Genomic DNA, 71622 nt, shown 5'->3' with positions numbered 1-71622 from the left:
GTTGGCAACTTGTCTTCTTAAGCCTTCGATTTGGAGGAAACTGCCTTAATCTGATCTATCTTGGGGATATATCTCAGTTTATAAGCTGCTTCTTGATCCGGAAGACATAAATATTCTTATCCTTGCCTGTTAACTATTTAAACGAGGGCTACAACTACAGCCTTGGCCTGCAGTCTTTTTATGTATGCCCTGAAAGCTAAGACTGGTTTCTACATTTTTAAATCGTTATTAAAACAAATATGCAGAAGAGACTGTAAGTGACCCACAGAGTTTGAAATATTTATTCTCTCATCCCTTGCTGAAAGAGTTTGCTGACCCCTGATGTAAATTACTTACTGTTTAGGCCATGTTTATTTCTCATGAAGGGAATGAACTCTGAATTTGGACTGAGTTCAAATCCCAGTGTTTTACATCTCTGTTACCTAAGGAAAGTTACTCAACATCTTTATTAGCTTGATCACCTTAACTGAAAGATAGGAGTAACACTAGTAGCTCATAGATCTTAATTTTATTTCTAGTAGGTCATAGATATATGAGGATTTAATGGGATAATGTTTATATAATAATTCATGTAGTGCCTAGGATTTGGTTAGAGTTCAAGAAATGTTAACTATTCTATTAGTTCATTTTTTCCTTGTATTTATAGTGTCCTACAAGTGTTTCTGGTTTTGGGAGGAGGTTCTTAATCTCATACAGCAAATTGACCAAATAGCTCCTTAACGTAGGTTTAATGGTGTTTATAAACATTGCTTAGGATTCTTTTTTGCTGTTGTTGTTGTAGAAATAATGTCCTGTGGAATACCTCCTGACTCGCCTCTTGTTTCGTGAACTATAGAGAGTATTGTTCAGCATTTCTTCAGTTTCTTTTTTGTGGAGATTTTCTGAGTTTATGAGGGCTTGCAGGGCATTTGGGTCAATGAGAATAGATGGCATTCTATTATGGAATAGATGGTATATAAGTGAATATTATTTAAAATACTGAATTATCTTAGAGTATTTCACAGAGTTAGGCTGTTCTGGTTTGGAAACATGAGCAGAATACGTATGCTTTCCTGCATCTATTCTTCAAGTTTTTAAATCTTAGCAAGTAAAATGAGCACATTGAAAATATCTGATCTTTATGCCTTCACGTCTCCAAATGTACCTTCTTTGCACCTATATTTACTTCTAAAATCCCCTCCACGATCAGTCATTCTCATCCCGGTGATGTGCAAGGTATTAACCCATGAAGGAGGCCATGAACCAGAAAGTTAATGAACTACTCGTTTCCTGAGAGCAAATTTTAAAAATGAGAGACAAGTACATGGTCCTGAGCATTTGCACAGTTGCGAAAACATAGAATTTTAAGTAGGAGTATTAGGTATTTGACTTGTACCTGAGCCATAAGGAAATCTCAGTGGCTTTGAAAATTATTAAATTGGCCATTTGTAGAACCCATTAGACGTAGTGGTCCACATTATACTCCAGTGAAGAGCCACATGCCTCAGCTCTTCCCTAGTTCTTTACCCCATTAAGAGCACAGCTGACAGATGATTTATAATTCTACTCTTAGAGAATATACATAATTTAAGCTTAGTAAAGCATCCTATAAGACAGATAGCCAGAACCTGAATATATTCATAAACATATATGTGTTTGCTAAGCTCTTTTCTGGGATATGCTTCTATAGCACTAAGTCTTTTACTTATTTACAACAGACCCCAAACATTAAAAACAAATTAAATAGACAACTTTTTCTCAATATTATGCCCGTCTTATTAAGCATGTGGGTCATATATTGGAAATGAAGTAGGATGCCTAATATATAATTTTAAAGCACCTGCTTATAAACCTCAGTAACCTAAATATCAAAATAACAGCATCAGGATATTTTGCTTTCTCCAAGTTACTCTAATTTGCTGTGACAGAGATGTGGATTCGAAATTTTTCTCACTTTTTGGGGGTTTCACATTCACTTATCTAACAACTCTCACTCAGATGCTTTCTTTCTTTAGTCCTAACATAGTAGGCAGTAATTAACATACAGAGAGCCTATCCTTAGGGTCCTTACAGTCTAGTGTGTAGGAAGAAAACAAACAAATTAAAAATAGCTACATATGTACAATTTTATTCATTCATTTAGTATGTGAAGCGCTACTCTAGATGCTGGGAATTTGTAGTGAACGAGACGAGTTTCCCGCTCTCCAGGAACTTATGACACATTGGCAGACATTGAAAATTAAAAGTAAAATAAACATATGTGGTTATTATTGAAGGAATCCAACAGCTGCTCACAATAGAATAACTCCCAACAACTACAGTTTCTTAGGAATAAAGTAATACAGATGCCTTTAAGCAGAGTGAAAGTCACGTTTTTATTATGAGTCAGGTCCACCCTGCAGAAATGCTTCAGTTTTACTCACAAGTGAGTAAACAGATTAACTTCCTCTAATTTGCCTTGAAATTCATAATTTAAAGCAGCAGATGGCGCCATCACCTCATTCACTTCTGCCTGATTTTGCTAAATCTTTTTAATGAATTCGTATTGACTCAGCTCAGATCACACCCCACAGGGACTCTGTTTTCTTTTTTTAGTTACCCTGTATCTTTCTTATTCACCATCCAAGGATACTAGCTGGGCTTAAAGACCCATCATCGTTTTGCTGGTGAGGAAACAAGCAGAGGAAATGAAACAATACATCTAAAGTCACTCAGTTAATCCAGTGACAGAATCAGGAGGGACTTGGTTCATTCATTAGCTAGAATGTGGACTTTGAATTTAGAAGTTCTTCTAATAACTTGGAGATTTTTTTCCCCCTCTGCAATTCAATTGCCTTATCTCAGGTTGTTTCCACTTTTAAAAATAAATGAATAGAATATACTATATATAGAATAGCTTCCAAATATTTTATGGGTTCAATAAAATTATGTACTAAATTCCCAGATATAAAACAAGTAAAATCAGGGATGCTCTGGTTGTATTGATACTGGGGCAGTCTAGACACTTTCCTGTTTGGCTTGTACTGCATCACATTTTGCTATATTTTTCTTCCTATTAAAGAAGATACAGAGTTTAGAGGTACAGGAAAAAAAAGAAAATATAGTCAAAGTATTTGACCAAAACGTGACTGGCCAATACAGTAACAAAAGCAAATGCAATGGAGAAAGAAGAGCCACAGTGGGTGGAAAACACATGGCCAATGCCACAGGTAACCTAAAACAAACACACATACCAACAAGAAACACCTCCCACTTGAAAGTAACACCCACCATTCTTTGTTTTCCCCTGCTCTCCGCAGTCAATTTAAAGACAACTTGCGGGCTTCCCTGGTGGCGCAGTGGTTGAGAGTCCGCCTGCCGATGCAGGGGACGCGGGTTCGTGCCCCGGTCCGGGAAGATCCCACGTGCCGCGGAGCGACTGGGCCCGTGAGCCGTGGCCGCTGAGCCTGCGCGTCCGGAGCCTGTGCTCCGCAACGGGAGAGGCCACAACAGTGAGAGGCCCGCGTACCGCAAAAAAAAAATAATAATAATAAAATAAATAAAGACAACTTGGCTGTGATTTGGGCCTAGAAATTGGAATTCCCAACAGTTTAGCTCTTAGTTCATAAGAAGTATAATTGTTAGTGTTCTTGCCTGTTTCCCCCAATAGACAGGACCGTTAAGACACTGGTCTAGACATTGGACATAGAATACCTATGGAGACAGAATGCTTGTCCTTTTGGAGTTTATAAGCTGAACCAGACAATAGCATTAGGTAATTTTAGGTTAAAATATAGGTAGGCACTTATATATATTTTGTACATTATTATTATTTTTAAAGTATTTTTGCTTACTTCTCATAATCCTTTATCTATATATTTACTGATAGCCTACAATGAATCAGAAACTAGCCTAGGTTCTTGGGATATATTTGTGAATGAGCAAGGAATGAACAAGCAAGGTTCCTAACTCCTGGGGCTTACAAACACGGAGACACGGCGAGTCTAACTACACACGGATGCGATGTATTCCGATAGTGTGAAGTACTTCAAAGAAAAAAAAGAAAAGCTGTCTGATGTAATTCACTGTTGATGGACAGGTTCTGTGGTCATATTGTGTCAGACTGTCTGTGTCAGACTGAATGATCAGGGAAGACCTACCAGAAAGAGTGATATTTGAACTAAGAACTAATTATCATGAAAAACCCCACCATGCAAAGTTCTCAAGGCAAAGCATATTAGCCAAAGTACAAGCGCAAAATTCATGAGACAGGAACAACTTGATATGTTTGTGTGATCCAAAAGTATATTATATGATATAACTTATATGTGGAATCTAAAAAATAGTACAAATTAATTTATTTACAAAGCAGAAATAGACTCACAGACATAGAAAATAAACTTATGGTTACCAAAGGGGAAGGGATTGGGAGGGACAAATTGGTAGTATGAGATTAACAGATGCACGCTACCATATATAAAATAGATAAACAATAGATAAACAGCAAGGATTTACTGTATAGCACAGGAACTATATTCAATATCTTGTAATAAACTATAATGGAAAAGAACTAAAAAATGAATATAGACACACTCACGTAGATACATATATATATGTATCCAAATCATTTTGCTGTATAAAACTTGGAGGAAAACATAGGCAGAACACACTTTGACATAAATCGCAGCAATATCTTTTTCTATCCATCTCTCGGAGTAACGGAAATAAAAACAAAAATAAACAAGTGGGACCTGACTAAACTTAAAAGCTTTTGCACTGCAAAGGAAACCACAGACAAAACGAAAAGACAACCCACAGAAAATATTCACAAATGATACGACCAACAAGGGATTAATTTCCAAAATTATTACAAACAGCTCATGCAGCTCAATATCCAAAAAACAAACAACCCAATCAAAAAAGGGACAGAAGACTTAAATATTTCTCCACAGAAGACATACAGGTGGCCAAGAGGTACATGAAAAATGATCAACATCACTGATTATTAGAGAAATGCAAATCAAAACTACAATGAGATATCACCTCACACCAGTCAGAATGGGCATCATCAAAAGATCTACAAACAATAAATGCTGCAGAGGGTGTGGAGAAAAGGGAACCCTCTTGCACTGTTGGTGGGAATGTAAATTGGTACAGACACTATAGAGAACTGCATGGAGGTTCCTTAAAAAACTAAAAATAGAGCTATTATATGATCCAGAAATCCCACTCCTGGGCATTTATTCAGAGAAAAAACGTGTTTCGAAAGGATACATGTACCCCAATGTTCATTGCAGCACTCTTTACAATAGCCAAGACATGGAAACGACCCAAATGTCCATCAACAGATGAATGGATAAAGAAGATGTGGTATATATATATATATATATATATATATATATATATATATATATATATATATAATGGAATATTATTCAGTCATTAAAAAATGAAATAATGCCATTTGCAGCAACATGGATGGACCTGAAAATTATCATACTAAGTGAAATAAGTCAGACAGAAAAAGACAAATATCATATGACATCGCTTATATGTGGAATCTAAAAAAAATGGTATAAATGAACTTATTTACAAAACAGAAACAGAGAATGAACTTATGGTTACTAGCAGGGAAGGGTAGTGGGGAGGGATAGATTGGGAGTTTGGGATTGACGTGTATACACTGCAATATTTAAAATAGATAGCCAGTAAGGACTATACTATAAAAAATTAATTAATTAAAAAAATTAAAGGCAAGCCACTATTGAGAACACAAAAATATGAATATAGACATATAAATATACACATATGTATATGTATAAATATATTCAAATCATTTTGCTGTACACCTGAAACTAATACAATATTGTAAATCAACTATACTTAAATTTAAAAAAAATAAAAGAAGGTCAGTGTTTCAAGACCATGGATAGTGAAGGAGAGGTGACTAGGAAATTAAGTTAGAAAGATAGGCATCACCACTTCCTTGGTGGCGCAGTGGTTAAGAATCCGCCTGCCAATGCAAGGGACACGGGTTCGAGCCCTGGTACGGGAAGTTCCCACGTGCCACAGAGCAGCTAAGCCCTCGTGCCACAACTACTGAAGCCTGCATGCCTAGAGCCTGTGCTCTGCAGGAAGAGAAACCACCGCAATGAGAAGCCTGCACACCGCAACGAAGAGTGACGAAGAGTAGCCCCCGTTCACCGCAACTAGAGAAAGCCCGCACGCAGCAATTAAGACCACAGCCAAAAATAAAATAAATAAATTTATATATATATAAGAAAAGAAAGATAGGCATCCGATTATTTAGATGCTTATAGGACAGAGAAGATAAAACCAATGAGTGTTCAGCTGGCAATAAGGGGGTGGTGAATTGTCTGTAGAGAATTAAAATAATAATTTTTACTAGAAGTCAGTTTGCTTTTTATAATCACCATGTACCAGCAATACTAACAATGTCAGTGATAAAATATTCCCTGAAAATAGCTTTTGCTGCCCAAAGTTTTAAAATATGTTTTCACTTCTAAGAACTTTTCTCAGATTTCTCATTTTTCTTTGAAGAAAAAACTTGCTGTATAAATGCAATTTTTCATTAAATCTCACTGAGAATGTGAATTAGTTAATTGTTATTTGCTCGGTTTTGTTTGTTGTTTGGTTGGTTAGATTGGTTTGTTTTTCACCCGTTTCTTACGTTACTGTTTAACCAGGGGTATTTTTACTCAGAATATGCAAACTGTCTTTCCCAACCCACTCCTAACGTCTTTTTTTTTTTTTTTTTTTTTTTTAATTTGCTGCACCTCGAGGCTTGCTTGCGGGATCTTAGTTCTCCGACCAGGGATCGAACCCAGCTCCTGCAGTGAAAGTGCTGAGTCCTAACCACTGGACCACCAGGGAATTCCCCCTCCTGCCTTTTAAAATGCTGAGGGATTATTTTTCCTAGTTTGTCAATAACTTGTGTAATCACTGTTTAATTGTTTTAGTCCTGGACAAAAGAGAAGGCTAAAGTTTACATTCACTGAAAATTTTCGTTGACAACTTAAGAGAGTCAGTTGTTTTTCTAGGATTGTGATTAAATAGAGGACGGCAGTCAAAGAAAATAAAGTTATTACATAAAGATTCTCCCACTGTGCGTGGGGGGTCTGAATCAATAGTAAAAAGCTTTTTATTGCTGCCTAGAAGGTGCTCCCCTCATTCCTGTTCTCTAGTTCTACTTAGTTGACTGACCTTTATTTCTTAAGCCAATTTATTCACTCTGAGAAAAAGAACCCTTGCTTTGCAGCTCTCCTCTGCTTTCCCAAGGGCTGCATTATCTAACTGGATGTCTGATGGAGGTCGAGATTAGATCCACACCACTATTTTGTGTCTGTGAAAAGTTAGTTAAACTTTTGTGTCAGGCTAGGTAAGAGGGTGAATTTTATTTTTTTTCCATTGACCTCTCTTCCATTTTGATATGTATTAATGAGAACTGTAGAACTCTTGGAACAGAACGACTCCATCCAAACCTTTGCACTAAGACTTTTGACAAACTCTAACATGGCTTCTACTAGTTTAAGGCTGTGTCCTGGAATGATCCCAGATCCCTTTAAAATGCCTGCCTGAGAAAATTCATTGCTGCCAGGAGAATTTACTGATTGTTCGTGATAGAGTGGCATGGACATATATATACACTACCAAATGTAAAGCCGATAGCTAGTGGGAAGTAGCTGCATCGTACGGGGAGATCAGCTCGGTGCTTTGGGACCACCTAGAGGGGTGGGATAGGGAGGTTGGGAGGGAGGGAGACACAAGAGGGAAGATATATGGGGACATATGTATACGTATAACTGATTGACTTTGTTATAGAGCAGAAACTAACACATCACTGTAAAGCAATTATACTCCAATAAAGATGTTAAAAAAAACCACATACACACAAAAATAAAATTAAATAAAATTTAAAAAAATAAAATCCTCTCTCTGCCCTTTGAGGTGTAAAGCTACCACCTAAAACTTTCCTCAGGGTCCTGAGAGCCATCTCTGAAAGCAAACACTCCGGGAATTAGTTAGGGAGATAACCTGCCCTCTCCCAGTCCCCATGGGAGGGCAGGACCCTAGCTTCAGTGGGGCACAAGCTCGCTTCAATACGCAGCTCTGTCTCCTTCCAAAGGATGAAGAAGCTTGTTTTTCTTCCGGAGAAGCACCAGTGAACAAATCTACATGGTCTAGTCACATGGCTTAACCCTCTTAATACCACTCAGTGCCTTTCCCTTACCACAGCCCAGTCTTTAAAAAGTCGCTAGTCTTTCGTTTCGGTGAAGTTGAGTTCAGTTTATGCTGGGTCCTCTTCTCTGTTGTAATCATATTACTGAAGGAAATCTGTCCTCACCGCTTTTTAAATTTTTTTAACATCTTTATTGGAGTATAGTTGCTTTACAATGGTGTGTTAGTTTCTGCTGTATAACAAAGTGAATCAGCTATATGTATACATATGTCCCCATATATCTTCCCTCTTGCCTCTCCCTCCCTCCCACCCTCCCTATCCCACCCCTCTAGGAGGTCACAAAGCACAGAGCTGATCTCCCTGTGCTATGCAGCTGCTTCCCACTAGCTAGCTATTTTACATTTGGTAGTGTATATATGTCCATGCCACTCTCTCACTTTGTCCCAGCTTACCCTTCCCCCTCCCCGTATCCTCAAGTCCATTCTCTATGTCTGCATCTTTATTCCTATCCTGCCCCTAGTTTCTTCAGAACCCTTTTTTATTTTAAGATTCCATATATATGTATTAGCATACAGTATTTGTTTTTCTCTTTCTGACTTAACTTCACTCTGTAGGACAGACTCTAGGTCCATCCATCTCACTACAAATAACTCAATTTCATTTCTTTTTATGGCTGAGTAATATTCCATTGTATATATGTGCCACATTTTCTTTATCCATTCATCTGTCGATGGACATTTAGGTGGTTTCCATGTCCTGGCCATTGTAACTAGTGCTGCAGTGAACATTGTGGTACATGACTCTTTTTGATTTATGGTTTTCTCAGGGTATATGCCCAGTAGTGGCATTGCTGGGTGATATGGTAGTTCTCTTTTCAGTTTTGTAAGGAACCTCCATACTGTTCTCCATAGAGACTGTATCAATTTACATTTAATGAGTGGTTTTATATTTGACAACAGCCAGTTGTCTCTTCCATTCTGCTTGCTTTGAAGTCTTGTGAACAGATGGGTACCTCTCTAGTTTCTAGCAATGATAAATGTTTTCCCATACCTCATTAACTTGGGTATTACTGTGGAAACTGGCAAAGAGGAAACATTAAGCATTTAAAATAGTATTTCAGTTCCAGAATTCTCCATAAGCTGTTACTTGCAAAATAAGTGTACAGAATGGTGAAGGGGGCAGGGTAGCATAACAGAAAAGATCATGAGTTTTGCAGTAAGAGTGGACTTTGGTTTGATTCCTTGCTTCAATATTTTTATTAGTTTCTTAAAACTGAGCAAGGGAGTAAAATTTCTATGTCTCAGTTTTGTCATTTGAAAATAGGACTAAACAACAAGGTCCTACAGTCTAGCACAGGGAACTGTATTCAGTATCTTGTAATAAACCATAAGGAAAAGAATATGAAAAATATATATCTGAATCACTTTGCTGTACACCAGAAACTAACACAACATTCTAAATCAACTATATTTAAAAAAGAAAATAGGACTAAGAGTGCCTATCTCATAGACTTGTTGGAAAACTGAGATTGTATGAGAAAACATGTGCAATGGATAGTACTTAGCTCATAAGTCATTGTTGAATAAATAATTTTCTACTTTGTATTATAAATCTCTGACAAGCCCCAAAGAGATTTGTTTCCTCTCTCTGTTGTTACGACAATGTACCTCGTTATGGTATCCTTCATGAACCTATCTGTGGGTTTCCTCCTTTACTCAATGAGCTTCTTCACAGGTATCATTTATCCTTTTATCCCCACCTCCTGTCAATTGAAAAGATCGGCATTTGATACATGTTTACTGAAAGAGCAGTACATGAATAAATGAATGAATGAACAGTTGTAGCAAAGCATTGGTGAACTCAAGGGACCAAAATTGTTTTAAGTTTACATAGGCCAAGGCAATTAATGATGTCCAGTTCGGTTGTGAGAATAATGAAAGCAGCATAAGACATTAATGGTTTCATTTTTCTTATGTTTGATCTGAAACAAAGATCTATCTATTGTGCTACCTTACAATTTTCTTAAGAATCATCAGTCTCAGAAGCAAGATCTAAAGGTACCAATGGGAAATTACCAGAGCATATTTTTCATTTCCTGCTTTTGGGTATCTGGTTGGACTGCTTAAGCTCAACTTGTTAAAGCCTAGTAAATGCCTCCCCCACATGACTTGACTCATAGTTCCTCTTCTGTCCACAGGCAGTTGTTTTCGGAGAGGAGAAGGAAGAGCTCTCAGCCGCTGAGGCAACTCAGGAACTCAATAGAACAATGGAATACCATTCTTCCGTAGAAAATTTGGATGAAGATGGATATACTCAATTAGACTTCACCTCTTGCAATATCATCAGGAAATCTGTGGTCTCAGAGAAAGGTATATTTTTTTCTTTCTGACTTCAACATTTACATTCTCATCAACTAAAACTGGAAGTGGAAAAAATTGGAGAGACTTGCGACTTGTTGGGCTTTTATTAATATATTGTAAAAGGTTTTCAGAAGTCACTGAAGATAATTTGAATGTGCACTAAGACTTTTGGTAACCATTCAGTGACTAATCATTAGTACAGTTGACCCTTGAACAACACGGGTTTGAACGGCACAGGTCCACTTATACATGGATGTTTTTCAAAAGTAAATACTACAGTACTACACGATCTGCTGTTGGTTGAATCCATGGATTCCAAACTGTGGATATAGAAGAACTGAGATACAGAGGGCCAACTCTAAGTTATATGGAGATTTTTGACTTCGGAGAGGGGCAGTGCCCCTAATCCCTATGTTGTTCAAGGGCCAACTGTGTTTAAGTTAATGATGATGATGATAATAATAATAATAATTTATTATATTATAACAATAATTTATTAAATAAATTATAATAATTTCTTATTATAAATAAATAATAAATAATTATTTATAAATTATTATAATTTATAATATAATTATATATAATATATAATTATTATAATAAATAATTTATTATTATTGTAACAATTTCTCTGTTCTATAGGGTCAGACACTTCAAAAATAAGGAGTTGGTAATAAGTGTGATGAAATGCAAAGCTGAAAGAATTTCAATAGGAGTGACTGGTTTATTTGACAGAAAAGAGTAAATTGCAGAATGGAGGTCAAGGAAACAAAGAAGTGTAGATGAACAACATCAGGATATTGGAGATTAGAATGAGAAGAATGAAAAGATGGAAGAAACAACTTGTGGTTTTATGGAAAAGGCCAAAGGGAAGTCAGAAGTCATAGGGTTTAGAATCCTGAGTCTGTTTTTTTTTTTTTTTTGTGTGTGTGTGTGTGTGTGTGTGTGTGTGTGTGGTAATGAGATTGATTTGGAAGTTTTTTTTTAAACAAAGGGGAGTTCTTTGTATACCAGTGAAGAAATATATATGTATTAGACAAAAAGATCCCATTATCAGGACATGAGTCTTAGACATAACGTAAAAGAGGTGAAATCTGGAGAAGGGCATTAAAAGATTTCTCTCTTCACTGAATGAGCAATTTAATCTCCTCTATGATTCCCCTATTTGACAATTCTCTGAAATGCTCTTATTGTTTATTCTCAGTTTTTAAGTGGTGATATTAATATAAAGCGAGTTTCCTGTTATCAAGAGATTATTCACAGCTTTTGATGGCAGAATTTACTCTCTTCTGCTTTCTGTTCATTCCCATTGCACAATTATTTTCCTCTTGTCACTTACGCAATTCTTTTCTTGGGCAACCTGATGGGGAAGAGTGGAAAAACTACATGATGCAAGAGGTAAGGAGGCATGTGTGTGTTTATAGATGTGTGTGGACAAATTGTGTTACCTATAATGTGTTAGTAGTCCCTAAACTAGGTACTTTTACATATGTTAACTTAATGCCCACAATAATCCTTTGATGTATTATTAACCTAATTTTTCACAAAGAGAAATGGAAAAACAGGAAGTAATTTGCCCAAGGATGTGCAAGAAATAAGTGAAAGGGGAAGACTACCCTTAGTAACCAGAATTATTTCTGCTACATTAAGCTATCTCTTCTAAGAACAGGTAGGATTTCTTGAATCCTGGTAGTGTCAAGAACTATAGACATCAATGTGGAGGTGAAATTAGGAGTGCATAGTTATCAAGTTTCAGAACCTGAAGAGGTATGCTAAGAGGTGGAGAAAAATTCAGACTAACCCTAGATGAGCAGCTTATCTGGATATCAGATTTTGATGAACTGTAGAATTGAAGTGCTCTGCGATCCATCATCCAATTTCTTTTTTCAATTTCTGCTCCCTGTGGCGCCTCAGGATTTTGTGCTACATCCCCTCGTTGGCGTCCCATTGCTGTGACTTTGGGAATTTTATGCTTGGTAATGCTGGTGATAACTGTGGTCCTGTGTACCATGGGTGAGTATTGGTGGGAGAGATTAACAACAGACATTTAATAAGCATTTATACTGTTCCAGGCACTCTTTTAAGAGCGTAACATAATCTAATTGAATCTGTATATTGACCCTATTGAATTGGCGCTATTCTCATTTTATTTCTAGGGTCATAAACTAGTTATTGGTAGGACCATGATTAGAAATTTGGGTGATCTGTCTTAAAAACTCATACTTTAACTGCATGCCCTCCTTGAATAGCTGGTTTCAAAGCTATGGAATTCCTAGGATAAATTAATGAAAGCAAACCAGCGGAGTTAAAGAAGGAAGTACAATTGGTGCTTATCTTCCTAACGAAATAAATTCTCTAAAGAGACTATAAGCTATTTTTTATGTCTCATGAGTTAAGGAAATTGTTTTATACCTGATCTTTAATCTAAACTCCTTTGGAAAATATCAGGAAATACCTGAGGCACTTATCAAATACTAACTATTTTGTGACGGATGAATAAATTTCTGTAGATTTTATTGCTCAAGCATACAAAATTGAATAAAGTATTATTGTACCTTCAAAGAGGCTGTATGAAAGATTTCTTAAATAGGCAAGTGCTTGTTGAGTACATTCTATGTTAGAGGCACCAGGAAGGTTCTCAAGGAACTTTCATTTTTAAATAATAGAAGAAAGATAGAAGATTTACTACTCTTTCAAATCTATCATGGTACCAATTGACTGTATTCCATTTGCTTCATTTTTCTCTTTTGTATTAAACCTTCTTCATGGAAGTTATTTCTTTTTTCTATATATTTAATCTATCATCTATTCTATCTATCTATCTATCTATCTATCTATCTATCTATCTATCATCTAACTTTACCTCTCCATCAGCAATGTATTATCTATCACTAATCATAGCCCTTTACATTCCAACAAAAATATGGGTTTGGGGATTTTAATTCTCAAACATAGCAAAATGACTTTTTCTTCTATAATTACTATTGTTGTTGGTATATGAAGCTATCTGGAGACCCAGTTCAGGGAACAACCTGTTGAAGAATAACAGCTTTCAATCAAGAAATAAAGAGAACCACAGTCAACGCACACAATCATCTTTAGAAGAGAATGTGGCTCCTACCAAGGCTCTCACGACCACAGGTAAGGCAGAATTTAAAAATTCATAAAGTCCTTGATTCAGAAGGGTTAATTATTGGTGCTAAGGTTTGGAGCAAGGGGAGAAGAAAGTACTTTTACGTGCAGTGATTTTGCATCCAAGGAAAGTCCACAGCAGTATTGTCTCAGTAAAATACATCCCCCGTCATATATAAAGTGATATCATAAATACTTTATGAACTTAGTTGAATCTCCAACTTAGTTGGATTTTTTAAAAATCAGTAACTAATTTATCACAGGCTATGTATTTAGGCTTATAGGAGATTGTATAATTTGACGTGAAGGAACAAAAAGTGTTCTCATCCCTTAGGGAATTGACATTTTTAAATGATATAGTTAAAATAGGAAATAGGACATCAGAAAAGAAAAACAGGGCTTCCCTGGTGGTGCAGTGGTTGGGAGTCTGCCTGACGATGCAGGGTACGCGGGTTCGTGCCCCGGTCCGGGAGGATCCCACGTGCCGCGGAGCGGCTGGGCCCGTGAGCCGTGGCCGCTGGGCCTGCGCGTCCGGAGCCTGTGCTCCGCAACGGGAGAGGCCACAACAGTGAGAGGCCCGAATACCACAAAAAAAAAAAAAAAAAAGAAAAGAAAAACAGATAGAAAAAGGAAAAAAGGGAAAGTGTTGCTAAGAATTAAACATTTCCAAAAGAAATAAACCTAATAGATATGTTTCTGAAAACTCTGATTAAATTTGTTTTTCTTTAATCATGCAAGTTCATTTATTTAATTACAATCTTATATACACTAAACTTCAATTTCTAATTGCATCATTATTGACTATGACAATATTTTGACTTCAATTTTCCATCTCTGGACACATACCTCCTCACTATTTGTATCACATTACTCTATAATGTGAATGATTGCTCTTATACTTTTCTTATTTGGAAAATTGCATTCTGAAATGGATCTCACACTTGTAAAATAAGTTAACATGAAATTACTGTATATCTCAGTGATTGATTTTGAACTGATTTATTAGTTACCATGGAGAAAAGGAGTTCTGGTCGGACTTTGAAGGAATGGAAGACAAGTCAAGAAGGAAAGGAGGGTTCACTGTCTAAAACACTGTTTATAGCCACTCAATTCATTTTTTAATTGTAAATGAATACGGGGTTTTAATGTAGCCTCTTCTGTAAGGTTGTATCCATATAGTTTGAATTGAAAATGAAATCTATTAATGGTAATTCATTGATTATTTATTAAGTGTCCTTAGGATGAATGGTACTTGCACTGAAAGAGGGAATTGGTATAGGATGAATCTCATTGTATTTATCTTTTATTTCCAGGTGTTCTTTCTAGCTCTTGTCCCCCTAACTGGATCACACATCAGAATAGCTGTTATCTATTTAGCACATCATTAGATTCCTGGGATACAAGTAAAAGACGGTGCTTTCAACTGGGCTCTAATCTCCTGAAGATAGACAGCTTAAAAGAGTTGGTAAGTGTAGATTTCAGTTATAATTACCTGTGGTCTCTGTTGAACAGAAAAATAGAGGTAGGTTCCAGGTAATGATGATTTTCCCTAAAAGAGAGTCGTTTTACATATTCTCCATAATTATAATAATAGAATACATTAAGTGAGTAAAGTGCATAATATACACCTCTCTTTTTAATTAATTAAGTAAAATATGAACACATTTTACTTTAAAATAAATCCTTTAGGCGCAACTCCAAGTTGACTATAATAGTAAGGCCACTACTCATTTTTGTGGGTTTGGATTTCAGGTTGTAAATGTGATGGAGTGAAATAGAAAAATCTTCCCCTTGTTATCATAATTATCAAGAAAAACGTCAGCTACGATAATATACATTTAAAAATCATTTACTCCTTGCAAGATACTAGGAAAAGCAAAGAGTTTTAAAAAGTAGTCTTGTTTTAGCACTGCTCAAATAATTTGTAAGAAAATAGAAACAACTCAGGTATTAAAAGTAAAATATCTCGTACTGGCAACAAATGCCATAGAACTTCAGAGAGAGATCCCCACTGACATAAAAATTTCACAGAAAATGTGCAACTTACAATGCATCTTGAATGAAGGATAGAACTCAGATGAGCTATGAGAAGGGGTTAATAGTCAGGAAACATTCTATACTACAAATCTAAACAATCTATAACTTCTATACTTCCTTTTACTACTCTCAATTTTTTTGTTTCTATTCTGTCTTACCCAACAGTTATAGTTCACATAAAAATTAATGGGAGTAGATGTACGATTAAAAAAAGAGCATAGGACTGGAAGTCTGTCTGACTTTTAGACCTTCCTGTAATTGCCGCTATGTTGTGCTATATTTGTCAACAATTCAGATATGATCTTTAACCCCCAGGTTACTTATGCATAACTCATGCAGTGGGACTAAACTACTTTAAAATTGTCATCTAACTCTGAGAAGCATTTCTTGACAAAGGTCATGTAAATTTATATTTTCTATAAAAATTGTGGAGAAGATAGTGGCCTGTCATCCAGGAACATTGCCTAGGATATTTTGTTACCCTTGGATTTTGTCAGGTAGGTTGAATGAAGGCAGTGCAATGTTGACATTAAGGATCTATTCTTTATTGGAAAAGTAAACAATAACGACTCTGAAGAGATGAAATATGACTTTTGAGACACTCAATGGCGTTCAAGAATTGGCACTTCTGTCTAGGCTGATGCCAGTATATGTGTGCACCCTCCACCAAGGTGACTCAATCTCTGTTTCTCAAAATCTCCAAGAGTCTGTTTCTGTATCTTCTCTTTATCTCTAACATCTCTGTTTATCACACTCTCTCTCTCTCCTTGACTTGTATTCGTATTTATGTTTCCTTACAGGAATTTATATCCAGGCAAGTGTCTTCCCAACCTGACCGTTCATTCTGGATAGGGCTTTCTCACCGTCAGACTGAAGAACCATGGCGCTGGGACGACGGTTCCACGTGGTTGTCTAACTTGTAAGTATCTGGAGAGACAAAGCTTCCTACTCTTCCTCAGAGAGGTGAGAGCATGTCAGGCAGTTAAGAATCTGATCTGTTGGGGCTTCCCTGGTGGCGCAGTGGTTGGGAGTCCGCCTGCCGATGCGGGGGACGCGGGTTCGTGCCCCGGTCCGGGAAGATCCCACGTGCCGCGGAGCGGCTGGGCCCGTGAGCCGTGGCCGCTGGGCCTGCGCGTCCGGAGCCTGTGCTCTGCGACGGGAGAGGTCACAACGGTGAGAGCCCCGTGAACCGCAAAAAAAAAAAAAGGAATCTGATCTGTTGGCCATAATAAGAAAGAGAGTGAAAAAGATACATAGTGATGGGGAGAGAGAAAGGGTAAGCCAGGAAAAAAAAAAGAAAACAAGAGGGTAGAGGAGGACTTAAGAGTCACAAAGAGCTGAATGGCCATCTCGAGCTGTCAACACAAGTACTCCCTCAGCTTTCTTACTAGGAGGTCATGTGTTTGAAGCTGCCCAGGAAGGAGCAATCACTGTGACTCAGTGTAAAACTGTGCTTAAGAGCAGTGCTTTGAAGTCAGTTCTCAGCTTGAGTCAATGACTGGCCCACTCATTGTGTGAAACTGGATGAATTCCTTAATCTAACTGCACCCCTCTTTCTGCATCTGTAAATGAGAATACAAATAGTACGTACCTCTTAGGATTTTGAGATAAAAGTAAAATCCCTTAGCACAGCATCTTGCACATAGTAAATGTGTGATACATGCTATTATTAATTTTAAAAGCAACCATATTTCACATTTTATAAAGCTCTTTTAGACATACGCACATTTGCACGATTATAAATTTTTCCTCATTGTATGTGTACGCGCTAATATACACACAAGGAAGAAGAATTTACATATGGAGACTTACTATGAGGAATAAGCTCACACATGATTATGAAGACTGAGAAATTCGACAATCTGCTGTCTGCAAGCTGGATAGCCAGGAAATTATGTAGTGTATGAGCTTCAGTCCTAGTATGAAGGGCTTAGAACCAGGGGAGCCAATGGCGTAAAACCCAGTGCCAGAGCAGGAGAGGGTGAGATGAGATGAGATGTCACCACTCACACAGTGAGGCAGGAAGAAAGGAACAAATTTCTGCTTCTGCCTTTTTGTTCTGTTTAGGCCCTCAGTGGATCGCCCACACTGGGGAGTGAAGTCTAGTTTACTGAGTCTAGTTCACTGATTCAAATGACACACTTGAAAACAATGTTTGATCTGGCTGTGGCTAGTAAAGTTGACCCATGAAATTAACTCTCACGAAGTGTTAAGTCTTCCCCACTGCAGTTGCCATTGATTTTCTCTTTAATATCTGCAGAATATGAAGTTATATTCCCTTTTTCAATTTCTGTTACTGGTGTGTGTATGTGCATTTGCATATGTGTGTGTGCATTTGCATATGTGTGTGCTTTCTTCTTTCTTTCTTTTTTTTTTAAATCAATCTCATTGGGTGTAGCTTTCAAAGAAAGAACTTGTGGCTGTGTTGATTCTTTCTTCCTCTGTGTCTTTTTTTCCTCTCTTTTTTTCCCATTAATTTTGTTTTTCACCTTTATTATTTCCTTCCATTCAATTTCTTTGGGTTGAATTTGCTACTTTTTCTCTAACTTCTTGTGTGGACTCATGAAGTTCATCCTTTTTTTTTCCCCTCAAGTATGTACATTTAAGGCTATAATTTTAGTGTATTTTCATTTTCATTCAGTTCAAAATACTCTCTAATTTTCATTGAGTTGTTCTTTGGCCAATGAGTTACTTAGAAATGTATTTCTTAATTTGGAAATATCTGTGTGTTTATAGTTATCCTTCTGTTTTAGGTTTTAGCTTAATTCCATTGTGGTCACAGAACATACTCAGTGTGATTGCAGTTCTCTGGTTTTTGGGTTTCGTTTGTTTGTTTCTTTGGCCACACCATGCAGCGCAACTTGCAGGATCTTAGTTCCCCGATCAGGGATTGAACCCAGGCCCTCAGCAGTGAAAATCCTGAGTCCTAACCACTGGACCGCCAGGGATTTCGCAGTTCTCTGGTTTTTATTTGCTTCATCTTCCCATACTGAGAGAATTATAATAAAATCTTCCACTGTAATTCTACTCACAACTCTGTAAACATTTTTGTTGATGTGTTGAAGCCATATTATTATGCACATATAGTTTAGAATTGTTATATCTTGCAGGCTCAGGCTCATTTAATGTACTTTTTCTTTTCTTTCTTTCCTCTTTTTTGAACTTTTTTTTTTATTGTTCCACCTTTTCTTTTTTTTTTTGGCACGCGGGCCTCTCACTGTTGTGGCCTCTCCCGTTGCGGAGCACAGGCTCTGGACACACAGGCTCAGTGGCCATGGCTCACGGGTGGGATCTTCCCGGACCAGGGATCGAACCCATGTCCCCTGCATTGGTAGGCGGACTCTCAACCACTGCACCACCAGGAAGCCCCACCTTTTCTTATGTTAATTTAGAATTTACTTTTTAACTAATTTTAGAGTTACTCTATAGACTTCAACATATAGTCTTCACTCATCAAAGTCTAATATTAATTGGCCTTTTCATGTTTTTCCTGGGCAATATAAAATATTAGAGTATTTCTTTACTCTGTGTACTCCCTCCCCAATTAACATGCTATTATTTTTGTGTATTTTAACTTTGACAGAGCTCAATTTTAGTGCAGGATGACAATGATTATAAAAGACCAGCAGTTGTAAGACATATGTCAATTTTAGAGATACTAAAATGTGGGAAAATATGGGCCAAAGTTTAGCATTTGTTTCTGCCAAAGAGAAGTACCACAAACCTGAGACTACTTAAATTAAACAATCCACTAGGGGTTTTGTGTGTGTGTGTGTGTGTGTGTGTGTGTGTGTGTGTGTGTGTATACTGTTATAATGGGTTCAGACAGAAAAATTGTGTGAGTAGCAGCTTGTGGCTCAACTTCATAGGGGGGTATAATTTTTTCCTCCCACCTTCCACCTGGTGGCAAGATTGAGAAATGCACTTTTCAATGTTACTCTTTTTTGTTTGGCAGTTTTATTTTTCATTTACTCCTGCACCAAAATGTTCCTTTGTTTTCCAGCTTCTGCAGGGTTTTCTGTTAAATTCCCATCTGGAATGCATTTATTTCACAGAATTCAATAAATGGTACTTGTTGGAAGTTTTAAGGTCAGATTTTCTGTGCTTGTCTAAAACTGTCTTTATTTCAACTTTTCTAAAAAAATATTTTGAGTATAAAATTAGAAATTTATAGTTGTTTTTCTTTCAGGCATTCAAAGATATTCCTATAACGTATTCTATTTTTATTGTTGTTTTTGAAAAGTCAGCTATTTGAAAGTAATATATGTTTTAAATCTGATGGCTTTTTTCAGCTTTGAAAAGTTTTCAGTCACATGCTTCAGATGTTGCTTCCTTCCTGGCTTTATTCCCTTCTTCTGGAATTCCAGTTAAATGTATTACAGACCCATTCACAATATCCTATATGGCTCATTTGCTTTTTTCTATATTTTTATCCTTTTTCTCTGTAACCTATGTATTTATTTCTCACCTATCTTGCAGTGCTTATTTTTCCTCATCTGTAGCTAAACTGCCATTGAAATCCTCAGTTGAGCTTTTAATTTTGTTTGATGAATTTTTCAGTTTTACAATTTCTCAAATCTACCCAGTTGCTATTTATAATTCCTAGCTTTCTTCTAACATTCTCAGTATTGTGTTTTAACTCCTAGAATACACTGTATAGTTGTTTGAATATTTGTGCTTGATAATACCAGTGTCATATACTCATTTGTATCTGTTTCTATTATCTTTTTTTTCTAATTTTTATTCATATCGATATGTTTGATTTTTTTTTTTTGATAATGCACTTAACATTATCTCTTAAATGTTTGTAGAATTAATTTGAAGTTTACAGAGAAGCTTTTCATTTGCTTCTGGCAAGCACCATCGGGTATGAATAGTACAAACTGAGTATTATCACATTTTGATTTTAATTTTAATACCACTTAACTATTTCACTTCCACTAGCCAAAGCACAGTGAGTTTATTAACAAAGAATCTTGACAAAATATATCTCCTACTTTTCTATAGCCCTTTGTCTTGTGTCTTCTTTTCTGTTTTAAAAAATGAATAGTGGACTCTCTAAAGTCATAAGAGTAGGTCCAAATTAACATTTTGATATGTAACTACTCATTGGTGACAGTAATTTAATCTGACTCTGTACATACTCCAAAATCTCTTAGAGGTCAAGAAAATTTTTTGGAGAAGATCACTGGTCAGAATTCTTCCTGAGGCTGGATCAAAGTTGTTTCATGTCCTTAGTCTAGTTATTTCAGTAGAAGAATTCTCTCAATCCTCCAACTCCAGGGCCAAGAAGAGATAGATGTACAGGATGAAAAGTACCAGACCATAGCTTTTACACTGAGGCTCAGCGATGCCCTTTGAGCTTGACTGAATAATTAACACTGCTCCTTTAGGAGACTAAAGAGCAAACAGAACAGAGCCATGCTTCTATTTACCCATGGTAATTCTCATAATCGTCTCTCATTATATTGCAATACAGTGCAAACTTCAGGATTGCATCACGTTCACTGGATTTTTCACTTTAAAATGGCTAATGTTATGCGAATTTCATTTTAATAAAAAATGTTAATTAAACAACCTTTGGCCTTTAAATTATGTGCCATGTGTAATTAACACTATCTCTATTTGCCCTCTCCCCAAAAAGGATGATGAATTTGGCCCTGGGGAGGAGGTAGTATAACAGGTAGTTTTGTGTTGAAGAATAAATTTTGGATCTTAAATATTTAAATATATAGGGTTGTTTGAACTGCCTTTAAATGGCTTTGATATCAATGATTCTTCACTTAGTTCTAAATAACTTTTAGCAAGAACGCTTCAACTTGGTCTACTCACTAAACATACCCAATAATATTTTCGCTTAACTGTTGCTTCATTTGATAAATATACTTCTAGGTAAAAGGTTAAAAGAGAAGTAAAGAACTGTCTATAGAACGTTAAATAGTTTTTCTTTTTTGTCAGTTTTATTTAATTTTATGCAACTAGTAGTATTTCTTAAAATTTTTTTGAGTCATTTTTATGCTTTAGTAATGAAGATTATTTTGTTACCACTGGAAACAAATAGAATCTAAATTCAAGTTTCCTTTTTTAATGATATGTACACTTCAGAAACTCTTTTCACCAATACCCTTACCAATTTATTTCAGCTTTGTGGAGACAGTGGACAACATTCCTTACGTTTGTTCTATACCATTACCTTATTGTATTTTATTTTAACAGGTTTCAAATCAGAAGAACAGTTACCAAACAAGACTCATCTCACAGTTGTGTATGGATTCATGCGTCAGTCATTTACGACCAACTTTGTAGTGTGCCTTCATACAGTATTTGTGAGAAGAAGCTGTCAGTATAACGGTGGGGATGTCGCCGTGGAGGAGCAGAGAGAAATATGTAAGATAGTAAGGAGGGTAGAAAACAACAGGTTTATGACCAAAAGCATCATAAAAAAAATCATCCAATTCCATCTCTTTTTTTCTCAAATAGCCGAGAGAATATGTCTGCCATATCTCTGACTAAGAGAATCTTGTATAATGTGAAATTGTAGGGAATCTGCTGTTATAAGAAAGCTTTCTCCTTTTCAGATATTATCAATCACAAAAAGATCTGATAATGAATATAAAAAAGTAACCTGTCCTATTGACTGAGGTATTAACATTTTGTAATGCAAAACATGTTTTATTACTTTTTCTGATTACTGTTTTGCAGTTTTCAGCAATTCCTCAGGAATTAATTACTGTAAAAAGGTATTCTTGGAACATAACTAAGTTCCCTCATAGGAGGATTCGTCTCTTTTTAATTTTCTTTTAAACTTTCCCATTGGTGCTATTTATATTTCCCATGGGGATTTATTTCCGTGTGACTGGACAGGCATTTACAGCCTTCTTGTATCCATTAATATGTGAACAGAAATTGCATCACGTTCACTGGATTTTTCACTTTAAAATGGCTGTTATGCGAATTTCATTTTAATAAAAAATGTTAATTAAGGAACCTTTGGCCTTTAAATTATGTGCCATGTGTAATTAACACTATCTCTATTTGCCCTCTCCCCAAAAAGGATGATGAATTTGGCCCTGGGGAGGAGGTAGTATAACAGGTAGTTTTGTGTTGAAGAATAAATTTTGGATCTTAAATATTTTAAAATCTAAGAGAAGAAGATAGAAATTTTTGGTGAGGTTGACTATTGTCTTTTAAGACACTAACTTGTGTTGTCACTATCGGAAGAGAAATGTGGAAGGGCAAAGATAATTCAGGTTGAGAGTTAAATTAAGGCATAAAGTGGGATTTCGAAGCGATGCCATGCCTTTTAATTTTGTTTTTGGGTATCCTGTATCCTCCAAACGGAGTGGATGATCTGAAGAAATCTTGATAATCAAGGAAATAATTCTGTATGCTGTATGTCCAGCTGCACTTATCTAGACCAGACAGATGAGGCAACAATAACCTATAACTTAAAGATAAAAGCACAACTTTAACAAAAGTGGTGGTGTAAAGTCAGAATGCTCTAGGCTGTCCAAGGCATACTATACCTCACTTGTCAATACACGTGTATACCACAGCCAAAGTGGGAACGTGCATGGGAATGAACAGAAAACATCCACACTTTTCCAAGATACAGAAAAGGGAAAATAGCTACTAGCTGATGTTATGTCTAAAGGGAAAATTCAAGATGAGTAATGATAATGCTAGAGGAAACACTTACCTATTCAAGGGCCACCATCTCCTCTTGCCTGAGTTATTGCAATAATTTTCAAAGAAGTCCCCCAGCATCTACACTTGTCTTTCTATAGTCCATTTTCAAACGTAGCAGACTGATTCCATTAAATTTAAAACAAACCATGCCAGCTCTCTGCTAAAACTCTCCTTGACTTCCCGCATATCTGAGTAAAAAAAAAAGAAAAAGAAATCGAAACAAAACCCAAAAGACCTTTACAACTGTCTACTCACCAAGACAATTGCTGGTCATTTACTCCTTCCAGCTAAGCTGCTTTTCTCCTCATGACCCATTGCATTTAGGATGATGCTTTCTCTATTGTGTCTCAGCCACAGCTGGCATGCTTGCATCTCAGGACCTTTGAGCTACCCCGTTCTTTTACCTGAACTATTCTTACCCTAGATACCTGCAGGACCTACTCTTTTACCTCTTTCAAGTCTTTGCCCAAGTATCACGTGTTAATGAGGCTGACTCTGACTTCCTTATTTAAAATTGCCAGCCCCCCTTTCTCTACATTCTTGGGCTTCCCTGGTGGCGCAGTGGTTGAGAATCCGCCTGCTGATGCAGGAGACACGGGTTCGTGCCCCGGTCCGGGAAGGTCCCACGTGCCGCGGAGCGGCTGGGCCTGTGAGCCGTGGCCACTGCGCCTGCGCGTCCAGAGCCTGTGCTCCGCAACGGGAGAGGCCGCAACAGTGAGAGGCCCGCAAACCGCAAAAAAAAAAAAAAAAAATTAATTTAATTTAAAAAAAATAATAAAATAAAATAAAATTGCCAGCCCCCCTTTCTGTACATTCTTAACCTCCCTCACCCTCTGTATGTTTCCATAACTCTTATCACAGTATAATATATTCTACTATTTACTTACTTATTATCTTTCTTGTATATCATCTGCCTTCTTCCATACAATGTAGGCACTAAAAGTACAGAGAGTTTTGTTTTCCACTGATGGATCTCAGAATCTGAGAATAGTACCTGCAATAAAGTAGGTATCCAAAAAATATTTTTGTCATGGTTGAAAAAAATATTTAAGGACAAGTATTTAAAATGTTAATGTGGGTTGGTAAAAATTATCAAGAAACTACTTGAATAAAGTTTGAGAAATAACTCTAAGTGCTATTTCATTAGAATCATAATTATCAGCATCTCCTAAATTATAGCACCTCAGCTGTGACAATTTCTAATATCCTATCTTCGTATTTCATGTTCACATGTGCTTCACTTACTTGTCTCCCTTGCAATTTTTTTTTTTTTATGGTACGCGGGCCTCTCACTGCTGTGGCCTCTCCCGTTGCAGAGCACAGACTCCGGACGCGCAGGCTCAGCGGCCACGGCTCACGGGCCCAGCCGTTCCGCGGCACATGGGATCCTCCCGGACCGGGGCACAAACCCGCGTCCCTTGCATCGGCAGGCGGACTCTCAACCACTGCGCCACCAGGGAAGCCCCTATCCCTTGCAAATTTTTACTGCCTTCTCTCCTGTAACATTTTTTAATACATCAATCCAATGCAAATGACCAAACAACTTTTGATATCCTACTTTTTATAGGGCATTATGCAGGAGAAAGTTCTCTTTAGATTTAATTTTAAAAGATCTGATGAACAATGCACAGTTTGAGACACATAGTGAATTCACAATATATGCTTCCTGATCCATCTCTCCTAGGGCCTGCTTGCTCCAGCCCAAGCATCTTCCACATTCCTTTATGTTTAGTATGTTTGATTTAACCAAGCTATCTCCCAAAATACAGAAAAGCATTGGTAGAATAATGTAATTCTATTGTACTTATTTGGGAAATATTTTTGGATATTATCTAAAGCAAAATTCTGATTTCCCTCTCAGCTTAGGAAATTTAGGCAAAAAATTGTTACCTGGTTTTCTAAAGTCATAGGTAGTAATAAGCCTAAAAGTCCTGATTTCCAGTAAAATATGTGATTGTTCATGATCTTGTGTACCAAATGTGTTGTATACAAAATGTTAAATTGAGTCCACATGCTGTACAAAGAAAGATCATTGAGCTGACTACAAGAGAGCATTTTTAAAGCTAATTCTGTCATACGGAGCTCATGTGCCTTTAGAGCAATCACTTCATCTAGCTGGACTTCAATCTCCTTTTTTGTAAAATGAAAGAGTAGCGTCAACTAGATATCCCCCAAAGGACTCTCTTAGGCTGACATTATGATGCTTTACATTATGACCTTGGAGAAAGGAAAAGGCTTGTCCTATAGTCTTTTCTCTTTTCACAAACGCACAGAGAGGTTAAACTTACTCTGAGTGACACAGTGAGTGTATGATGGGTAAGAACCGGGTGAGGTCCCTCAGACTGGGATTCATGCTCTGCAGAGACTGAAGAATCTGCGGCAATTATAAACTCTTGCCACCTTTTTCACTGCAGTTACACAGGAAGTACTAACAAGTAAGCAAAAGAGAGCTGACAAGGGCAACCCCTTCCGTAATTGTTCAGAGACCGCCCACATACAAAACACATGCTACTTCCCCTCCCCCTGACCAATTTGGCAATCAGAGTCCAAGTTCACAGGAGAGGGGCCGGGCCTCTCCAGACGGGAACTGGGGTTGGAGGCTTCCTCTGCTACTTGCTCAGAGAGAAGAACCTTAGGAATGCCATTCAGTGCCTGGCTTTCTGAGCTGTCTCACTTGGGGAAATCCAACCATCATAGCTCACAGTCACCACCGCAGGAATCCGGATGCAGGCCAAGTACAGCAGCACGAGGGACATGCTGGATGCTGATGGGGACACCACGATGAGCCTGCATTCGCGAGCCTCTACTGCAACCCAGCGGCCAGAGCCTGGCCACACAGGTACCCTGTCTCCCGTAGTGCAAATTGGCCAGACCCTTGAGAAATGCACAAGATGAGCCTCCTCTCCTAGGAGTGCACAAAGTGGAGGAAAGAGAGAAAATGTTTTCATGGTTTACAGTAATGTGCAACGGAGCACTTTCTACAACTCGCCTGCCACATATATGAACGTGTGAAAAATTAAACGTATATGCATAGATGTTTTTCTAAGATTCTGTCTCCAGCAGAGTGGTTTGCAGTTGAGGGTGTGTTGCTTTTACCAAGCAGTTTCAGCACAGAGACGTGAGACTGTATCTACAATGAGAGCAATGTCCCTTCCCCTTCCTGAGTTCCCATGAAGGTCAGATCCAATGCTGTTTTATTTACCAGCTGTGATCTGATCTGGAAATTTAGATTTATAAAGGCTACCTTTTTGCAAGTTTTGAACTCGTGGCTTTAGAGGGAGTTTTCCAAGCAGACACACCAACCTTGATATTTTGTTATAATAGTTCTGCATCTTGAGATCTTGTGAGAGTTATGCCAACATTAAGTATTTGCTTTATCATCTATGAAGTGACAGGGGATTAAATCAAATGCCTTCCAAGGTCCCTTCACCTTTGAAATCCTGACTTGTTGATGTAAACAGTGGCCCCAGATGCAATTACATCCCATCCCATTCCCTTTTGTTCTGTTGACTCCTAGAATATTATTGAGATGATTGGATTAAATTATGAAAGAATTTAATTTTAGTTACATCTTATGCTTCTATTTCAAATAATTCACTCTTTGACATAGTAATAATATATATTATTACTATGTAATAATATATATTATTACTATGTCCATAGAAGAGACAATTCACACACATAAAGAAGGATTTTATTTCCTAGGAAACTCAGCCAATCTAAGGCAGAAATGTGAGTTAAGTTCTAGTAAAAAGACATCAAACTGTAGTAGAGACAGGACTAGGTTCTAATACCAGGGGTGTCACGTACTAACTGTGTGATATTGGACAAGTTACTTAAGTATCCTGTGGCTTCAGCTTCTTCATGTATAAAATGTTAATGATGGTGTATACAGTGCATATTATGTGTCTGATATTATTCTAAGCACTTATACATATTAATTCGTATTAACTTGAACTAATGTTAAATAGAAGTAACAAAACCTCTCTTATCAGGTGGCTATAAATACTAAGGTTGCTAACTAGGTAAAGTCCTTGGTACGTTGCAGACACATCAAAAATGTGAGTTCCTTTTCAATATTTCATTCCTTGAGAATTCTTAAAGTGATCTGTTTAAAATTTCTGTGTGGATCTGCATCAGAGAGAGATTCATGTAGTGCCTGTATCTTCATATGTCCTAACTTTTTGACCACATCCAGATATTCTTCACCTTTTAAAATCTGGACACTCACTGTTTCACTGTTCTCTTCGTTTTCTCCTTTATCAAAAGACTTTTAGGTTTTCTTCCCTTTACTTACTAAACTTTTCCATTCACTTTCTATTCGTTGAATGACCCTCGACCTGAGACCCAATAATGTGGCTGCTTTTTACATTTTTATTTACTTCTTAATTTTTACTAAACTATCTAGTAAGTTGTGAGGCGGTCCTGGGGATTTCCAGCCTCCTTGATGCGAAGCAAAGTGATACCTTTGGGACGTCAGTTTCTGTAGCCACCGGATATGGGTAATAGGACATGGTATGTTTTCCTCCAACAAATCCTGTGGAGAGTCAGCTGTGGTTTCAAGAGGCTTGTGTACAACTTCATTTTCACCTTTGACTAGAGCTGGGAGCTCTCACAAGCCTTAGTGATCAGCATAATCAGAAACAGGGTGTACAAATAAGTTCCGCTGAGGTTGAGGGTGGAGAGGAGGGTGGGGCAGGATAAATAAAGCACCAGCTGAAACATCTGGCAACCTTTTTGTAAGAATGGAAATGGAAACAGCAGGAATAGGGGTTACAAAGAAGGATCTTGGAGGCAAAAACCGGAAAATAGTTATCTTACCCTATGTGTCTGATATTTTGTTTCCATCTGGTGATAATAGAAGTATTTAGAGGAATGTCACTGTAGAAGTCTAATTATCTGTTAGAAAAACAGATCTGATATCATTTTGCTGTTAAAAATAACAGGAGCAACTACTCTAGAAATTTTTTGGCAATGCAGAAGATTCAGATTCAACTTAATATTGGGGCACAGCTATGGCTAGAAAATGTTAATGTTTTCTTTAGAATTAATAAAAATAAATGATACACATTCACTTATTTTCTGGTTTTCAATTTTTCGGTATAAAATTTATGTTTGTGTTAAAAAATGCCAAATAATTCAGAGGATAGAAAGTAAAAACGAAAGACAACACCGTCAGACCTCCTTTCCCTAAATTTATGCTTGGGGTCATGTTATGCCAGGCATGTTGCAAAGTACTGAGGATACAATGTCAAATATGACATGATCCCTGCATATGAGGAAACTTAAAGTCTAATCCAACTGTCAACTGAGCAGCAAGTGGGATACAGTGCCGTGATGGGGCATGAGCTTGGTAGAAGGGAGAGCTTGGTCACTTCTGTCTGGTAGGGGGGGAGATCAGGAAAGGTTTGAGAGAGGGAGTGACCATTGAGTGAACTTGACTTTAAGGTGTTCCCCATGATATGGGAGCAGAAATGGGAGGTTTGAGTGGCTGCAGGCCCTACAGGCAGGCAGACACATAAGAGGAGAGCCATGGCAATCTTACGTAACTGTTTTTCGGAGAATGTTAACAAATATGTGATGGCTGAGGGACAGAGTTGGAGGGGGAAGGTTGACAAGAGGTAAGTCTGGAAAGTTACGGAAGACGTTATGTCATACGGAGGTATTTTGCTTCTATTCAGTACGTGAAATGAGTAGGATTTAAACAGGGAATAACATGATCAATTTTGTGTGTTTAGAAGACCATCTAGGCTGCATGAGGAGTAGGAAACTGGATGAGCTAATACCCAGATTCGGCACTGGTCTAAGGGTGAGAGGAGAAGAACCTGAACTGAAGTGGTGTAGAATGAGGAGGAGGAATCGGATATAAAAGATACTGGGGAGGGAGAGTTTAAGGAATTGGTGACCGGTTACAAGGGGGAAGGCAAGGAGAGGGAGAGCATAGGTGGAGTAGGTTCCATCTGATGACATGTTAGATGGGGCTACCATGAAGTGAGCTAGAAACTACAAGAGGAATAGGAAAGATGATGGACTCAGTTTGAATTTGAGATGCTTGTAAGAGAAGGCACGTGCAGCTGGAGTTGCCCTAAGGCGCTTGTATATACAGCATGTGCGTCAGAGGTAAGGATTCTGAACTGCGTATACAGGTGAGAATTGTTGGCCTTTAGGTAGGAATTAAACTTTCTGAGTGAGATCCCTGAGGAATGTAAAATGAAAATGAAAACAAAACAGAACAAGACAAAACACCGGAGAAGAGTGCCAAAGAGAGGATCCTAGGGAACACAATTGAGGGGCAGGCCAAGAAAGAGACTCCAGTAGGAGCTGCTAAGGATGAGTGGTAAAGAGTGATGATGTGGAACAGGAGAGAGGAAGCCAAGAGACAATAACTTCAAGAGAAATGGACAAGTCAACGGTAATGAACAGTGAATTTTAAAAATAATAAACAGTCAATATGGCAGAGAGTACAAGTATGAGGAGGGCAAAAACCAGCTTACTGTTTTAGAAATAAGAAGGAAAATGATTATTATGTAGTACAGGGAACTCTACTCAATACTCTGCAATGGCCTATACGGGAAAAGAATCTAAAAAAAGAGTGGCTATATGTATATATATATATATATATATATAAAACTGATTCACTTTGCTGTACACTTGAAACTAACATAACATTGTAAATCAACTGGACTCCAATAAAATTTTTTTTTAAAGTCATGGCATAAATCTCATCTAACTGATTCAACAAATCTCTAATTCATGCCTACTAAACATTAAGCGTTATGGTAACACTAGGAAGACTCTATTTTTAGGTGCTTGGAGAAGTGGAGGGAATAATCTGAATCACTAATCAGAAGAACATGTCATGCACTGCTATTGAACGTAGGTAGGAGGCCACAGAAACAAAGAAGAAAGAGTAAGTTACTGACCATGTTTAGGCGTGTGGGTATTTTGGGACGAGGTGACATTTGACCTAGTCTGTAAGTCTGAGTCCAGGTTTTCCAGGAAGAGCAACTCAGGCACTGGGTGACCTTTCCAGAGTGAGGGACACACGTGCAAAGATAAGAGCACAGAGATAAGGGCTAGCTTGCTCAGGTGTACTCCTGGGTAAAAGAAGGAAGACGAGAGTTCAGAGGGAAGAGATGAGGTATTGATTTTGGATTGGAATTTACATCAGGATGAGATCATTTGGGGAAACATCAGCAGAGTCTGACAGGATGGCAAGGTAGACTGTCGGTCTGAGGAATGGGTAGTCCTCAAAGAAGGGGTGGATGAGGGGATTTGGGGCAGCTGTGGCTAAAAAGTAGGATGAGAGTCTACCATGGAGGGCCTTTTACAGCCTGCTGAGGAACATTTTCTCCTTAAGGGAGAGAGTAAATTTAGTAAGCTCACCTTGCTGGTAGAGTGGAGAATGTATGATTTAAAATGACTGTTACGAACATAGTCACAATAGAGAAGTGAAAAGTTGCAAGTGGTAAAATGCTAGTGTTTCTCTAATTCCATATGGAACTGCCATCTCCAGGCAAATATTAATGTGGGATTTGTTGGGAGGGTTGGAAAATGATTTTAAACAATCGCTCTGGGGACTTCCCTGGTGGCGCAGTGGTTAAGAATCCGCCTGCCAAAGCAGGGAACACGGGTTCCAGCCCTGGTCCGGGAAGATCCCACGTGCCGCGGAGCAGCTAAGCCCGTGCGCCACAACTACTGAGCCTGCGCTCTAGAGCCCGCGAGCCGCAACTAGTGAAGCCCGTGCTCTGCAAGAAAGAGAAGCCACCGCAATGAGACGAGCGTGCACCACACGAGGAGTACCGCTCGCTGCAGCTAGAGAAAGACCGTGCGCAGCAATGAAGACCCAACGCAGCCAAAAATAAAATTAATTAATTAATTAATTTAAAAAATAAATAAAACAATCAGCTCTGGAATGAGAGTGCTTGGATAGAACGTCTGGCTCCATCATTTACCAGCTGTGCAGCCCAAAGCAAATTAAGCAGCTCCTGGGCACTGCAGTTTTCTTATCCGAATAAAGGTTAAAAATAGTGCCTTCCTGGCTGCTTCTGGTTTCCAGACAGCCCACTTTCATCCTTTCTTGGGAGTGTACTTTCCCTTCGCTTAATTTAAACTTAATTAAAGTAGCGGTTTACTCCTTAAAACTGCTCTGTGCCTCTCATCTGGATTCTTTCCCTGGAGAGGACAAGAACCAAGGAAATTGCTGTTCCACAGTGTCTTTCACAGAGCAGGAATTTTAAGTTTTAATGAAGTTCAGCTTATCAACTATTTCTTTCACGGATCATGCCATTTGTGTTGCATCCAGAAAATCATCACCAGTTCGTACAATGGAATAAACCAGAATGGAAGCTTGCCATTTGTGACAACACGGAGAGCCCTTGAGGGCATTATGGAAGCATTGTCACCTGAGGAATGCCATGAGTCTCAACCCACCGAGTTAAACTAGTTCAAGGGCTTCCTGGTACAACAGCTGCTCTAAACCTTGGCTCTGCAAGAGGGGAGCAGTCACCACAGTGTCTGGTGCAATTCCAAACAAAAGCGGAGCAAAAAGAACATCAGTTACCAACAACAAAAACACCTCAAACTACCTGGCACTTTCATTATCCCGGGCAGCTTTATTCTCGGTAAATGTACCTTTGCTGGACTTTTCATTTATTAAAATGGCTTCCGAAGTTTCAAGAAATAAAATAATAGTGCCCTCTTGAATAATTATTGGGAGATTCAAATGAAATACTACAACATGTATAACACACTCAGTAAGTACTGTTATCAGTTGCTGTGTGTCCTTGAGTAAGGCAACTAAGCTCTTTAGGTCTCAGTTGCCTGCCTATAACATTGGGATTATAATAGCATCTCCCTCATAAGGTATTTGTAAAGATCGATGAGATAATTCATATACAGCATTTATCTCAGTAACTCAAGGAATGTTAGCAATTATCATTAATAGTAATGTTATTTTTGAATTACGTTTCAGAAACAAACCCCCTTGACTGGATATACAATGGATTCGTAAATTTTGCTCAAAAGGAGAAGGAAAAATACAATTGACTTTCTAATTGCTGTGAATTAGAAACTCGATATTCTAGAAATAGCTTATATGTTTTTAGAAGTATAGTCTGTTGAAATTATAGGAGGAGTAACACTCATTTACTTTGAGAACGAAAATAGCAAATATTTGCAATCTATTAATAAGAGAAAGGAAACATGCATTTTCACAAACACTGAAAAATATGCTCAAACCACAGAACCTCCAACCTTTTCCCATGAGGTTTACTACATACCCCATGCTAGGATTAAGGAAACAAAGTTGCTAAAAAGACAATATTTAAAATTTAAAAATATATCCCAAAGTCAGATATATAATCAGCAATGTCTCGTGATTGAAAAATGTTGTCAGTAATCTAAAGGATGAGGCAAGTCACTCCTGAAATATTATATACCTTGTCACCTGTTTAGCCCCATGTCTCTGTGAGGCTGGTTCACAGGAAGGGTACAAACTGATGTGCTGTGGTTCTCGGAGAGAGGTGCTCAGCGTGACAATTTAATCCTGGCTCTGCCACTAGTTTGCAATGCGGCTTTGTGCAAATTCTTTAAATTCTTTGTGTCTTTTCAAGCTTTTACGATCCTTTCTGTTTCCGAGGCATATTACTAGCCTACATTTGGTAATGTTTGTTTCATTCCTTAGAAGGCCTGGGAGTGGGAGGTGTACAAAGTGTCCCTCCGATGCCTAATGAAGGGTAGCTGGTCAAGTAGGACAACTGTTCATCCACAAAGGTTCGCATAACTACAAAGGGATTGATACTCAAAACTTGACCTTAGCACTGTAGCCTTTTATAGTATAGTTATAGTAAGAGGAGACAGGAAAGGGGTGTTTTTTTCTCTATATATCTTATTATTCCTAGGAATCTTCGTATCATTCCTTGGCCTGTCCACACCTTTTTCTAAACATGCCTCAAGACAGCATAGGGGTTCTCTTCCAAAAACGAAAACCGCAAGAAAGCCAAGCCAAACTGAAGCACCTCCCAGGCAGCTTATTTTTTCTTATTTTAGGGTGGGAGTGGTCCCTAGAGAGAGACCTCATTAAGATCAGGGCACTCGGAATAAAACTCAGGAACAGTAAACCCACAGTCAGAAAAGAAAATACCTAGAGGGAAATACAGCTTCAAAGAAAAGGAAAAAGTAAAGCTTTCAACACCATAGCCTTTCCCTCATGGAAGCCTGGTTTCCTAGGAAATGGTCCCACCTGCTCTAGAAATTCCCTAAGATTGTGTTTCTCTGGGTCTTTAGTTAAAACGGGAGGGATTGTGAATATTGAAGCGGGGAGGGAAGGAGACAGAGAGCAAGGAAGAGGTAGAGAGAGGAGAGTCCCGGTAAAGACATTTCCAAATGATCAGGGAAAGAACTCCTTAGAAGGGAACTTCTAAAACTTCGTTTCCTTTAGCAGAGATACACTACACTTCTTTCTTCTTGTGTCCTAGAGGCAGCCTTAGGAAGGATCATGTATTTATTCTTTGCATGGATATAATTATTGTTAAATAATGTTGTAATCCCTAAATTCCATCCCCTCATTTCACAGTAAGGATTTAAGTCCACTCTTGTTGATCCTTTGGGCAGAAAATCAACATCTCCTTTGCCCCAAATATTATACAAGGAAAAGTGGGTTTCTGGAGCTACAAATGATTTGGTTGATTTACATAGTTCTTCTTCTCCTTTACTTTCTTCTTATTTCTAATTTTGGCTGGGGAATTATTAATCATAAAAAAGGGACAGGATCTTTTAAAATTGTATGCCTTTGAGATGTGTATTAATATGAATAGGTTTCAGCAGGAAGAGCCAAGTATATAACAGACATATCTATAAATACTAAACACATTCATTCATTCCATTTTAATTGAACTTATTTCAACTGGTGTTCTAGGTGCCAGAACTGATGTTCTAGTGACTTAACAGACAATAGTCTTTTCCAAGAAGGAGCTTATTTTCTCCTGGAGTAAGACAGACATAACCCCCCTTCCCTCAAATAAGTAAGATATAGATTATATTTGATAGTAATAACAGATGATGGAGAAAATAAAGCTACCATGGTGGTGGGTCTACATATGTACTTGCCTCTGGAGTCTAGAAACATCCACCTGGTTAATTTTCTTGGGCTATATAGAACTTTAAAGAGACGTAGGGTTTTGGAGAGGATGTTTAGTTTAAACTATATTCTGATCTTATTCTTTTATGTTCTGCTGATTTGAGATATTCTTAAGGACAATGCCGTGAGAAGCTAGCAATTTCCAGAAAAATTTAGGCCAAATAAGATAAGCCAGCTAGTTGAAGGAAACAGGGGAGAAAGCAAATCTCTATTATATCTGTTTATGATTCAGAATCTCACATAAGTCAGTGTATAGAAACCAGTTTGGCCAGGAGATGAATTTAGCTGAGTTGGCCCTGTGCTGACAGAGATATTGCTGAAAAGTCAATAGAGTTTTTTAGAAAATCAACCTGTAAAGTTTAATTTTAGATAACCTCACTAGGTTATTTTAGATGACCTCACTAGGTGATGGGCTTACTCCTGCCTCAGCAGAGCCTCTGCAGTCACCACAAGGCTCTGTGCCTCTGTAAAAATTACATAGTTAGGTAATATTAATTTTTCATAATTTCATTCTTCATTCATTCACTCGTTCAAATATGTATTCAGCCCTTATATGCCAGGCACTATTTTCAGTACTGGAAATACATTGTGAACAAGATAGACAAGATCATTGTTTCAATGGAATGTACATTCAAGGGGAGGTGATAGACAAAAACAAAGAAAAACCATGGAAATATCATTTAATTATCTTATTTTTAAAAAACACACATAATGCGGTGATGTGCTAGAAATGGACTTCCAAGGACATCTTCCAACGATGCGCCATTTAAGTAAAAAGCTGGGTAACAGGAAGTAGGCTACCAATGACCCATCTGAGGATTGATTAATGCAAGGGTATAGGAAGAGCTAATGCAAAGGTACCAAGACACGGACACACTTGTTTGGATCAAGGGTAAACAGAAGCCCACTGTGACTAGAGCATTTGCGTGAGAGAAGAATAGTTCAGAAATGGATGACAAACCTCAGTAGGGCCCAGATGAAAAAGATTCTTGTAGAATTTTATTCTAAGTACAATAAAACTATAGGCAGTTTTAAAATCACAACGTACCATAATAAAATGTCCACTTTAAAAAAGGAGCCATCTGGGTCTTAGGAAAAGTGATGTAGATTTTATTCTAAACATAATGCACACTATTGAAAGTTTTTATGAAGGCTATGATTATAAAGTGAAAATAAGATTCACATTTTAAAATATATCAATGTCTGTATCCTGATTTTTACTTATTTTCCCTGTTAGATTGTCTCAGAGGATAGTGATCACATTTTCTATTTCTATACTATCTTTGCTAGTTATCATTCCCCATTTGGAAATAATGTTTAGCACAAATTTCTGTACCTGAAATTTATCACACAGAGGACTTTGCTAAAGAGGAAATGAATTTCTGTGTCTTTAATCTTTCTGTTTCGAACCTGGCTTGAATTCCCAATGAAGTGAAACTCACAGGTCCCGAAGAGACCAGGGTTTGTTTGAGAGTTTTACTGTCCCTTTATGTTATTTTAATCACAATGCTAGAGGATACCTGCAGCTGATTGAGGGTCTTCCTGATCAGATATTGTGGGCTATTCAGACTGATAGTCGACCTCACTAGGTGATGGGCTTACTCCTGCCTCAGCAGAGCCTCTGCAGTCACCGCAAGGCAAACCCGTGGGCTGCGGGCAAAGGAAGGACGCTAGCTAGCTACAGCTTTTTTTCTCTTTTTACTTAACAGGTACAAAGATGAGATCACTTAGATCCATCCTTGCGAAACTGATGATCCTGTTGCTTTTATAATCTATTTTTGGAGCTATAAAATCAAACGAACGAGCAAACAAAATCCTTACGAGAGAGAGACTTTGGACAAAGAAATCCCCCAAAGAAACAGTAAAACAATCATTTCTCATGACTGATAGGCAATTTGCTTTTTCAGAAGAACCATATGGGAGGGGGGCGTTTTGCGAAAAGTAACAACAAATTAATTCCGCCTCTTCTCTGATGACGTGAGAAATTGTTCTTAAGGCATTTTCGTGAGAGTCTTACAACTTTGACAGAAAGAAGGTTATACAAATAGCCGCGTGGAGATGACGGTAATGCGTAACCTGATTCAGTGCAAAGTAGGACTGGGTGGATGGGGAGGGTAGGAGTGGGTGGGGCTTGTGAAAGAATCTAGCCGTGATCGGTGAGGCTTGGCGTGGAGCCTTGTGACGGGTGTTTCCCAGGACAGAGGGAACGTTATCTAGCCCCTGAATACTGTTGTCCTGAAAATTTTGCTTCTTCCCGGAACCGACTGCTCTCCCTAGCTTGCTGTTGACGTAGATGCAAGAGGAAGAAAAAGTGTCTTTTCTTTTGTCCCCTGCAGAGCAGCGGCGTCCCTCTCCTGCTTGGCGTCCAGTGGCCCTGATCCTGCTGTCTCTGTGTTTGGTGCTGCTGATTAGCCTGGCAGCGCTGGGGCTTGTGTGTAAGTCTGCACTCTGACTTGGGGGAAGATCCTGGTTCCAAGGTTTGTCTAGGATGAGAAATACTTGTTATGATATTCTTTTTCTTTTTCTTTTTTTACTTTGATTCTGGAGCCTGTGAATAAGTCCTTATTTAAATGCAACTCTGTAAATGATGTACCTTATTCTAATGCAACTCTGTAAATGAAGAGCATAGTGGAAGAAACACTAAAATACAACAGTCACTTACCAGCTAGACTTTTACATTCTGAGATAAGAATGTTTTTGTTGTTGGTTTCTATATCAATATTGCTGTTGGTTTCTATATCAATATTTGACATCAGCAATTTTTAATGAATGCATACTTCAGCCCTCTTCCATTTCCACAAAAGACGACGGCGGCGGTGGTTTTTGCTTTTAGCATTCATGGCTCAGTGGGCTAATCAGAGGAAAAGATTTCATTTATATCCCACCCCCTCAATATATGGAGAAAAGACCAGGTCTTAATCACTGTAATATTTTTCAAAAGGTCCAGGAAGTTATAGAATCATTTTGCAAAGACTCATGAAAATCAAATAAGGAAGAATTCACGTATAAAGTCTTTAAATTTCAAACTAGTAAGGACAGAGTAAAAAACGTAAAAAGGAAGTGAGTAAATGGGTTTCATCAGATGGGACCCTACAGCAATATGTCCCGAACAGTTGAAAAAGGTGGTTCAAGGTAAAAGATCACATAGAAAAGCAGGTTCAAATGTCAAAACTGGATTTTTATAGGAAACTTTACAACTTGTTTGTAATCTTAAATTTTAAAATTAAAAAAAAAAATGTATCTTAGTGTTTCTACCCTGGCTCCCAAATTTTTACTTCGTTTTGATATAACTGTTCGTTTGTATACACCATTCTTTTTAGCGGTAGAAAGCAACTCTCATGATTCATGAAGAATTTTTTTACTTAGATTTCGAAACCCGGAGTTGAAAGCTAAGTGTTGAAATTTTCTAGCCAAGTGATGTTGAGAAGGTTACCTATTCTCACTGAGCCCAAATGCAAAGCTTTAAAAATATAGAAACAATAACATAACTCTTTCAGTGACTGAATGGTATAACAATATATGGTACATTGTCAATACTCAATATACCGATCAATAGATAAATGGATTCATGATTTTAGGTTGAGTAATGGTTTGACAGTCTACACAGAAAGATTTATTGAGCAGTAAATATGGTTAAGGAATTTATCCCTGAAGTCTGGAATTGTCATTAGGACTCCATATTTTCAGATAGGGAAACAGAAATTAATTTGCCCAAGACAATACAATTTATTATGTACTATAGTCCAAACCTGAGTGTAGGCAACGCGCTCAGAGCCTGGGATCTTGAATAACATACTGTTGTTGTCCTCCCCAGATGTAGAAAATAGAAATAGAAAGAGAAGTGAAGAATATAAGGTGGCCAGTCTGACTTGGTAACTTGGGTTAGTTTTTCAGTTCTACCAGCTCTCCAACACTCAGCAAGAAAACATTTCTCAAAAGGAAGAAAGGCTGGGGAATCTCTCCCGACAGCTGCAATCTCTCCAAACTCAGAAAAGGAAGCTTGCAGAGACGCTGCATCACGTGGCTGAAAAACTCTGTCGTGAGCTCTATAACAAAACTGGAGGTGAGTCCTGATCATTGAGCTCCCCTCTGCCCTCAGGATATCTGTCCTAGAGGGCTGATTCTCCCATCAATGTATCCGGGAACCATGTATTATGCAACTAGTTGTCTGGCAAACTTAACAAAGAGTTTGGACATCCAGATCATCCCCAGTTATTAGGATCATGTGGTTCAGCTGTGTCTGTGTTACAGCACGTGAAGGGATTCAGCAATTTCAGACATTTAGAATAATAAATACAATTAACTTCAATTAACCAAAATAACACTACGAGTAAATAAAATACAGGTTTTTTTCTTCATTGACTTTGGCACAGAAATACCTAAGAGTAGGATACATTTCATAATGTAGTCACAAATCCTTCCTCGTTAAGAAGTTAATGAACTCATAACTATAGTTCCTGGATTTTAAGAATCATATAGGAATCGAGTTTAAAAGACAGATAAATGGAATCAAGCTCTAGTTATTTTAATGTAGCATGACTTGTCTGGGTACCAAAAGTCTGCATTTTATTAAGGACCACCTATGATGACAGTGCCAATGTTGGATGAACTGTGCTTTGGTAAATACTACTGGACAAGCCTAGAAGCGTCACCTTAGTTCTTTGTCTTCTTTTTCTTCTATCCTTCTGGGTTTCAGAACACCCAGCTCTATTCAAGTCTGTCTTCTTTTCTGTTCTCCTTATTTTGCATGCATAGGAAGCCAGATACATTTCCAAGTTCCCGATTTTTCTTTCGGGGACTCTACAGTAAGATGCAGTCTCCTAGTCTTCCACACACAGACTGGTTTCCACACTAACCAGACAGCCTGATTTCATGGTTACCCAGTAAATAACATCAACACGCACACTTCCACTTCTCTAAGTGATTCTTTCCTACACGACTAATGATCTCAGTGGTCATAATTTTATTTATTTTCTTTATTCTTCTTTAACTTTATTGAGGAATAAGTGACAAATATAATTATATATATTTAAAGTGTACTACATGTTGAGTTGATATACACATACATTATGCAGTGATTATCAAGATCAAGATAATTAACACACCTACCAGATTATTCATGGCATTAAGGGACATTGTTAGGGGTTTGGCTTCTATTTTGAGCAAAAGAAAGATTCATTTCGGGACCTCGAGCAGGACAAATACATGTCTGACATGAGTTTTCAAAGGCTTATTCTACAAATATGTTGAAAATAGACTGGGAGAGGGTAGGAAGGATAGAAACAGAGAAATCACATAAGAGCTGACTACTGCAATAATCCAGGAAAGAGGGAAATGATTCCTCAAGCTAGGATATTATTGGTGGAGATGAAGCATGATAGAATAAAGTGGGGTGTGAGGGGTATGAGGGAGATAAAGGAGTCAAAGATAACTCCAGAGTTCTGGGGCAAAGCAGAAATGGGGAAGAATTCTGTGGTCATGAGGGGGGAGGTTAGGAACCAGGGATGCTGTTTTGAGCATGTTGACTTTGAAATATCCCTTAGATATGTGTCATGATATGAGTAGGCAGTTTGATATATAAGGAAGAAGGTCTGGGCCAGAGATATAACCTGACTTTCAAAGCAAATCTCCCAAATTATTGATTTATTTAAAACCTCATTTTACCTTATGAAATATTTTAAACAGTCAGAAAAATATGAACAACAATGTAACATCCATTTGTGTATTGACCACTCAGACTTTCATATGTTAACATTATGACACTGGATTGCTTTTAAAATAAAGACATTTTTGTGGAATCATTGAGTTCCCATCTCACCATACACCGACGAGCGATGTGGATACAGGTGCCCAACTCTCAAAGGCCCAAGGCCATGTATCCACATAGGTGATAAGACCATGGTTCTCATGGCCTAGTTCGTGTATTTACAATCACAACCCACTCAGTGCATCTCACCCTTGACTTGTGCACTTATTTCTCTGACTTTGATGACCATTTCAATTCCTGACACATGGAGATTTACCATTTTAACTCATGCTTGGCTTACTATTGTATTTATGTGATTTTTTTCTAAAATTTTTTTCACTTATGCTTTGAATGAAAAACTAATCCAGATCTTTTTGATATATATTTCATTAAAAAATCCTTTTACTACTATATAAGTGGATTTTGAGGAAGAAAATTATAGAAACTTCAATGGTTTCCCAAATCCAATGCATACTGAGTTCTTGAACAGATGAAAAGTTCTTTATGAAATTGAATATCCTCTCTGTATGCTGAATTACACGGGGCAAGGAACACTGAAGTTCCAATCATTCATTACTAGATTCCATTGTCCATAAAAGCAGGTAGTGTCTATTTTAATTCCCATTGTATACCCAATTATAATTCCTGGCATATAGTGGGTGTTCAGTAAAGATCTGTAATTATCACTGGGCAATTAAATATCTAAGAGCGAGGGAATCAATTCTTTCTTGCGTCATCAAATATTATTTTAATTTCAAGAGAACAAAAACAACAGCCCTGGGTAGAAGATAACATTAAATTTGGTTTCTTTTCAAGAACACAGATGCAGCCCTTGCCCAGAAAAATGGAAGTGGTATGGGGACAAATGCTACCAGTTCTATAAAGAAAGCAAGAGTTGGCAGGGTTGTGAATATTTATGCATTGCTGAGAACTCGACCATGCTGAAGATTAATACACAGGAAGTACTGGTAAGGTCCTGAGGCTTGGTCAGTGTTTGAAGTACTCTCAGAAAGAAATCTTCAAAAAATTCTAAGGAGTCAAAGTCCACAGACTCTCCTATTTATTGCAATCAAGGCCTAAGTCTTATTCCTATTGCTTTGAATGATCCCCTGAGGTCATCATTTGTGGAATGATCTCCACAAGTATCCACCCCTTAGAAACCTGAGAGAAAGACCTTGAAGTTCCCCATCAGTCAGGAATCAAATGAAGAAGGTCTTAATTTCTTAACCTCTTTTGGTTTGGGTAGCAAGGGAACACTATTGATGCCACGTCAGAGACATGAAAATAGCACTTCCTGTCTTTCCATGTGAAAGTGACAAAACTTTTGATTGAAAAACATTTAATTAAACCATTGCCATAATCTGCAAATAAGTATCTAGCCTTCCAGAAGTTTACACCCTAACATAGACTGGTCAAGGCAAATTTGAAATTGAAATTGGCATATATTGAGTAAGTACATGCAATTAAAGTTCACTATTAAAATGGCGTGATAGTTCCCTTTTCTCTTACGTTTATTATTGCCTTTGGATTTTTTTTTTTTTAAATCTTTATTGCAGTATAATTGCTTTACAATGGTGTGTTAGTTTCTGCTGTATAACAAAGTGAATCAGCTATACGTATACATATATTCCCATATCTCCTCCCTTTTGCATCTCCCTCCCACCCTCCGTACCCCACCCCTCTAGGTGGCTCTTGATGGCTTAATGTAGGCAGAAAAAGAGGCGATTTATTCGACTAAGCCAAGGTATCCCGGCATAAAACCTCCTAATTTTTTTAATTCTCTGTTTCCTCCACCTCCAGCACAAACTGAGGATTCAGATATACCACTGAAGTATACTAGATGCAGTGGTTAGAAGTATTATGATGAAAGTTACATAGTAATTTTATCTTATGCACTTCATGTATTTGCATATATTTAAGTCACTTTCATATGATTTATTTATAGAACTTTTAATGTGAAGGGGCCACCATTCAGTTGGAAACAATATTTTCTTTTTTTTTTTAAACATCTTTATTGGAGTATAATTGTTTTACAATATTGTGTTAGTTTCTCCTTTACAACAAAGTTAATCAGTTATACATATACATATGTTCCCATATCTCTTCCCTCTTGCGGCACCCTCCCTCCCACCCTCCTTATCCCACCCCTCTAGGTGGTCACGAAGCACAGAGCTGATCTCCCTGTGCTATGCGGCAGCTTCCCACTAGCTATCTAATTTACATTTGGTAGTGTATATATGTCCCTGCCACTCTCTCACATCGTCACAGCTTACCCTTCCCCCTCCCCATATCCTCAAGTCCATGCTCTAGTAGGTCTGTGTTTTATTCCAGTCCTACCACTAATCTCTTCATGACAATTTTTTTTCTTAGATTCCATATATATGTGTTAGCATACGGTATTTGTTTTTCTCCTTCTGACTTACTTCACTCTGTATGACAGACTCCAGGTCTATCCACCTCATTACAAATAACTCAGTTTCATTTCTTTTTATGGCTGAGTAATATTCCATTGTATGTATGTGCCACATCTTCTTTATCCATTCATCTGTTGATGGACACTTAGGTTGCTTCCATGTCCTGGCTATCGTAAATAGAGCTGCAATAAACATTTTGGTACATGACTCTTTTTGAATGATGGTTTTCTCAGGGTATATGCCCAGTAGTGGGATTGCTGGGTCATATGGTAGTTCTATTTGTAGTTTTTTAAGGAACCTCCATACTGTTCTCCACAGTGGCTGTATCAATTTACATTCCCACCAGCAGTGCAAGAGGGTTCCCTTTTCTCCATGGAAACAATATTTTCAACTACAGTTTCTTTGATATGCCTATTCTGTAACTATCGCTTAGTGATAGCTTCATTTATATTTCCAGTAATCTTTTATTGAACCAATATGTGCCATTAATTATCCGAGGGATTGAGGATGTGAAAATGAATAAAACAAAGTCCTTAAGAAACTTAAGGAACTCATAGTATCGTGGAAAAGGAAGGTATAAAAATGGATAATGATAAAAGATTTAGATAATTTCTGTGTTAAAGAGTGAGATGATATAGAAGGAAATAAATAACTTTAAACATTTTTCAATATGGACAGTAGAAAAGGAATTACATATATGTAAATACACAAAAATGTATATGCATATATATGAAACATTTCTCTTTTTTCCCTTCTTAGTCCGAGACATAAATCAGCCTTATAAATTTTTCTTTTACCCCGCTTTGCATTAAAGTATATTCATTATTCTTTTCTCGTTCCTGGTCAGTCCTTTTCACATGTATTCATGAAGATTACTTCCCATTCCTACACTTTTCCTTCCAGATTCTTCCAGTTTCCAGAATCACTCCACATCTCTACATCCCATATTTTTTATATCAATCTTGTTTAATCCTGTGACTTGAAAATAATGGGTCATTTATAAATCTTGGTTGATGTGATTCTTGGTTTTGGAACATCAGCATATAGTCTATGCTTATTAAGACAAAATAATTCTTTAACTTGGACAAATTAACTGACCTCAGCATGGACACTATTTTTCTTAAATGTACTATCATCTATGGGGGCAAGACTCAGGTGTTGTTCTCATATTAAAAGTGAGGGCCAGCCTTACACATCTCTGTATGTATATAGCAGTTCTCAAGCTAAAGGTTTTCTTGTGTGCCTTTCACAGGAGTTTGCCATGCCGCAGAGCCACTCTGAGTTTTTCTACTCTTATTGGACAGGGCTATCCCGCAACGGCAATGGCAAAGCCTGGCTGTGGATGGATGGAGCTCCTTACTCCCATGAACTGTAAGCCTTCAGCACATTTCATGGGAAAGGCATTTAATAGAGAGCTTTGGCTTGAGTGACAGATATAAAGGAAACTATCACTGTGTCTGTGGGAGGACTTCCAAAGGTGAATAAAACATAGTACTTACTCTCAGAATGGCTCACAAACCAGCGAGAGAGACAGACCGGGATTCTCAGAGAGAAAGGGCGAGAGAGGGAGGGAGAGAGAGGGCTCTGTTATGGGTGAATAAGCTGAAGCCCAGGTTGTAATGGGCGACCTGCCTAAGGTCGCACGACTCTACAACTTGTCAATACCCAGAGACAGTATAAGACCTCAGATTTCCTGGTTTTCTGTGCAGTGAAATGGGGAGTACATCTTTCAAAATACAGTCTCTGAGACTAGATTTACTCACAATATAAACAGTAATATTATCAAGGATTAGTTTTGCTTATATGAGCATTTAGATAGGAATGTGTGTGGTATATTGTCTGAGACCAGTAAACGTTAATATCTATATCAAAATATATTACAGCTTAAAGCCTTGTTTGAGCAGACACCTTTCTATATAACTGTATAGGATTTATTTTTCCAGGAGGTAGTACACATTCAATGTGATTATTGTTTACAGTTAAATAAACTGAGTCACAGAAGGTAGATGATTTTTCAGATGGCAGTAAAATCGAATGATAAATTGGATTATAACGTGTAGTTTCATTTTAGTTCGAAATAGTTTTTGTTGTTTTGGGTGACCTGGTGCTTCTAAGAATGCGTATGGGAACTGAGGGGCTGAGAGGAAAGATTCTGGTGACCCCATCTGTCCAGTTAACCCATTATGGGTGTCTAGTCTATAATTTTATCAAGCTTAGGACACTCCCTGTGTACTTTTGTATTTTAGAAGTAAACGATGATAAAATGAACTCTTCTTTTCTTTTTTTGAGGTTTGAGATTATAATAGATTTCACCAGCCTAAGAAGTCGGGACTGTGTGACCATCCTTAATGGAAAGGCTTTCTCCAAGGACTGCAGGGAGTTGAGGCGATGCGCGTGTGAAAGATCTGCAGCCACGGTGAAGCTGCAGAGGCTCCATGAGCCTCTCTGAGCCGGACCTGGAGGCCAGTGGTTCTCCGGCTACAACTGCAACTGCAGGCTCCCTGCAGAGAAGTGGAAGATTTCTGCTCTGCAGAACAAAAGTCAAGCGCTTTATGTGCGCCTGGCCTAGTGTGGTTTCCGTTGCTTTTCCTTCCATTTAACCCCTGTTTATACCTTCCAGGTACTGATGATTTGATAATAATACATGTAAATAATGGAAAGTGTTGGTGGATTTAGAATGGACTTGTGATTTGGGGAAAAATTCAACGTAAACATGCTCTTCAAAATGTGAGAGCAGTCAGTGTCGTGGTTGTGTGTGCCTTATTGAGAGTTCGTGGGGACTCTACAAGAGTACTGATTATTTCATTACTTGAGAAAAATAAGAAGTCTTGGAGAGGCATGCTGTCTTCAAGAGGATGGTTTTAACATTTAAAATTTTAAATCTTTTGAGGCACGTTTATATCATCAATGTGTGGCTAAAGATCACAGCCGAATTGTGATAGCGTGAGTTATCCAATCAGGTCATGGCAAGTGAAAGAGACACTGTGACATCTGCATACACAGCTGGCTTCTGTGCAGGTGCCCCTAGCTCAGGACAGTATGCACGCACATAACAGAAATCATTGCAAATAACACCACCACAACCACTGACTTCATCGACTTAGAGATAAATCAACTTTAGGGGTTTAACACTAGGGAGGATAATCTATTATCATTCTTTGTTTTTCAACAGTGGAAACTGGGATGCTTCAGTTTTATTTTCAGTAAACATCTATCTCATGGTGAAATGACATTGAATTAGCAAATACATGATAAAGGGGAGATGTTTGTATTTATTCCTGTAAGACTGTGTCACTTGTCAATCGTTGCTTGTAGATTTCTTCCTAAAGAATTTTCCCTTCAATTTTCTGTTAATTAGTTAGGAAGTTTCTTCAGCATTGATCAAATTTTGTATCGGTTTATTGTGTCCTGCAAAAAGAACTGCATTTGTGGCCATCAAATGAAGTTTTAGATCCCATATTGTAATTTATTATCTGGCAAATCCCTTTACTTCACAAAACTTATTTCATCAAGTATAAAGTAGACATATTTACAGTTTCTTCAGGGTGTTATTGTTGGCTGAAATGAGGTACATGTGGAATTAGTTTCATAATCTACATTGCAATGTAAAATGTAAGGGATATTAAAAATATGTAGAAAAGCAGAGGAGGGATTTAGTTGGGTTTTTTTTTTTTTGCGGTTCACGGGCCTCTCACTGTTGTGGCCCCTCCCGTTGCTGAGCACAGGCTCCGGATGCGCAGGCTCAGCGGCCATGGGTCACGGGCCCAGCCGCTCTGCAGCACGTGGGATCTTCCCGGACCAGGGCACGAACCCGCGTCCCTTGCATCTCAACCACTGCACCATCAGGGAAGCCCAGGGATTTCGTTTTTAAACGTAGGGAAGCGAAAGCAAGCATAAACAACCTTCTTCAGAGACCTATATTCGTGAACAAATTATAGAGAGACCCCTTACACTGGGGGCCTGTGGATATTACTAAATATTTTCCATGATGGGTGCAGATATTTAGTGAACATGGTTGATATAATAAGCACATAACGAGAGACATGGATTAGACCTTTAGTTAAGCAATTAAGTGTTATTTAAGCCTTGTTACTGCAGAAAGAAAATATGGTTAATCTGAGAAAGTCAAATGATTTTGTGAACTAAGTAAAATTGAGGTGGCACACATTCAGTTTTGACCCCTGGCGTCTTACATGACTGCAGACTAGTTCAGGGCTGGATGACAGGTGTCTCTTTAAACGTCATTGCTTTAACAAGTCTAGCTGCCTGGTTAGTGGGTGATGATTAATGTTTTCTCTCCAGATCTGCAGCCTAAGGGAAAGTGTCACTTTAGATGGTGAGGGAGGAAAAATAACAGCACGTATCTGACGTTTGTTATTCTTGAGCTGATTCCTCTCCATCTTTGCCCTCAGCCTCCTCATCTACCTGATAAAATCCACAGTACTGATCACGACATGAGCAAATATTTCAGAAGAACAGAAAGGAATATGGCACAGCATTCACTCCACAAACTTTTTTTTTAATTTTAAGAATAGGCAATAATCATAATATGACTTTCTGAGAACAATTTTCCGTTGAGAATCAGAGAGGGTAGCACCCTGTGAATGGATTTTCCAGCATGAGAAAACTTTTTTTCTTCTAGGCTCTTGTGTGTTTAGGTAATTCTGAAGAAACTGGGGAAATGTTAAATGAGGAACATGGCCTTTCCCGGTAGATCGGAGTTCCCCAGGGTACACAATGAGCTATTTCTTTTCCTGAGGATATTGAACCAGCTCTTAAAATTTATCAACAGGAAACAGGACAGGGGCCTTGTAACAGCAGGAAATGTGAGAAGTGTGCTGGGAGTTTTTACTTTAGAGATAGTAGCAGATTGTGAAGTACATAGAAAGGTCTAGAAGGTTGCCTCAGGGTTGCCCTCAGTATTTGGGAGTCGAATATTTTCTAATGGAATTCTTGCGGTTTTCGAAGAATACAAAAAGCTGCATAATCTGATTTCAAGTGTACATAACTTCTTCTACAAGTTTCATTGTATGAATAGAGTTTTAGAATCTAATGATACTTATTATTATTCTATCAATATTACCAAAGTTTTTCTTTTCATACATTTAATGTCCTTTGGATAGAGCATGTTAAAAAAGCCTCTTTACATTTATAGGACAGGATTTTATTTTTCCTGTCCTTTCCCTTTTTAAAAACGAATCTGGAACTTAGTGAGATGGATCAGGTATCCAGTTCATTATTGGTGGGACTAGGATATGAAACGGATTATCCCGGTGTTAAGGTCCAGTCTTTTACCACTGTGTTGAAAAAGGCCTTGCTTTTCTGGGCCAAAAGCAAACTGCAAGGAAAAATCTTCCACCCATACCATCTGTGTGGAGAGCAATATCACCACTGAGGAAATCTGTAGAGGCTTATGCCAGCTGCTCTGTAGATAAAACTCGGACTTGTAAATACTGCATCACGTGCTGGCGGATGACGTCAGCTGTAGGATGTTTGCCTCTGGCTTCATTGTACTTCTTCTAAGAGGAGTTATTAAATGCTTCCTATCCTTTCTCTAAACACAGCTCTATGACAATACTTTGAAGAATCTTGAAGACAAACAGTCTTTGCTACTAAAATTTGCTATTATTTCCCCTTTATTCCAGGTTATTAGATTGAGTTGCCAGCTGTAAAAACCACAGGGGACAACTTATACTGTGTTTTCTTTGCTATTTTCCTTTTCTAGGTTCAGCAGAAAACGAGAGAATAATCCTTTTTTATTGAAATTCCCACCATTTAAGCTCCAAGTTAAGGATAAATAAAGAAACAAACACAAAAACATGCCCTTCCCATCCCTGAAGGAATGTCACCTTCAGAGGTCATCTTTTACAATAGACTTCCAGGTTCACTTAAGTGATTTCTTACTGCCTCAGTGAATTAGGTTTTATTTCATCTTATTTATTTAAGTGGCGTCTTTTTTATGAGGAGAGAAAGATGAGAAGCTAATGTATCTTAGCTACTCCTTGTGAGAAATGAAAGAGTAAGCAAAATTATATTGAATTTAACATATATTTGATGAGAATCTGCTGAATGGGAAGGTGTTGTTCTAGGGATGGGAGGTAAGTGGTAGAAAAGTAATGTAACAATAATTAGTGAAATTTTCCTTTCTGTAAGTCATAAGACCCTTTCACATCCATTGTCTGTGGGGGACAAGCTCGTCCATGCTTCAAGGAGTCCGCAGACCTAGGACAGAGATTGTCTATAGATTTATTGGCTTTAAGACAGATACTCTCTCCAGATACATGGTGACAATTTACCCATAAACTTTATCTTCTCAATATTCTTATAACATGAGCAGCAAAGGGGTCATTTTTATCTGGAATACAGAAATGAGGTTGATGCCTAGAGATGACTAATGGTCCAGGTAACAAGAGCAAGAACAGATAGAGTTCTCAGCAAGTTTATATATATTAATAATTTAGTTCTTAAACAATATTTTGAAGCAAGTTCTATTATTGTTTTTCAAGGAGGACACTGAGGCACAGAGAGATGTAGTTAAAAGTTCTGGAGCGTTAACCTTGACGATCCATATCATGAGTGTTTTGATTTGTGCGTGGTGGGGATGGTCAGCGAGGGGAGGAAGGAAGCTCGCAGCTCTTCTTTACTGGAGACGCGCTGATATTGACAGCCTACTATTCCTTCCACTTACGTGTAGCTCTGGTTGTTCTTCTCTCCAGCAGAATTCTGCAGTCCTAAAAATGGTATTGTCTTACAGGCGGCAGATAGCAGCCTGTCTTCCTTCCAATTTGAAAATCCATATCTCTGTCCTCCCATCCGACTGGTCCAATAACATAACATAATGCTGGTTTCCATCTGGAAACCCAGCAAATGCACAGAAAGATCTGGCAAACAGTGAGTTTAAAAGATCACATTTATTTATTTATTAAAAAGAGTCTCAGTCAGCTAAAACTGCATCATCTCCCCAGTGACTTATAGATTTTTCTGTGGAGTTCACAGTCACTCTAAATTAAAAAGAGAGAGAGAGAGAGAGAGAGAGAGAGAGAGGAAGAAAAAAATGACAAATAGAAATGATTTTTCTTCAGCTTGTTTTCCACTCTTAAGGGTTTTGTCCTCTGTTGCTCTAAACCGATTTTATTCTTGGTAATTAATTTGAACAATGTCAAAGGAACATCTGGAAAATGTTGCGGAATATTACCAAGTGTAAATGCAAGATAGGGTTTGTGTCTCAGGTAGCTGGTTTCACAACGCTTGCACTGGTTTACTTCTGCGCTGGCTCTTAAACTCATTGTTGCAGGTTTTCCAACGATGTGTTGCAGGTATTACCGTAATGGAGCAATCACTTCAAGCAAAATTTCTTCCAGGTAGAAGATCTTAACGCATATTTCTCACAGATGAAATATTTCCAAATGCTGCAGTTAGTCGAAGAAAGGCTGTTGTTTCTGAAGTATCCACAGACCTGGTTAGTTGATTGGGGTCCCTGTATTGGTGACCTGGAGACGCAAGTCAGTGTACCTGAGGTTAGGTGTTGGGCTTATGGCAATGTCCTCTGGGCAATAAAATGAGAGATGCACAGCTTTTCTTTTTGTTTTAATCTGTCACCCTCTTGTGGTAGTTTTGCCTTTCTTCTTCAATAACAGAACTATTTTCTCTCAATAAAGTATGTAAATATTACTTCAACAAGCAGCATTTTTTTAAAAAAAAAGCTTGAATACAAAAGGATAGGCTCTAATTTGGAATCCCTTTTCTGATTCTTAATTCGCAAAATACGAAGGCACTGCTGACCAGCCTCCCCAGTTCTTTCTGAAAGCTTACTATGGAAATTGCCTAATAATTACTATAGTATCTTGCCCTTAGCACTCTAGCCTTTAAATGATACAAAGGAAATGTACTTGATAATCACATAATATTGTTCATTCAGACTCAAATTTTCATGTGAATGTGCTACAGTGTAACGGCAGTGGGGCTGAGACGAAGAAAATTTAGAAGTCATGTAGCCATTCTTAAATTATCTTGGCTTTGATTCCAGTCAGAAACCTGTGAAATTAACACGCTGGTTATGTCTTCTGGAGGAAATGCAAGGTATAAAATAAAATGAACTTTTGATTTCCCTCCGGTGTCTAATTCTTCTTGGAATGTTTCCCTCAGAGACTTACCGATCAGGGGAAGGAGAGGAGCCGTTTTGCCAAAGCCAGGGTTGGCTGGACCCATCCTGAGACAGTCCCACCCAGTAATCATAGTTTCTTTTGATCTTTCTCAGGCTGCCAGTGATAAAGTCCTATAAGAAACAAGACTTGAACAGCGAACCGAGGATGGGGGCGGGTACTACCAGAAAAACCCCGATAAATTACCATGAAATATAAAGTGTGGTATTTTGTTTCCACAGAAGTAATTAGAATTTGAGAGCTGGAAAGAGAGAGAGAGAGGATTTTTAAAAGAAAGGACACCTTTTTCCCTATTGCTAAATGACCAATGTGGTGTTAAGGACTATGGAAAAATTAGGCATCTGGTATCAAAACAGTTTTAACAGATTCAGAATTTGGCATATAGTATATGACTTTCCCAGGATATTTCAATGTGAGAAATAGTTTAGAAGATTCCAGAAGCAAATTAACTGTAGACATATTTTGTGAGAAGAAATATTTCTAACTTTTGTCACTAAACTTGCACAGAAAAAATAGTGTGAACCCATAATTGTAATAAGTTAGTCCAAGTTGCCTTGGTTTATTACATAGCCTTAACAAATTGTTCTACTATTACTCTTGCAAAAATGAACTTTGACTAGTTACTGTATATAGTAGGCATACATTTTTAATAAATTCAGAAATGTGTAACTATGTCTTCTACTTCGCACATAATTTATGGGTAGAATGATTTCAGGGAAACATCTGTTTGCTCGTTAAGTTGTTAGTAAACTAGATTTAAGGTCAATCAAACTTTTCATTTAGCCAATGCTTATTTTAATAAATCTCTCCATTTCATGACATCACCTCACTTTTTAAACTTCTACTTTTCTTGATAATTACAAAATTGTTATAGCTTATTATACTTCCCTACAGTATCGAAAATAAGACATTTAAAACGTATGCATGTCTTGGAGTGGGTTACCATGTTACAAAACGGTATTTCTCTTACCCTTTCCCCTTTTTGATTAACAAAGGACATCGAACTAACATATTCTCCTTGATTTTTGAATAACCATCTCGTTTTTTGTTTCTCCAGTTAAAAGGAAAATAAGCCATGCTAATTCTTACTTTGTGTGTTAAACCCTTTTTCAACAAGTCTACCATTGTTAGAGAGTATCAAGGAATTCTGTCTATGAGAACCAGTCTTTTCTTTTAATGGGTAATATGGTATTTTCAGAATGATGTGAAACCATAAAACAGTGTTTACCATTTCTTCTTTGCTATTTGTAGAAGCTTAGATCCCTCCTTCAAACAATCCTCTCTACTGGTGCGCCAAATTGTCCAGTTTTCAAAGACATGGTAACAACTTTCTCCATTGAGAATCCAGTTGTCTGGACAAGGGCTGCAGCTACGGGCTTTAAATATAGACATTTTATTAAAGTTATTGTAAAAATCTTAGTAGCATATCTTCTCAAAAGAACTCTTGTGTCACTCCCAGTAAAGCTGGACTTTTTAACCCAATGGTTCATATGATGCAGTACTTACCAATTTCAGCTGCTTTGAGGCTGAATACAGTAAGGTTTATACAATTATTTCCAAGTGCAGTAGGTCTCTAAGAATTAGTTTAAGATAAAATTAATTTGAGAATATCTATTCCCAAATTGTTCCTCCTCTATAATAATTGATCTGATTACTCTATTTTTAGAAATCTTTCCTCCTTTTAACTTTACATCATTTATAATCTTCATTTGTTTGCTTATCGTTTCATGTCTTTTAATCTTATTGGCCCAATTTAATTGGGAATGTACCGAGCATAATAATAATTACATTCCCAATTAATTAGGTGAGTAGCATAATAAGCCTCAAGTTGACGTTTAAATTTTGAGAGTAAAACATGAAAATTTTTCGCACAGAACGGAGAGAACAAACAATGCACCTTGAGGAATGATTTTAAAATTTGTGGGTGAGGAAAAGTGAACAAAAACACAAGTGACTAATATGTTATTTTAGGACTTTGATATAACTAAGAAGTAAGCCACAGTGTTTAACCAGTTTTACAGAACCTGTGTTAAGAATGTATTCACAAAAGAAGGATGCTCAAATGTATAAAAGGGGAACCAAAGAGCAGAAATTTGACCAAGTGTTTCTGGCACAGTTTTATAGAGGGAAAGACACCGAATCTGCCAGAACACTAGTTATTAGAGAAAAGCCTTCTACTTAAGGTCAAAAATAGTTCATTATCAGTTTCCATGGCACAGATGTCAAGTTATTTAAGGCTCTTCAATATCCTTTGTCTGAAATACACTCTAATCAGTATCCTGAATATTGTTAAAGTCATAGCATAAGTAGTGTTGAAGTGGCAGTTGAAAGGTTTTGAGAACATGCTGGATTTGTAAGTCTCCAAAATGGATATCGTCACTGATTTAAGGTTGATGGCTCAGAGGTGGGCCTAACTCATGCTTTCAGTAGTCTGTTATATTTTAAAACATTGATGTTCTTTAAACATTTACTTGAAAAAATTTCAATTCAGAAGGAGCTATGGTAGGTTTTTGACCTCTTTTATTGACAATTACTAAGATGATATCCACTACGGGGAAGTTAATTCTCTAAATTTTATGTATTAGTATTATTAAACACTAGTTAAGTAACCATAGAGTACTCGACAATACACTATTAACAAGTAGAAATAGACAGGTTTAAAATGCTTGTAAGGGATGAAAAAGATAAAACCAAAGTCACTTAACAGAATTTTAAAAAATGAGCTGAACCCTGCATTGTTATAATTTTTGTAAGTACCCTGATTTTCAAAATGAATTTTCTGCTTCAGGAGATATCTAAATTTGAATCTAAAGCAAGATCTAAACTAAATAAATTGAGGCATTTGGAGCTCTAATTAAAGATAACACGTAAATTTGAATGATTGGATAAAACATAATATGTTGCTTTTTTTGTTGTTTAATCTTACCTACTAATCTCACACGTTCCATTTTGACATTTGACTGTATATTTTCCTTATCTGTATTTCTTGGAACCTCAGTATTTTCCACATACTATTGATATATATATATATATATATATATATATATATATGTATGTATATGAGATTGAACTGAAGAGTAGATCAAAAGTATGTCTCTCCTATTATGAAATCCTGACTATAATTTTACAAAGAGTAAAAGGTATGTCACTGGTTTTTTGTTGTAGTTGTTTTGAGGAATTGGTGTATACATGTGTATCCACGCAGTGGAAACTGATTTTGTATCAATTACCTGAACTGAAAGACTTCTGCATCAACATTTGGCAATATTTCATCTGCAGGCCATTGTTTCTCTTCCATTGTGTGAAGTTGAGCCGTCCTCTGTCCTGTTGGATGAGTTTTTCTTGTTGCTTCATTGCAGTAGTGGACCCCTGGAACACTTCAGACGATAACAGCCATTCCTGATAAAATACTGGCATATAACAAAGTAAACCTTCAACATAGACTAAAGAGAACTACACATTCCTGATTATGTTTGTGATTAAAACCTACAAAGAATGCACAGCAAAAGGCTCTTTGCCATTCTTGTTTCCTTATTCACCCAATTCCAGTCTCCCAAGGTAGTCAGGTTTGCCCATTTCTTTTCTATTCTTCCAGAGATATTTTGAACTTTGCATGCAAATGAATATAAAATCCCCTCCTTCCCCTTTACACAAATGGTAACAATCTTTTTACATGGTTTTTCACCTTTTATTTTAACACTTAAAATATATTTTGGACAGAATACTGTGTTAGTACATAAAGAGCTTTTTCATTCTTTTGTTATATAGCGTTCTACTGTATGGATATGTCATGATTTATTTGAATAATTCTCTATTTTAGACTATTTGTAATGTTTTGATATTACTGAAGTACTGTAATAAAGAACCTTAGTTATATATAATTTCACACATGTGTAAGTATATTTGTAAGATACGTTGATGGGTCAAAGTTTTGTTCATTTAAATTGTATTGGATATTTCCAAATTACCTTCCATGTGTGCCGATGCAAATTGTATAGAAAAGACTCAGTTTTTCCTTCTATAAGCCTTTCTCCTGTGAATCACCTTGACTTTTCTGACACTTCTGGTCACCAAATGTATGGTTTCCCCACCACCACCCCCCTCGCCCTTCTCCACAACACCAGCTCAGTGTCCTATAATTTAATTCAATCTGACACAATCTTCTTGAAGAAAGTAACAATCCCACAGGTCAAGGGCTCAGTCCCAAAGATTGCCCCCCCCTTCAGATGTCGATGCAAGTAGTAGGTCCCCAGGTTTTCACAACTTCTGTTTGATTTGGCTACAAATTGGAGGTTCCCATGATTCCCTCCTGGGTTCAATTAATTTGCTAAGGCAGCTCATTGATAGGGAAATGAGTTACCAGTTTTTGAAAGGGTATGATAAAGGGTACAGATGAACAACCAAGTCAAGAGACACATTGGGAGAGGTCTGGGAGGGTCCCGAGCTCAAGAGCTTCTGTCCCCATGGAGTTGCAGTTGGCTGTGTCACCCTCCCAGTGTGGATGTGTTCACCAACCTGGAAGTTCTCTGACTCCACACTATTGGGATTTTATGGAGGCTTCCTCACATAGGCATGATCAATTGTTTTTTCTTTTTTATAAATTTATTTATTTAGTTTATTTATTTTTGGCTGCGTTGGGTCTTCGTTGCTGCGCGCGGGCTTTCTCTAGTTGCGGCGAGCAGGGGCTACTCTTCATTGCGGTGCGCAGGCTTCTCACTGCGGTGGCTTCTCTTGTTGCGGAGCACGGGCTCTAGGCACGCGGACGTCAGTAGTTGTGGCTCGCGGGCTCTAGAGCGCAGGCTCAGTAGTTGTGGCACATGGGCTTCGTTGCTTCGTGGCATGTAGGATCTTCCCAGACCAGGGCTCGAACCCGTGTCCCCTGCCTTAGCAGGCGGATTCTTAACCACTACACCACCAGGGAAGTCCCATGCATGATCAACTGTTAATGCCGTTTCCAGCTCCTCTCCCCTCTCTGGAGGCTGGGGCGTGGAGCTGATAATTCCAAGCTTCTAATCATGGTGTGGTCTTGCTGGCGGCCAGCCCCCATACAGGAGCTCACCCAGGGTCACCTCATTAGAACAAAAGATGCTCCTAGTGTTCTTATCACTTAGGAATTGACAAGCGTTTCAGGAGCCCTGTGTCAGGGAAGGGGTCAAAGACCAAATATTAGGACAAGAGATGCTCCTAGTGGTCTTGTCACAGCAGAGTAGAGGGGAGAGAACCTAATGTATATCTTCTATTATCTCATACGAATGTTCTCTCCATTTCATTTGAATTTGCATTATCTTTTTATGTTTGATGTTGAAACTCTTTTCACACATGTATAAATAAAGGTCAGTTGTATTTTCATTTCAATGAAGTGTATAATTATATCCTTTGTAATTCTTTTCATTGGGTTTCTAGTCTTATCTATGTGGTCCTTATTGTGCTGTGAGAATTAATTCAGGCTGGCCTGGAATCAGCCTGAGCAGTGTTTTTAAAATTCCTACGTGACACTGATCTCCGGACAAGGCATGAAACATACAAATTAATAGTGTAGCTTTGTTATCATGGGTATGAGGATTTGGGGGGCCACATTATACTATCTTGTCAACATTGTTTATTGATGACATATGATTGACGATTTGTCCCTGGTTACAAAGAGACCCTGAGAAGACTCTGCTGTTGAGGCTAGTTACCTCTCAGGAATATGTCAGGTGGTCAGCAAGACATAAATTCTCAAGCAAGACTTCATTTTGGGCTCCCAAGTACCAAGGTGTCTGTGTACACATCGGTGGTTCCTGATCCAAGAGAGCAATTGTGTCGTGAAAGGACACTTACATGGAGAGGAAGAGGTGCCTGTTGGAACCTGGTCTTTCCAGACACTTTTGTAATACACATCCTTCCTTTAATGCCTCCCTCTATATTATATATACCATATATATTTATATTTATGTGTATTTTAATAAAGTACAGAAGGAAAATAGGGTGAGATAAGGGAAATTCTGACACTTATTCTGGGCTGTGAAATTTTATCTGAGGAGATAGACAAGGTAACAATTACTTCTTGAGAGCCTAGAAATTATTAAAACATTCCTGAACCACCAGCAAAATAAGATCATAGCTAACATGAACAAGGTCAAGTTTCCTGTAATTTGCAGAAGCAAACCTTGTACTCTTCTCTTCTTCATTTCAGAACTCCTACTTCTCCTTTGCCAGCTAATTCCTCCTAGACAGGAAAATGACTTGCCAAGGCATACAAGAAATAAGTATTATCCAGACAATAACCTTCATCTCTGTCTTGCTAAGCATATTAGTGCTAGCATGAGTGATAATAAAGGGTCTTAGTCCTGTTTCTGGAACCTGCAGTTCTGTAATTGTTACATTTTATAAAAAATTCATTTGCAAGATATAGAAACATGTCTCCAGTTTGGACTAAAAGGAATAAAAAAATGTGGTTAAATATTGGCTCAAACAAAGTTCTCACATTTACCTTAAACATACTAAATGGCACCTCATCAAGTATAAAGTGAAAAACTCATATTAAAATAATCGTATAAGTCAAATTTAGAACAAATGTATATTAGAAAAGGAAGAGCCTACACTGAAAACTTACAAATTGCGAGCTTTGGCATACTAGCATGATTCATACATTGAATCATGATATAAGCAATTATTTGCATCATTTTCCCCAAACAGACCTAGGGTATTAGATTTGAGTTAGACAAGATGCAATTGAACATTAAAAGTTATCATTAGTGCTCGCTTCGGCAGCACATATACTAAAAATTGGAACGATACAGAGAAGATTAGCATGGCCCCTGCGCAAGGATGACACGCAAATTCGTGAAGCGTTCCATATTTAAAAAAAAAAAAAAAAAGTTATCATTAGCATCTGAGTGCTTAGAGAGTTATATCAAATAAATGTCCCATAACTTAAATAAGGAAGCCGTTATTTTACATCATTTATGTCATTTAGATGTTTCTAATTGATTTGTTTATCCATTTATAAATTATGAAGTTCCAGTTCCAACATACATACATATAATTGTATATAACACTACATGAAGTATGTAACCTATCTATAGATTATTCTGAAGATATCCTTTTGTACTTACACTTGACACCCAAGAAAATGGAGGTTGCTAATGGGCCTATGCAGAAGATACATAAAACCACCGTCACAAGACACCGTGTTCCTAAACAAGGAATAGAGACAATGCAATTGCATTAGAGAAAGCAGAGGAAAGAGGTGGGTCAGGATAGGACTACACTGAGTAAACTAAGGAGTTAACATTAGACATTCCTCCTAGAGAATCACCGAGGCCTTGTAACTGTGTAACAGGAAAAGGTGAACTCAAACTCTTTGAAATGCAAATCATAACTTGGAATACACTGGATTTGGAAAAATGCCAAATTGAACAGTGTTAATAATATACTTCTCTTATCCTTATATAACACCACAAACTTCGTAACTAGTTACATGTATTCTCTTCCAACAATCTTTTAGAGATGATGGCAAGAGGCTGTCTCCAATCTCCTTATCTCTTGTCAGTGTCACTTGAGCATGATTGGTTCAAAGGTATTTCCCTTTAAACGTACGATTGGATGAGGACGATTTTTTTTTTTTCTTTTTTTTGTGGTACTCGGGCCTCTGACTGTTGTGGCCTCTCCCGTTGCAGCAGGCGGACTGACAACCACTGCGCCACCAGGGAAGCCCTGAGGACAATTTTTTTAAGGTAATTTTGCAAGCATTCAGGAAGGGAAAATGAATGTGTGATTTGTTATATTCTTAATGCTAGTTACAGAAAAATGTATAAAATTTATCTTTGGATAATGTCATAGGCTGAATAACAGCTTTGCCCGAAATGCCTATGTCCTAATCTCTGGAACCAGTAAGTGTTACCTTACATGGAAAAGGAGATTTTAAAGGTATAATTAAGTTAAGGATCTTGGGATGGGGAGATTATCCTGTTTTATCTGGGCACTTATAAGTGAGATTTAGATTAGGGGGACAGAATGCCATATGATGGAGGAAGCAGAGAGACATTTGAAAATGTGCTACTGTCTTTTGAAGATGGAGCCACAAGCTAAGGAAAGCAAGAAATGCAGCTCTAGAAACTGGAAAAGACAGGGCATAGGTTGCCCCCAAGAGCCTCTCTAGGGAAGGTAGCCCCATGACACCTTGGTTTCAGCCCGGTGGAACCCATTTTGGACTTCTGATCTCTAAAACTATAAGAAAATTAATTTGTGTTGTATTAAGCCCCTAAGTCTGTGGTAATATATTACCTAAACAATAGGAGACTAATACGAATATTAAATTATAAAGACAGAACTGATCCAGGCTGATGAGTGTTTGCCAGTTTTTTCAACCTACGTTTTCTCTTTTACTTCTTAGTATTTATCAGATAATGTGCAGGGTGTTTTTACGTGGGAACTAAAATTACACAAAATATATGATTTCTTTCACTTATTTTCCAAATCCAGGAATTCTTTATCTTTCCAGTGAGAGAGAGAGAGAGAGAAACAGAGAGAAAACCAGTGTAATACATATTTGTCAAGTCCATTTCTCTTTTCCTTTTTCACTTTTACTTACTCCTCCTTCACTTCATTTCATTTTTAAAATTATCATATTATGCATATTATAATACTCTTAAGTGGGTTATCTCAGATTAGAAAAATCACCTTGGGCTCATCATAGAACAGGAAAAAAGAAAACCCATAAACCACAAGGTCTTGGTCTAAATAAGTAGAACTGGTTGCCTGAAGTTTTGGGGGAAGACAGATGTTTCTGGTAAGGATTTGGTGTTGTATTATCCCACTGAAGAGAGGTGTATGTTTCTTCCTCCTGCATGTCTGAGGTGCTTTGATAGGTAAAGGGGTCCACATGAGAAGCTGAGACAAATAACTCCTTTTGCAGTCAGGAGCAAATTAAAGGAAGAACTTAAATTAGCTACCTTTTCACACCAGTGGGGAAATATGTTTGAGTTTAAGGAATAGAATAGATACATCTTCATCCAGAAAGTAGAAGTTTATGAAGTTTAAGCCAAAGCATAACTTGGTAAAGAAGGAAGTGAGAAAGAAACTGAACTCAAAATGGCCAATAATAGAATAGGTTATTGCTCTGGTTTCTACAGTGTAGCAGATACTGAAGGTGATAGCACTGGATTACCATTAAAATGAAAAGGCCAGAAGTGCAGAGAATGAGCTTACATTTGGTATAGGATGTGAAGTGTGGGAATGACCTTTATAGCAAAGATACGAGGATAGCTCACATAGGGGCCAACCAGCGTGGAAGGAGTTGTAGATCACTGTACATCCTTAAACAAGAAAACTGGGAAGGGATTTCATCCCTCAAATAAATTTATACACTGTATTAGTTGGGGTGATGCAGTTGCTGTGACAAGTAAACCTCAAAATATCAGTCATTTAATACAAAGTTTATTTCTCACTCACGTAACATTTTAGCTCCAGTAATCCTGGTTAGTGGGTAGTTTTCCTCCAAATGCAACCCTGCTCCTTCTATTTTGTGAGTGGTTCTAATGTCATACTTCTAGCCAATGGAAAGAAACGGAGAAGATGGCATATCCACATCTGCTTCTTAAAAGCCGTAACCTTGAGTTATCATGTATGACATTCACATCCACTAATAATGCCCTGTTTGGATCTACAGTTTGGTCCTGATAAGCCTAATTTTTGCCTGGCTAGCAAACTTTCTACAGTAATTTCACTCTAGAAGGGAAGCATGAAATATTTAGTGGATAGAGGGCTGTTTCTGCCACATCCTGTGACTACAGCATTGGTATTGAGAAATTTGATACTTTAATCATCATTCATATATTGGCCATTTGTCCCTATGGCCAAAAGTAGTGTCTCAGTCATTTACAGTCTGCAAATACCAACAATCTGCAAAATTCTTTTTGGTCGCAGTGTCTCACTGGATCCACCATTGATCTCTGTAACAGAAGAAAACAAATGGCGCACTCAAGGGGGCATCTGAGGGCATTTAACAAAGACGGTTTTACAAAGATTGGGGAAGGATTAAGGAAACCAGAGAGGGGTTGTGAAATATGCATTGGGGAACGGTGATCACACCCAGGCCTGAAGGGCTAAGGGGAGGGTGATTATTGGAACTTTGTGACCTTTCTGAAAGGGCCATGGCCTAAGATACAGAACGTGAAGCCTTTGCCAAACCAGGGTGTGGCAGGCGACAGCCAGCAGCATAAACACCCGGACCGTTCTCCCCTTTCACCCCCCTGATCACTGCTAGTACCTCCTAATAGAGGAATTAACTGGAAGCCAGAGGCCAAGTTTGCCCAGATATTGCTGTGCATTGGAGGTCTGCCTCCCAAGGCATAGGATGGGGCCAAGAGGATCTCAAGAGGCAAATGGAGAAGATCCAGCAAATTCTCCAAATATTGTCGTATGATTTTTATGTGGCCTGAGATGCTGACAGAGAAAATAATGTGACTTCACTCCCTATAGCCTTTACATTGAAACGATTTCTATCTTGAGGCGAAGAAGAGGAAGAAACAATAAACACAAGAAATATGCATTAAGAGCAAGGTCAGGAAGAAGGCAGGAATGGAAGTTCAGTGGTTGTCATTAATTTCCAGGGGCTCTCAGATTTTATCAGCACTAAATATCATGTTCAGAGAGATCTAGTTTTCCCCAATATAGTATGTTCTCTGATAAATTTCTTTGGGGGAAACATTGGGCTCTCCCAGCCAAAGATTAGTATGTTACTTGTATGACGTTTAATGTTTTTAATCATACTATCTTATTTATTGTTCATTATATTCCAAGCACTGTTTCAAAGGCCTTTTACATGAATTATTGTGATTCTCAAAATAGCTCTGTGACATAGTTACTATTATTAGTACGTTGTAACAAAATTGCAAATTGAGGCACGGAGAAGTCAAACTATTTTCCCAAGTTCACTTACCTGTGCTACTAAGGTCTGTGTTATTCTGATTTTATGTATAAGATGCTTTTGATATGAGTATCAGGAAAAAAGAATCTTTGTAGGTACAGTTGGATTGGTTTACATTTTTAAATTGCACTTTTGCCATCCACTACAATATTATTCTTTAAAATTCAGTCATGCATATACACACTACCAAATGTAAATTAGATAGCTAGTGGGAAGCTACAGCATAGCACAGGGAGTTCACCTCTGTACTTAGTGACCCCCTAGAGGGGTGGGATAAGGAGGGTGGGAGGGAGGGTGACAAAAGAGGGAAGAGTTATGGGAACATATGTATATGTATAACTGATTCACTTTGTTGTAAAAGAGAAACTAACACACTATTGTAAAACAGTTATACTCAAATAAAGATGTTAAAAAATAAAAAAAATAAAAAATAAAAAGAAAAAAAAAGAAAAAAAAATTCAGTCATGAATAGTGGTGTAAAGTGTATGCTTTTCCATTTGGGGGAGATAAAACACTAAATTTCAGAGCTATGGCTGATTTGTGGACAGTTTTCTGAATTATTAGGTCCAATTTGGTTTCTCTAAATAAACAAGTAAAAACAGGAAAATAATGGCATTATACCCCAAAAGCCAAGATCTCAACACATTTGAAGTGGAAGCAGAATCTATAGTATTTCTATTATTTTTCCTCAGTGTCCCCTCTTGCCGCCCGTCCCCTGCCAAATCTGCTTGTTTAGTGATAGTCTAAAACAAAATAGATTCAAGTGTCTCTGGGTGTCAGTGCACAAAGCTATAAAAGTTATACCTATTCATCGAGTATTAATTATATGCTTGGTACTCTGCTCAATGCCTTACATAATTATATTAAACAATCCTCACAATTACTTTATGAGTAAGGTAATAATATTAAACTCATTTCATAGATGAAGAAACCGAGCTTTAAAGAGACTAACCAATTTACCAAAAGCCAGATAGGGAGTAAGTTCCAAAGTAACATTGCTCGAAGTGTATTAAAGGATACTTGTATCAGAATCGTCAGGGTGCTTATTAAACACATAGGACTCGGCCTCCTCAGCCTTCTCACTGAGTACCATAAGTATTTGTCTTTGAACATCTGCATGTTTAACAAGCACCTCATTAAGATGTTTGAGAATCATGTTCATAAATTTTATTGCCACGTATTTAAGGAGAAAGAGTACCTTCAGGGAAGCTGTGAAAAGAAATGAAATTTTTGCCTATTATCCTGTTAAAGTTGCCTCTCCACATATCTATAAATACTGCATGAGTTACTCAGCAAAAGCCAAACATAGAGCTGTCAGGAAAAGAACTATATAAAGCATTTTTGCTTGCTGTTCAACTAGCCTGTGCAACTTGTTAAAAAGCATTTACTCATTTTCAAACCCCGTCAGTTTTCTTGCAAACTTTATTTTCCTTCTCTTGGACAGAAAATTACTGCTCTTGAGTCTGAACATAGGGGGACTTGGAATAGAAATTATATCTGTATAGTGTTTTACTGATTGCTGTGCTTTCTAATGAACTATCTCACACAAAGAGAAGCAAATATTTTTGTTTCCTGTGAGCCAGGAGCTGTGCTTGCTGGCATAGAATAGAAAATAGCAAAGTCATGGGGTTTGCTTTCATGGAGTTTCTGATATAATTAATACTTTGAAGTTTTAGTTTGTGGAACTGTGAGGTATATAAGGCAGGTGTTATCCTATTTTAAATATTAGAAAATGGAAGTTAAGAGGCAACATGATTGAGCCATGGTTGTACTTGAGAGATCATCTAAATTATTCTACTGACTCCAAGTTGAGTATACTTTCCACTACCTTATGCTGCCTTTCAAACTTAGATATTTTGCATAGTCTCAGGCTTAGACATTTTGCACGACTTAAGTCATTTAAGCGCTAACCTTTCTTGTTTCAAAGTAAAATGTATATGTTTATGTCTGAAGATGCAGTGAATCATAGCGTGTTGAGATAATTAGGAATGGAAGACAAGAAGAATGAAAATTAACGGAAGCAGAACCATTGGGAAACAATCAGCTCATAGACTGGTTTCTGGATGTATAAAGAAGGCACTAAGTTATTCCTCAGTATAAAGGGTTATATAAAGAAGGAACTAAGTGGTGTTGGTAGGAAAGATAATGTAAAGATGACTCCAAGGGGAATGAAGGGGAAAATAAGCAATTCTATGGCTAGTGATTCCTTCCTCCAGATCTCTTATTGTACCATCAAGCACTTGTCTGTGACATGCTGTGCATGTTTTTGCATTAAAGTAGTTGGTCCACCTTTGTCATGCCTGCCTTCCTTTCACACATTAAATAATGTTTGTTCTCACAGAAGGTAGGGTGAATTTTCCCATTATGAAAATAAGCACAATTCATATTTTCTGTTGCAGTTCCAGAAAGCTTGAACCTGTGAATGGAAAAGGTAGAATGAGTTCCTTTGAAAGCTAAGTAAACAATCAACCATCAAACTCTGTGTATAGTATTTTGTTGCATAAAGTGGAGATAAGAAGTACAAGGCAAAAAACTAAAAAGCAACATTCAGATCATTGAGAAACTTCCAGTCTGCTTGGGAGTATAAAGTATGTATACTTGAATAGCTCAGTAGCAATTTAGTATGGCATAAAATTAAGCAGAAGTGAACAGTAGGTACAATAGGAGTCCAGAGGAAAAGGTGGATGGGTATTTGAAATAATGAGAAAGCCTTTACCTTTTCATCTTTTCATGGAAGATCATACTTTAGTTCTGCCTTGAAGGAAGGGTAGGATTTAGATAAACAGAGAGGAGCCCTGTAGGGCAAGTAGCTGCAAAGGTTGGAAATGAGCTCAAGGAAAAATAAGTTGATTAAAAATTTTTGAAATGAGGATTTATGTTATAGGGCAGCTGGATACGAGACTGTATTGTAATTGCTTGTTATATTTCCTGCTACAGTGCTATGACAAGAGGACAAAGAATGTATATTTATTCATTCATTTGTAAATATCTATGGGATATCTACTACCGAGCCAAAGTTGTTTTATGTGCTGATGAGAGAGTCGTAAACAAAGACAAGGTCCTTTCTACTGGGGAACTTACATTATAATGAGAGAAGGTAGGTAAGAAGCCAACAAATAAATAGAAAATTTCAGAGAGTGGTAAGAGTCATGATGAAACAGACAGTGTGATATGATAGACTCAAGTGCATATGGTGGAGGGAGGCTAGTTTAGTTTGGGTAATTAAAGCTGGTCTCATTGAGGAAGTGATGATTAAACAGACTTGAGTGACAAGGGGGAGTCCTTCATGGAGTTCCGGAGGCAGAGCTTTCTAGAAGGGAAGAGCAAGTGCAAAAAGCCCTAAGACCTCAAAACATGTTTGATTCATTGAAAGAACAGAGGGATCACCAGCCTGCCTGCACTGTTGTGAATGAGGCAACAAATGATAAGAATAAAACCCAGGTCTATGAAGAAGCTTGCTTGTACTCATAATATTCTTGGCTCCTACCCATAGTAAATGCTTAATAAATATCTGTTGAATAGATTAATTAAAACTTTAAGTAATGATCAGATTGTATAGGTTTTTGGTTATAAGTTTAAATTTTAATTGGAGAGACATTGCACAAGATTAACAAAAGGTGATTAGAGATTGGAAAACCATATTAGGTAACCCAATGTAATTGGTCCTTTTGCCTGGATTGTCTGTAGAGGGCTACAGACAAATGGCACGAACTCAAAATGGGGCTGATTCTGGTCTGGTTCTTTCTAGCTGAGGTCTGGGGCTCCCTTTTGACATGAACATTAGAATCATCTTGTGACTGATAATGTGCCTGATTCTTGGATACCCCTAAGGTAAAAGATGAGGTAAAATGATACTGAAAAGTCAAGAGAAGCCTCAAAGTAATAAGTTTTAACCATAAAATAATGAGGTTGATAATTTTGTTCTGAAAATATGTGAAGAGAATCAGATCAAACTAACAAAACAAAACAAAACAAAACCACATACATAAAATGTTCCAATGGTGAAGTTAAGGGTAGAAATGAATGGGAAAAAGGTATCAGGAATAGAGGTGGATTGCGACTTAGATAAAAAGCAGAGGAATGGGAGAGTAGGAAAGTAGAATCTTATTACAAGTGCTCTCTTGTTAGGATTATGGTGTAAGTGACTCAGCCAATGCTTATGTAACACACAGTAAAACACAGAGCCACCTCCCAACTTTTAAGTAACCTGTACTCAAGAGGGTAGAAGACCTCAGGATTCAAAATTCCTAGTTGTGCCTTATATTCTGAGCAGCCAATAACTTACAAATTTTTGGAGGGAACTGAGCCGTCTTCCCACATCCAGACGTCACTGGATTTCTGGCGGGACAATCCAACCCAACGAATTAGTCCAGTCCTCCTACTGATGTATTGCTATTGCAGACACAAGTAAATATAACGGTCAGAGTGTTTCTACAATTCTTGTAACGGCATAAAGGCAAAGCTTCATGATAAGATGCTGGACATAAAAAGTAGATTATACGTCTATAGTATTACTAATTAATTATATTTGATATTTAGAATTGTACCAAGTTCACTTGTTTTTGCATAAAAATACTTGCAGGATACAGGGAAAACTGTAAGCAAGATAGATAATATTCTAATATTCCTATGTGTTCATCTTCTGTCAATTGAAGGTTAGAATCCCAAATAAAGTATCAAATATGGTTCTTAAATGAAATAAGTGGTAAACAACTACAGAAGGAAAATGAAAAGAAATACATTGTTGATGACACTTTATATTCCCTAGAATTAAGCTCTACTCGCTTTGGTTTCATTGCTTAGCTTGCCTACAAAATCTTGCACACAGGAATATTCATTTATTTTAGTTGACTGGGCAAAAGAGAGTTATACAGTGTCTTTCTCAAAGGGATTTACAAATGACGTGCATCTACTTTTTTCTACTTTGAAATGATCACTATTTACTATACTATATACTATGCTTGTTTATTTTGTTCTTTGCCTATTGTTCCAACTGGAATAAAGTTCCATGAATTCAGGAATTTTTGTAGGTTTTATTAACGCATAGGTTCAGGTCCTGGAATAGTCCCAGCACATTAAATCAGTCAATCAATTGATCTATGGGTAACAGAATTAAAAAGAGGTCAAATGTTCACGTACTCGCCTACCTCCCGGAAAAAACAGGTGAGGACACATTCTTGGCAAATTAAAAAAATGACTTGAGCATCTTGGCAGACATGTGAGACACAAAATGGCACTCCATAAAAGATATTTTGTGAGAGTCACTTATTTCTTAAAGCTTGACCTACCTGTCACCTTTCTGTTAATTTATGTTGTTTTTTTTCTTTAAAGTACATCCATATTGTATACTTCACTATAGGACCTGACAGATACAGTCTACCTGAAATTTAACTATTTTTTATTTCTCAAAAATTACATTACTTCCTCTTTTAGTTGCTCATCTCCAACCTGATATCAGCCTAGAGTAGTAAGATTCAAAATTGTTGAGTCTCCAATTAATCTCTTTGTAATAGAATTGAGATTCAAAGCAGGTACTCTTTTATTTTACCTGATTTGAAAGAAGTTAATTTATCTGAATATCTTCTCTATGAGTCTGAGCCACAAAAAAAGTATATGGTACAGCAAGTTAGAATAACAGGACACCCAAAAGAGCATGAACATAGCTGGGCTGATCTCCTCATGTCTGGTCCACTACTGTTTACTTCGGCTCTCAGTAAGGTACAAGTCAATTTTGCTGATTACCTATAGCAGTTCTGTAGAAAACTGCTTGCCTGAATATTTGAGTTCTTTTGAATTTCTGTCTGTATAGAGCCCCAATCCTGATCTTCTATTCCAATTTATGTTTGCATTTATTTTAATATGCAAAAATATGAATAATTACTATATTAGAAATTGTAAGATAAGTACAATAAATAATTTCTGCCCCTTTAAAAATATATGTTTTGACAAACTGTTATTGGGTAGAAGGGAGACTCCAAGTCTTGGTTGCTGGCTTGCTCCCAGGATTTATGACAAAGAAAAGCTACATTTAATAATATAGTGAGAGTGCAGTAGTGGATGTGAATGTACATTGCTTGAAAAGAGAGCTTTTGTTAGAAGCTGTCAAAAAGGGAAATATAGAAGAGGAGACATGTTTAATAAAAAATTTTCAACTGAAATCCTGTGGGTCGTGCAAATAAGATTGTGCCCCAAACTACGGCTGGGAGGGCCTATGAAAAGATAAAGTTTGCCTCATGGTTCGTTCAAAGTGTCAACAATTTAGCAAAAACTGAGAAGGCATGTAATGTTGGGATAACACTGATATTTATATTTTACAATCATCTTGAGTTTCTTTATACTTTTAGATCTTGTTTTGAATTAATAAACAGAGTTAAGGAAGCCAAGAAATTATCTTAACTCTTGTTGCAGAGATAAGACCAGAACTCAAAGTTTCATTAGTTCTATTTCAGCACTTTCTACTCTCAAATGTAATTTTTACTGAGCTTGATGAGGTTCTGAGATTAGCACAAACTGCAAGACATAAAAATGTAAAAAAAAAAAAAAAAAAAAAAAAAAAAGGCAAGGGTTTCATTTGAGATTTCTCTCCTTATGACTCCAAAATATTTGACATAGAAATATTCTTACCAGCATGTCCTCCCTGGTGATCTTCAGAAGAGTAGCATTTACATCAGCACAATACTTCTTACTGTCTTTCCATGTCAAGTTGTGCCTGAAGAATCCATAGCAACCGTCTCCATAGTATCTCCAGTGTATGTCACATGGGCTGCATTTATGGCCTTAAGGAGAACCCAAGCATAGGATCCCTTTCATTCTGAAAGGATGGGCTTACTTTTTCCTCATATTCAATGTTTCCTGAAGATCTCAAGATTCCCGACAGATAGCATCACAAAAATACTCCGGAGTTAGGGGAGATGAAGAGACTACCAAATCATACTTACTTTCCTTTTGTCCTGATTGTTGTATTAAATCTTGGCAGAACTTCCTGGCTAATTGTTTCAGAGTTCCTGAGAGATGTTCATTCTCAGCTTGTAGGTAGTTTTGCTGCATGACAGCTAGATGTAAAAATTAGATAATAATTTGTAATTAGGATAATAAGGAGTGATGCAGAAACAAAAGTCCTCTCAAGGAACTTTATGTTCAGTAGAGTTATCAATCTATGAAGTGTTTACTAGATACATTATGAGTAAAAGAGCGCTGAAAAGGGATCAGGGTAAAGGGGTTATAAAGAAAACATTAAGAGCCAGGCAGAATGGCAACTGAGAGTTCTCCAAAAGAAGAGGTGAACTATTTGAAGGAGATGACCGCAAGTAGGAACATGCCATAATCAAATCGCATGCCCAAAGCACTTGTTTTGACCTTTCCTTGAACACACATTTCTAAGCACATTTCACAGACGTGAATGACCTCTGCTATTATGTTTTCTATGTAATGCCAGAATAGCCATTCACTTAAAAAATACATATTGAGGACTTCCCTGGCGGTCCACTGGTTAAGACTCCGCGCTTCCACTGCAGGGGGCACGGGTTCGATCCCTGGTCGGGGAACTAAGATCCTACATGCCCTGTGGCGCGGCAAGAAACAACAACAACAAAAAGTATCGATTTCTTGTTGTGCTCGAAGTACTGTGATATTCAGGTAAATCAAAGTAGTGAATGCAAAGTTCTAAAATATCTTATGAAAAAAGAAACAAGTATGTGAACAAGCAACAATTACACAGATGATAATGTGACATTGGAGGGCTTTTAGATGTATAGGAAGAGAAAATATTTATCAGTTAGGCGGGATATGAATTGTCTCGGTGGAAGTAAATACATTCATCTTAAAAAATGGGAAAGAGGACATTTTAGGAAGAGGGGACAGAATCAGCAAAATCTCAGGCAAGGGGACATAGGATTTATTTGTGAAACAGAAAACTCCGCGTTGGCTGGATCTTAAGATACACAGAATAGGAAGGAAAAAAAGAAAGTTTCAAAAGATAGTGTGGATCTATATACCGAGGAGGATCTTAAAGACCAGCTTAAAATTCTGAAACAATAATTCTTAATTAATTTTAAAAACCTAAAAGGTAATTTTAATCAAGAGGTAAAGTTCAGAGTTCTCCTTTATCGAGAATATCCTGGCAGCTATGTATAAGATAATTGCAGTAGCGGCAAATAGATAGTGACAATTGAGCTTCGTGGCATACACCCAGACACTTACGTATTGCCTTCCTCAGATCAAGTCATTGGCAATAAGTCAATACTTACACATAATCCCCAGAGCCACCAGCCCGACAGCTATCCCCACGCACAAGATCAGCAGAATCAAAGCCATCACACGCCACAAAGAGGAGGAAGCAGGGTCACCTGTGGGCATACAATAACGATGTTGGGGGAAGGCAATATGGCATAGTTTTGGGGGACAGCTTCACCCCCATCCCCTGCCCTCTCAGGATTGTCCAAGTGATATAAACAGCTTCTCTGATCCATCTTGCCTTTGCTCCCTCGGGAATCACCCGCAGTAAACACAACCCACTCCATCCCCACTCCCACTGGACTTCTCTCTGAGTCAAAATGTAACTAGCAGCTAAGGTCTTGTGTGTTTGTGTTTGTCTTTGTTTTATTTTGTGCTCGCTCCTCTAAATAATGGTGTTTATAAGCCACAACTGTGGAATCACACCCACTTGCTGACATCTTCGAAAATGGAGTTTTCAAACATTTTCTCCTCTTATCCCTTAGATTTCTATTCCCTCCAGCATTTAAATCTATAAGCCTTAATGTAACGTGCCCTGCTTGTGTCATTTGTTGTTTATATTCTAAATAACATGTGTAGCCCATGTACATACCACTCAAATGATGTAGGGAAAGAAAGTCATTCCGGAAAATAAAACAAAACTATGTATGCTATCACTAGCAGAAAAAAGGAAACTTAGGGTGGATCCATTTCAACAGTTAATTTCCAAATTGCTGCCTCTGGCCATTCTTACCTGAAGTGAGAGCTGGTTTTTGAGTTTTAATATTTAAGATGACGTATCCATCTTCATCCTGCATGGCTTCCCTTGGAATGAAAGTGAACTCAGTATTCAATGACTTTGCAGAATGTAGTGTCCACCCTTATGATTTCAATGTCTACGCGTCTGTGACCCTCCTCTCTCTGGTAAGGTGGAGACGTATGAGTTGGGGCACATGATTTTTTGTGTTTTGTTTCTTTCCAGGAAGCCCTTTAATAGCTGCTCAGATATACATGGACCTTGAACACCAAAACACAAAAATAATAACTTGTGGTAAACGAGTAGATATGGCATTTGTTTCCTGTTTCCTTAACTTCCATTCTGACTATTCAATTGTGTATATCCTTTCAAAGAACAGAAGTTCATGCTTCGTCGTAACCTTGGCAGAGTCTAAATCATGCTGTTTAAGTGAACTTATTTCTGAAGAAAACTCATGGATAAAACGTCAACAGATATAGAGTCTATCTCATTGTGGTGTAAGAGTCTAATATAATTTGATCTAAGATGAGCTATAGTAGATGTTTCATGGTCTGGTGTTAGAAGGTCTAATTATGACCTAGAATTCATCCAAATTCTTGCATGTTTTGTTTTTAGAGTAATTCATCCATCCATTTATTTGATTGCATTAAAATGAAAAACTGAACAAGCTGACATTTTAAGTAATGAGTCAAAGATATTCAAATTATATTATACTCTTTAGCCCCTGCAAATCAAAGTTTTACAAAATTTGAGAACTCCACATGAGGCAGGATTTATATAGCTTAGGTTTGGGCATCAGAGGAAAACAATCTAAGAAAGTGAAATAATACAAAGTTAATGTCTTGATATATTGCCTTTCAGTAACGTTTTCACTTTAAAGTAAATTTCCAGGAATGGCTTTTGG

The 71622-nt window shown here is 37.6% G+C and overlaps 4 protein-coding genes and 1 non-coding gene across 6 annotated transcripts; 3 read left to right on the top strand and 2 right to left on the bottom strand.

Annotated features, from left to right (window-relative positions):
• The first annotated feature begins 10297 nt into the window (after positions 1-10297).
• Positions 10298-24110, top strand: LOC131767411 (C-type lectin domain family 7 member A-like). 2 transcript variants are annotated; one of them, XM_059082696.2, is made up of 6 exons: positions 10298-10527; positions 12433-12531; positions 13522-13659; positions 14964-15115; positions 16488-16606; positions 21904-24110. In XM_059082696.2, the coding sequence occupies exons 1-6, from the start codon at positions 10425-10427 to the stop codon at positions 22034-22036; spliced, it is 744 nt and encodes a 247-aa protein (XP_058938679.1). In that variant the 5' UTR covers positions 10298-10424; the 3' UTR covers positions 22037-24110. The 2 variants fall into 2 exon arrangements, with proteins under 2 accessions (XP_058938679.1, XP_058938680.1); XM_059082697.2 differs by lacking the exon at positions 16488-16606 and having other exon boundaries at positions 10361-10527; positions 21904-22076.
• Positions 24111-25891: 1781 nt separating this feature from the next.
• LOC131767393 (C-type lectin domain family 1 member A) lies at positions 25892-50347 on the top strand. The gene is made up of 6 exons (XM_059082669.2): positions 25892-26215; positions 36853-36951; positions 38403-38579; positions 41079-41230; positions 43929-44047; positions 44966-50347. The coding sequence occupies exons 1-6, from the start codon at positions 26101-26103 to the stop codon at positions 45123-45125; spliced, it is 822 nt and encodes a 273-aa protein (XP_058938652.1). The 5' UTR covers positions 25892-26100; the 3' UTR covers positions 45126-50347.
• On the bottom strand, positions 49878-59671 carry LOC131767409 (C-type lectin domain family 9 member A-like). Its single transcript, XM_067008725.1, is given in 6 exon segments — positions 49878-50166; positions 50830-50951; positions 52067-52083; positions 52086-52214; positions 57936-58016; positions 59581-59671. Coding segments are annotated over 6 exon segments (594 nt in total). The 3' UTR covers positions 49878-50012.
• LOC131767553 (U6 spliceosomal RNA) lies at positions 57576-57683 on the top strand. The gene has a single exon (XR_009338757.1). It is a non-coding gene; the product is annotated as a U6 spliceosomal RNA (small nuclear RNA).
• A 1914-nt stretch (positions 59672-61585) lies between the features above and the next one.
• On the bottom strand, positions 61586-70902 carry LOC131767412 (C-type lectin domain family 1 member B-like). Its single transcript, XM_067008724.1, has 6 exons — positions 70716-70902; positions 69997-70095; positions 68689-68802; positions 68375-68526; positions 66036-66142; positions 61586-64166 (listed from the first exon to the last, which is right to left on the bottom strand). Exons 1-6 carry the CDS (start codon positions 70777-70779, stop codon positions 64022-64024), a joined length of 681 nt encoding a protein of 226 aa, XP_066864825.1. The 5' UTR covers positions 70780-70902; the 3' UTR covers positions 61586-64021.
• Positions 70903-71622: the final 720 nt, after the last annotated feature.

Source organism: Kogia breviceps, chromosome 12 (genome assembly GCF_026419965.1).
Source record: "Kogia breviceps isolate mKogBre1 chromosome 12, mKogBre1 haplotype 1, whole genome shotgun sequence".
NCBI lineage: Eukaryota > Metazoa > Chordata > Mammalia > Artiodactyla > Physeteridae > Kogia > Kogia breviceps.
The sequence above is the reverse complement of the archived record's forward strand: the minus strand, read 5'-3'. Positions and strand labels throughout refer to the sequence as shown.

Coding starts and splice junctions, on each gene's coding strand:
- LOC131767411 (XM_059082696.2), top strand. CDS start 10,425: ATGGAATACCATTCTTCCGTAGAAAATTTGGATGAAGATGGATATACT. Junction 10,528..12,432: donor ATCTGTGGTCTCAGAGAAAG/GTATATTTTTTT, acceptor GTGGCGCCTCAG/GATTTTGTGCTACATCCCCT. Junction 13,660..14,963: donor CAAGGCTCTCACGACCACAG/GTAAGGCAGAAT, acceptor TTTTATTTCCAG/GTGTTCTTTCTAGCTCTTGT.
- LOC131767393 (XM_059082669.2), top strand. CDS start 26,101: ATGCAGGCCAAGTACAGCAGCACGAGGGACATGCTGGATGCTGATGGG. Junction 26,216..36,852: donor GCCAGAGCCTGGCCACACAG/GTACCCTGTCTC, acceptor TGTCCCCTGCAG/AGCAGCGGCGTCCCTCTCCT. Junction 41,231..43,928: donor TTAATACACAGGAAGTACTG/GTAAGGTCCTGA, acceptor TGCCTTTCACAG/GAGTTTGCCATGCCGCAGAG.
- LOC131767412 (XM_067008724.1), bottom strand. CDS start 70,779: ATGCAGGATGAAGATGGATACGTCATCTTAAATATTAAAACTCAAAAA. Junction 68,803..69,996: donor GGTGGCTCTGGGGATTATGT/GTAAGTATTGAC, acceptor TTTTACATCTAG/CTGTCATGCAGCAAAACTAC. Junction 68,527..68,688: donor ACAATCAGGACAAAAGGAAA/GTAAGTATGATT, acceptor GTTCTCCTTAAG/GCCATAAATGCAGCCCATGT.